This window comes from Pan troglodytes, chromosome 11 (assembly GCF_028858775.2).
Source record: "Pan troglodytes isolate AG18354 chromosome 11, NHGRI_mPanTro3-v2.0_pri, whole genome shotgun sequence".
NCBI classification, from domain to species: domain Eukaryota; kingdom Metazoa; phylum Chordata; class Mammalia; order Primates; family Hominidae; genus Pan; species Pan troglodytes.
This window is the reverse complement of record NC_072409.2, coordinates 51,232,645-51,304,733: the sequence shown is the minus strand read 5'-3', so window position 1 is coordinate 51,304,733 and position 72,089 is coordinate 51,232,645. Positions and strand designations below refer to the sequence as shown.

Sequence of the window (72,089 nt, the reverse complement as noted above, 5' to 3'; positions counted from 1 at the left end):
TGTCCTCAGCAAGAACCTTACTTTCCCAGAGATGGTTTTGGGAGGGGAGGGGTGGGGAGTGGGTGATGAGCATGTGAGTCATAATCTTGCAAGGTATTTTGAAGATACACCACACGGAGACATTCATAAATAGAATCAATGAAAATTATTAACTACATTAGTCAGTATCCTGCTCATCAGGTGAGCTGTGGGCCACTGTAACTGGAAACACCAAAAAATCATCATAGAAATGTCGAAAATTGTTGAGGATCCTGAAACAAGGAAGTAACCAACTCCAGAGCCAATGTGTAGGGCAGGAACACGAGGGATACTCTGAAGAGGAGGGAGGTTAGGACAAAGTAAGAAGCAGAATCCAGACAAGCCCACAGGAAAGATGGAACTTTCAGCCTCCTGGCCTCTCACTAATTCCTTAATGTGAAGAAACTGTCATTTTGATAATTCCTTGCACGGAATTTGTCTGTCTATATGTTTAGGCTCGAGTTAAACTCTAGTAAAATGTTGATAGTTATCATTGCAAAATGTGGATCAGCTTGTACTGAGCAAAACCCTGCAACTCAGGACTTTATGAAGACTGAGAACTGCTTCAGGTGTTGTCAGAGGAGGGAACCCGGACAGTGTGGCCATTACCTGATGATTCATGTCAACGTTTCAGTACCCAGAAGACACATGATTTACTCTGGGTCCCTCCAGAAGCTGACACTAAGCTAAAGATACAAGTATGAGCACTTTATTTGGGAGGTGAGAGTAGTATACACTGGTAGGGGAGTAGGGATTGGCATAGGGAAAAGAAGCATAGAGTGGAGGATTAAGCAGCTTCCACTGGCTGAACTCTGGGAGCCATGTGGAACCCCTCCCAAGGGATAAAGGACCTGCGGGTATTTATACACCAACTCCAGAGGTCATTGGCTGAGGGCTGCTCCCATGGGGCATTAATTCCTTAGTGCTATTGATGTAAGGCCACCATACTTCCAATTCTTCTTCTAAACGAAATGAAAATTGAGTACAGTTATAGGTAAAGAAAGGAGAAAAAGGGTGATGGGAAGGGAGTGATTGAAACAAAGATGCCACAGCGCCCTAAAGCTACTCCTTCCTCACATCAAAGTCCTGGGCGCACTCCTTTCTTCCCTGCCACACACACTCTACTGCATTTTCAGTGCCTGGTGCACATTAGAAATGCAGAGCTCATCAGAGTGTAATTTTTTCAACACAATGAACCTGCTTATATAGTGGGAAAAAATCTTCTAGAAGATTTTGACAGGAAACTCTTAAAAATTTATTTTTAACTGTGTGAGTCAAAATCTAAATTACAGAGCTTAAGAAAGTAAAGAATATATACCAACCAAGTATTTAAGTTTGTGTGTGCATGCTTATAAACACACCTCTCCTTTCTTATTATGTGAGATTGAGCAGAGATCAAGCACCTGAAGTTCTAATTCTGTCCCAGAAAAGCATTCCCTTCCCAGGCTGTCACATCACATGCTCAGACACCCAAGTGACTCCATCTCCCCAGATGCATGAAAGCCAGTTCTCTCAGCTCATCTTCTCCCTAGCTCCCACCCCTGGAAGCTGTTAGACATTTTGGAAGCTGTGCCTTTGGCTCCTGTCCAAGGAACAGTTATTTCCCACTTGTGGCCCTGAAGAGTTCATGGGAGCCTCCCAAAATATGTTGCTCTCTTCCTAGGAGTAGTTTTTGTCCTGGGAGACCTGAGATACATAAAAATTTAAAATCAGTTTCCACTTTGAGAAGGGAAAATGAGTGATGTATTAATATTAGAGCCATTGTCTTGCTGCTTGCCGGAGCAAAAGAAAACCTCTCTGGCTACACTCAACTGTGTATCCTGGGGCTTAGGCTTCCAATTAATTTTAACATAAGGAAAAATTCTTAACTCATATCATAAGGGATCCTTTATTTTCTGGTTCACACTACCTGTCTCTTGTGTGGAGAAATCCAATATAGCCATGAAGAGACAAGGACTCAAACAGGCCATTCTAACTGATGGAAAGCTTGGACTGTGCCCAATGCAGATGTGTCATCACCCTCTTGGGGAGGTGCTAAGTCCACATACTGGGGCTTGGGGGAAAATGGCAAGATTGCTCCCCAAAATGTCAATTAGTCTTAAAAGGAGTGACTTTAATTCCTGCCTTTGATGGTGGAGTTGTTGAATCCTCTGAAGCGTGCACACACGCACACACACACACAGCGAGAGAGAGAGAGAGAGAGAGAGAGAGAGAAAGAGTTTTCCTTTAAGCCTGGAATTCCTCAGGTTTGATTTCAAACTAGAAGAGAAATTTTTGTTGCAGAGACAGCTTATAGAGTAATCCTCAGGCTGTTTGGGAATTTCAGCACTTTGAAAAATGAGAATGTGTGGAGGGATTGTTTTTCTTTGCCATGTCTCAGTCCTTTTTTTCCCTCCCTCATCCACAATTCCAAAAAGAATACCCTTTTATAAGGTCAAGCTTTTCATGTGCTTAGTTTTCATGTCAGATTGTTAAGAAAAAATATAAATTTCTTCATTTTGTATATGCACCATAATTTTTAAAAATACAGAATCTCATACACTTTTGAAACACATTGCTAGAAAAAAAAGCATTATCATATGACTCAGGTCATAAAGGTTAAGGTTGGGAAAAAAGATTTTCCTTGTGAACATAAAGTTCATTACTGACTGATGATCCCCACATAAGTGGTTTAAAAGTTTCCCACTGTTGCTGAAATAGTAAGTCATGCAAAGATGAGCATAAAACTGGATATTTGTTTTTCATCCTGAAATATGTTCTCCTTGCCACTTTTGACCTTAAATGGAGTTTCTGCTGTCTCTGATTCACTCTGTTTCTTTTGTGCTCTCTGTAGTAATGTGCTGGGTAGCTCAGATGTGACTGTGATACTGTTTTCAAATATCTGTGGCCACAAGTAGTTATACTATTTAATGTTCACAGATTCCATATCCTTTTTTCCAGTACTCCTATGTCTTAAATACAAATTTCTTAAAATATGTTTTTATTAAAAGAACTAGAAAATGATTTTTAAAATGTATGTAAAGGGGATTGCTTACTTAATAGTTCATTTGGTTACCCAAATACAAGGTCATGTGGAAAATCTTCCACTTACCACCTCAATCTCTTCTACCCTGGAGCCCATTCTCATTAATTCTGGACAGTTCTGTGAAGAAAGGGGATAGTGCGAAAGGAGAGACAGAGAACAAAAGATGCTTGAGTTTCAAGGTTGGCTGGCCTGACAAAAGTGTCTAGCCCAATCCCTGCATCCAAAATGTGCATGTGCCTACAACATACCTGGCTTTGCTTAAATACCACCACTGACATGTAAGGGTAGGGGGCTCTCTTTCCTTATACTACATGCAAATGATGGAAGAGTTGTTTTTCTTAGAATCAGGCTAGTTAACATTCACAGGAGATTCTTTAACCCCATTTGACATACAAGTTTACCTGTTGATTAGATTATTTTCTGTCTGTACCTGAGGCCTCTAAGCTACATTTGGACAGAGAGGCTTATGTTTTGTTCCCAGCTTTATTGCAGACACATATTGCAAGCACTGTGTTAGTGCTTGATATAGTAAGCAAATACCTGTGGAAAATGTCTATGAATGTGCCTCTGCTCATTTCATAGAAGTTCAGGTGTTTGGAGATGGCTACCTAAGTAGTAAAATTAAAGAATGGTGCCTGATGACCATGTTCCTTGGTCATGAGCTATTGGATGCTGGTGGCTGTGACCTACTGATGGGGTCAGCTGAACATTGCATGGCCACATTTTGCCACACCCTGGTCAACAGGTCAGTTGATCTCTTAGATTCTTAGAATTTGGGTTCCTAAATTCTCTGGTGGAGTTCAGAATCTGCATTTCAAAAGAAATTTTCTGGGAAATTATGATTTACAGTTAGTTTCGCACTGACCTAACAAATGTGATTCATGAACCGGGCAGCACTCAGAACCAGAAGAGGTTCAGACAGCCCAGCAGTGTGAGTGGTGAGTTTTTATAGGCCAGATTCAGTTGTAAAGTAGAGCGATCACCTGATTTGGCTACAACCAGGCGTCTGCCATATTTGAGCGTGGTGCGATGAGTTGGCTGCCTGTATTAGGCTGGAACCTGACTGCTTGTGATTGGCTGCTTGTGATTGCTTGTGATTGTGGTTTGCTATATTCCTAAGTCAGGTTTTGGTTTGTTTTCATATTCAATTAGGTTGCAGTTTCTTACGTAGGAACTCAAAGTACAGAGACAGCTGCAGTCTAATGGCCTCCTGCTTATTTAATTTAACATCTCAGTATTATACTGATGATATAAACAGAATGCTGTGGGGACACAAAGGAGGGAACAACAAACTTGCTTGAGGGTAACATCCAGCAGCTCTAACTCTGAAGCAATGACAATATAGTTAGGGAAAAGTCACTCCAGTCACTGACTTGCCTGTGGATACCATTTCTTGATAATCCCTAGAAAGATGTCTCAGAGGGCTTTGAAGAAACATTTAGATTTGTACTAGTGGAGAAGAAATGAAAGGGTTTTGAAAGCAGAGAGAACAACTAAAGCAAAGTGTGAACATCTTATGTTCATGGATATATAAGACTAGGATGAGGAAGAGTGGGTGCTAATTCTAAGTCAGTTGCCTAACATGCATCATAAATTGCAGAATATGAGCACTTTAAAAAACAATCTATTTTTTAAAAAAATACTTGTGGATGTCCCAGGATAATGACTTGGTGCTTTTCCATTTAGGGAATCATGTCTCAGAGTCATTTCTGTGCCAATAGTTTTTGACAAATAATAAAATCTCAAAAAATGTTTGATGAAGGACTATTTTACCCACCTGAGGGAAATCATGATCTTTTTATTTGTAATGAATTAGGCTACATAAAATCTAGGAGATGCTGGTAGTTATCTTGAGACCAGGAAGAACATTTTAAGGGGAAGCTACCATCCAAAGGAAGACAGATCCAACTCAAAGATAAAACAATTCCTGGGGATATTACTGAGCTGCTGAGTTGAGATGATTCTAAAGTCAGAATATAGCCAACACATTCCATTTATTGCATTTTTCTTTCAGCTTTATTATTAGATATTTCAAACCTGAAGAAAAGAATAGAAAAATAATATAAGGCATATTGGTATACTTACAGCCCAGCATTTTAAAACTGTTAGAATTTCTTCTGCATTTTTCTTAAAGGAATCAATCATTAAAGGTGCTGTTGAAATTCTTTCTATAGCATCACTTGATCCAATGTCCCTACCTTCTGGTCCTCTTTAGAATTACCTGCTTTCCAGATGTGGGATGTGCAATTCCCATTATGTTAGGGCCCAGCTGCTGTAACAAAGACACACAATGCTTCAGCAGTTTCTAGAATACATCTTTGTTTCTTTGTTACTTAGCCCCAGTATGAGCAATGCAGGAAGGAGAGGCAGTGCTCTCCCACAAGGTCTTCCAGGGAACATCGTTCTTTCCTCTTGTAACTTCATCATCCCTGTACTGTCATCACCTGCATGATTGAAGCTGAGTCCCTGCCACTTCCCAGTTCCAGATGGTGGGAAGGGGTGGAGAGTTTGAAAGGGGCACATCCATGTCTTAAGATACAAATGCTTAAGTAGCACACACCCCTTCCTTTTGCATTCCGTGGGAGAGAACTTAGTCACCCCACCACAGAGCAGTCACGGGAGGGGAGAAATATGGACTATAGTAAGGCTACTGCATGCCTTACTGGAACTCTATTACAATGGAGGTAGAGAACAGTGGGTTTTGTAGACAACCAGGAGTCTGTGCTGTTGTACTATAGCCCATGCCTTGATACTACCACTACCTGCATACACATACCTCAATGCTAGAAAGGAAAATGGCCAACTAGCATAGGCCACCCAAACCCAGACATGCTAAAGGAGTCACAGTGAATGCAGGCATGTTTCTTTCTCAGCCCAGTGGGGAAACTTCTGAAATCTCATTACTAAATACGATGTTTGCTGTAGTTGTTTCATGTATGCCCTTATCATGTGAAGGCTTCTTTTTAGTTTTGTTTTGCTAAGGGTTTTTAACTTTTTAGTCATGAATAAGGGAAGACTTCCATTTTATGGTTTTTGGGGATCTATTGAGACGATTATACAATTTTTTCACCTTAATCTGTTAATGGTGTGTATTGCATTGACAGAGTTTCTAGTGTTGATCCAGACTTATATTACTGGGATAAACCCTACTTTGTCATTGTATATTTTTACTGCTGAATCCAGTTTTCTGCATTTTATTTAGGATTTTTGCATTCATGATTATAAGTAAGATTGGTCTGTAATTGTCTTTTCTTGTACTGTTCTGTCTAGTTTCCATATCAAAGTTCTGTTAGCTTCATAAAATTATATGGGTAGCTAAACCTTTAAAATATAGACTCTGCAAATGTTTGTACTAGAAGTGGAATGTTTGTTCCTTGAAGTTTCCAAAAACTTGCCAGTAAAACAGTCTGGGCCTTTTGCTTTTGGAGGGTAGTATTTTGATTCCTGATTCAACTTGTTGAGTTGAATCAAGTAGTTTATTTTAAATGTCCTTAAAAATAAAATATTTGTATATAAGGCTATAATTTTACCTATAGGCATGATTTTCCTGCATTCCACAAGCCTTGATATATATGACCTATGTCATTCACAATTCTCACTGTGATTTTTCTTTTTAACTCATATAGTAGGCTGAATAATGCTTCCTCTACAAATATACGTATGTATGTATACACACATACATGCACACACATCTCTTTCTGTACATATCCTAATTCCTGGAATTTATGACATGGCAAAAAGGCAAATTCTCCCCTAGAGCCTCCAGAGGGAGCGTTGCCCTGACATCTTGATTTCAGGCTGGTGATATTGATTTCAGACTTCTGGTCTCCAGAACTGTAAGAGAATATATTTCTGTTATGTTCAGCTACCAAGTTTGTGGTAATTTGTAATAGCAGCAATAGGAAACCAATACACCTATGAATTATTTGAAAGCACATTTCTAAGTTGCCTAATCTATATTTAGCCTATTCGTATTCCATTTTTTGCTGATTTCTACTTTAATTGCTTTTATTTGGAAACCATTATTTGCAATACTTTGATTATTTGAAACTTGTAGACAATTTCTCTTTGATCTATACATAGTACATTTTTATAGTTTATATGTACTTGAAAATAAAATATATTCTTCATTTGGAGTTGTAGGATTGTTTCTGTATTTGTTAGAACAAAGTTTTTACTTTCCTGTTCATATTTTCTATATTCTTTCCAATTTAGTGTCTTCTCAACCGATTATTTCTGATGCATACTAAAATATCCCAATTGGTTTGTGGATTAGTCAATTTCTCCTTTTAATTACATCAGTTCTTGCTTTTTGTATTTTAAGTCTATGTTGTTAGATGCATACAATAACATAACTTTTATCTGTCCTCTCTCTGAGCCCCTGAGTCCCTCGTTCTATGTCAGTGATGTTTTCTGCTCCTGTCCCATGTCATGTCACCATGTCACCAAGTCAGTGAGTGAATTGACAGAAGTCCTATTCAAGATGCTGTGCCTTTAGCTTTTCCCTTCTAGTCTCATAGATTTGTAGCCTCAAGACCCACCCAGGCCCTAGCATCAAGCAGTGAACTGGCCTTCTTTGCATGTAGTAATGCGACCCAGGCCAAACTCTTGGTCAATGCTGCTTTCTTCTATACCTCTGACCCTTTGTATTATTTTTCCATTGGTGGCCTTTAGATGTATTTATGTGGCTTTGAGCCCCAACTATACCTTTTCTTTTCCAGTATACTTTCAGGTATTTGGAGGAGTGTCCAGAGCCATCCTTCCTGGAAGTATCCTGTATTATTTAAACTAGTTTGAGTAGCGTGTTCTGTTATTTGCCACTCAATGACATGATATTATGCCCTCCATTTTACAGATTTAAAAACTGAGGCAGAAAAGCTAAATACTATCCCAAAGCCACATAGCTCACAAGCAAACAATCCAGAAAATTCATTTAAGTCACCTTGCTGCAAAGTCTAGGTTCTCTTTCTTTCACCATACTGCTTCCAAAATAACATTTCTGGAGTCCTTTAACCACACGTGGACCAGCACAGCTGCATCCCATCCTCCACTTGCTGCTGCCTCTTGTGCTGTCGACACCCATGATCCTAGCTTGTTGCATTGATGGCAACCCCATAGCCAGGTTAAGCTGATACTGCCAGCTCTGGGGTTTTCTGATAATTTTTACTTTTCTGACTTTGTCTGGATCACATGCTTCCTGTGTGCCTCCCATGGAGAGCACGCAGCCACACTGTGTTCACAGGCCACTCTCTACCAACCAATCATCCATAAAACAGACTCCAATAAGCATAGCAGGTCTCTTGAAAATGGGCTTCTCTGCAATGTCTGAATCTCTTCTTGCAAAAGCTTTTGAAGGACTCTCAAATATGACTACATATACCCTTCATCATCAGAGAAAATTAATAATCTCGCCTGCCTGGTTCCCCATCATTACTTTTCTCTCAGCCTCAACATTCAGCCAATTACAGCCATTTCAAAGGAATAGATTTCCATTTTCTGATCCTTTTGTTTAATGTAACTGTCCCGAAATTTGGGCCAGGCAGCATTCTTTCTTTTCCTTTCGTTTTTCTTCCCATTGACTTAGACAAGAAACTGCTGTGTATTATTTTCCCTCCCCTCTTGGTAAGATGATATTCACCACATTGGCCAAATGAGCAGAACTGGAAGTGCTCCATACCCCTAAGAAACCTTCCAGTTATCATAGCATGCAGTCAGCAGATATGAATACATATAAAGTTAAAATTAAATCAGCTCCAGGAATGTGCTTTCCAGTGTGTATAAATAGTTCTTTCAACAATGAACCCTTTTCTGACTTAAAAAATAGCATAGTAATGTATTTTATAAAATTAGATTGATAGTGAACCTTAAGTATAGAATTAAGGGCATGTGTGATAATACCAGAATACCCAAGTAAGATTAGACCCATTTTGTTAATGAAATGATTGTATCATAGCAAGTTAAGAATGAAATTGGTTTCCCAAAGAGCCTTCCATGGAACACTTGTCTCATGAGATGGATGTTCTCTGAACTAACGTATATGGGATAAAAACAGACAGCTCTAGTGCACAATTCCAGATTCTCTCAGCCTCAGCTGTCTCTTCAAGCCAGCAACTGTGGTGTGACTGCCTCTGTGCAGGCTTTGCCCAGCTTCCTGCAGGTGCTGATGTTGTGCTTACACAGTGGGGATACCTGGGTCTGGAGGGTACAGTCCTGCAGGGTGAACTTTAATTAATTGTGGAGAGAATCAGTAGATAACGGCCACCCCTTCCTTTCTCTAGTAGACAGCCCCACACCCATTTCATCCAGCTCTTGGAGACATCTCCCCAGAGGTGCCTGGATCTAGGACACACTTAGCACTGGCTCTCCCTCTGCTGGCCCAATCCCTGGCCTTCTCTCAGGCTCCCTGGACCACAGTAGCCAATGGAAAGCTTGCACTTAAGCCTTGTTTCAAGCCCTCCTTTCTGGGAAACCCAGGCAAAACATGTAATTCCAAAACATTCTCACGTGGGAAATACCACGCACCATATCCCATTTCTGAAAAGCCATGTTGCCTGTTAGCTTCTTAAAGGTTCTGAGGAATCCTGCACCTAAACAAAGAAAACAAAACAACGCAAAAACTTTTGCTTACTATTTAACTTTGTTTACCAAAATTACCAAATTATCAAACTTATTTTACCATGAAACACAGTTGAAAAACAGCTCTTCAAATCTGGGTGTGTAAGAAACACACCTTGGCAAATGCAAATCTAGAGCTTGCTATACCCACATTGAGGATTTAGGGCTGTTTCTGAGAGTTTATTTACATGCGTGCTTGTGGTGGGTTGAATGATGATTCTCAGAAAGGTATTTCCATATCCTAATGCCTAGAACCTGTGAAGGTGACCTTACCTGGAAAAAGGATCTTTGCTGATGTTTTTAAGTTAAGGACCTTAAGAAGAGAAAATCATCTTGGGATAACTGCGGTAAGCCCTCGTTCCAAGGACAAGTGTCATTATCAGAGAAAGAGGAGGCGATGACACAGGGTACAGAGAGAAAGGCCATGTAACCACACGGGCCTTGGATTGGATTGATGCAGCCACAAGCCAAGGAGTGGCTGGAACCTCCAACAGCGGCAAGGGGCAAGGAAATTTTCTTCCCTAGAGCCCTTGGAAGGTGTACATCCTGGCTGATATCCTGATTTTGGACTTCGGGCATTTCCAATTGCGAGAAAATAAATTTCTGTTGTTTTAAGTCACTCAGTTTATGATACTTTCTTACGGTAGCCACAGGAAACCAACACAGGTGCCTTGTGCCCAGTGGAAGAGACATTTAGAAGGGAACTGCCTTGTCACTCAGACGACTGAATTTGGAGTTGTTCGAGTCCCAGAGTGCTCTCTTTAGGGGCTTGTTTTTGTGCACACAGATTCTGAACACAAGGTCTATTTCAGGGCAGGGCAGAATTGAGGAGAGGAGGCAGCTAAGAGGGATCCAGCACCTGGGAGACTCAGCTCTGCCTTGCCCAGCACCTGAGCACAGTGCACATCAGTCCATGGCCCTGGATCTGGGGTTTCCTCATTTGTGAAAGGTACTGTGTCATTACTAGCTTCCCCTCCAGCTCCAAAGTTCTGGGATCAGCTACAAGAATCCTTAAACAACAAGTTCTTCCCATGTGTTTTATTTTATTTTATGTTATTTTGAGACGGAGTCTCACTCTGTCACCCAGGCTGGAGTGCAATGGCGCAATCTCAGCTCACTGCAACCACTACCTCATGGTTCAAGCAATTCTCCTGCCTCAGCCTGCAGAGCAGCTGGGATAACAGGCATGCACCCCCATGCCGGGTTTTTTTGGTGTTTTTTGTTTTTTGTTTTTTTGTATTTTTAGTAGAGATGGGGTCTCACCATGTTGGCCAGGCTGGTCTCCAACTCCTGACCTCAAGTAATCCACCCGCCACAGCCTCCCAAAGTACTGGTATTACAGGTGTGAGCCACTGCGCCTGGCATGGGTATGGGAGGGAGGGGAAAAAAACGAGTGTCCTCTTGAATTATCAGGGATGTGATTAATACATGAAAGTTGATTCAAACTAAGGCCCATCCAATATTAATGCCCAGACAATGCCAGCTCCTCTTCTTTTCCACTTTGATTGAGTTAAATTTGGAATGACTATGGGGGCTACAAGTGCTTTTAAAAATTGGGGTAACAGTGGCTGAGTTGTCCTCAGTGTAACTAGACCCTGCCATTAATTCCCTTCTAACACTTCACTTCTATTAGCTATTTATGAAGAAACACATGAGCAGCAGCCTCTATTGCAAACCCTTTTATAAATATAGATTTTCTGAACTTTCTGCAAAGATGTGACTTCTGTTATCTCACTTTTCTTGATGAGGTGTTTGAGGTGCCAGGAACCCATGGGGAGATGGGACAGATAAAACTCTAATGCAAAGACTCACTTACCATTAGTCTTCTTTTGGAAATACAGATGTCCCATTTTAGTGTTGCTTTTAAAACCTGTGACTGGCCAGGCACGGTGAATCATTCCTGTAATCAATCCCAGCACTTTGGGAGGCAGAAGTGGGAGGATCACTTGAGCCCAGGAGTTCAAGACCAGCCTGGGCAACATGGAAAAACCCCATCTCTACAAAAAATACAAAAATTAGCCTGGTGTGGTGGCACATGCCTGTAGTCCCAGGTACTTGGGAGGCTGAGGTGGGAGGATCCACTTGAACCTGGGAGATTGAGGTTCGAGGGATCGTATGACTGCATTCCAGCCTGGGCAATAGAGGAAGACTCTGTCTCAAATAAATAAACAAATATGAATAAAAATAAAACCTTTGACCTATGACTATTTTAGAAAAGTCAAATTAATTTTTTATAAGTTGAACTGTATTTACTCGAGCTGTTTACAATTTACAGGTAGCAAAGAGTAAACCAGCAGGTAGTTATTTGTGGATGAGAATCAGTCTCCTTGGGGGCCCCTGCCCCTGTCTTAGAGCGGGGTGCACCTGCGTGCCCACCTATCCTTTCTCTCTATTGCGAAGCTGTGCAGTGTTGGCCCTTCCTGCTCTGCCAACCTGCTGGCAGCCCTGTACAGGGTTTTGCAGGACGGCCTCCAGGCTATAGTAAGCAGCAGAGATTCTTGATAAAGGGCCAGATGGAAAACACAGTGACAGCTTTGGATTCCTTCCAGGGCCTAGAAAGGCAGCACTACAGATACAATCACTTCTCCATAGGGACTTTAGAAAAGAAAAAAAAGTTACTAACATCTCTAAAATCTTTCCACAGAGTCAGAAGTAAACAGACTTAGCAAGGAGCATATATTTCATGAGGACATCTTCACAGGGCATTCGCAGGATGTCAGAATCATGGCCTTGGTGGAATGAAGGAAACGCAGGACAGGAAACAAGGAGGCCTGAAGTGCAGCCCTGGCCGGCCCCTCCACGCTCTGGGCAGCACCGCAAGCAGACCCCTCGCCACACGGAGCCCTCACTCTTCCTCTGTAGAAGGAGGGGAGGAGACCAGATTCTCGGGGTTACTGTGAGGACACATGCGATGGAAGGAAATGTAGTTTGTCAAGATGGCATCTGTCATACATATGCAAAATGTCATTAGGGGCCGGGTGTAGTGGCTCATGCCTGTAATCCCAGCACTTTGGGAGGCTAAGGTGGGTGGATCACCTGAGGTCAGGAGTTTGAGACCAGCCTGGCCAACATGGTGAAACCCCATCTCTACTAAAAATACAAAAATTAGCCGGGCTTGGTGGCATGCACCTATAATCCCAGCTACTCGGGAGGCTGAGGCAGGAGAATCACTTGAACCTGGGGGTGGAGGTTGCAGTGAGCCGAGATCATGCCACTTCACTCCAGCCTGGGCAAAAGAGCAAGACTCTGTCTTAAAAAAAGGAATTGTCATTAGGGAAGATCCCAGAGAGCACTTTCCTGAGAGGGGCATGAGTTGTTCTTGGATGATTCTCTATGAAGAAGCAGGAGGGCACCCTACATGTCCAAATTTCCTTTTTCGAGAAAACAGGGTAGTATTGAGATTCTTTACCTTATGAGGTAGCCAAACACTTACATGTACTGTGGCCAACGTGAGTATGCAGTGACTACAGATTGTTCTCAGAATAATTTGTGATTAAGGGACCTGTGGTGATCTCATGGGGTTACATCCAAGAGTTAGAGAGCTCCGCTTGGGTGACAGAACAAAAGAAGGGTAAAACCTGAAGGCTCCCACTCATCAGAAGGTTACGAATCTACAGCTGCCATCACTCTCCTCCCTCCCTTTTGTTCTTGGAAAAATATGTCATCAAGTGGAGCAAGAAAGCTGAACAATTTTTCCCATAGAAATTATGCATAATTATGGGTCTGTGTTCCTGGTTCCAAGTTCTTACTTGGCATTAAATGGACTATTGATATGCTGCAAACAGAAAGACAGCACGACCGCACGTCACTACATTTCTTTAAACTAAGAATATTATGTTCTGGATGGTAAACAGTTCCAGCCAGAAGGAATCTGAAAGGTGGCCCAGGCCAACATCTCACTTCAGAAAAACAAACTGAGGTCCAAAGTATCTCCTCTGGTCACATGGCTAGGTCACCCAGGGGCTCCTGATTCAATATTTTTTCATACCCTGCTCTTCCTTTGTGAAAAAAAGATCAGTATGAAGACGGTGCTCTCCCCTCAACTATTCAAAAGGGTGAATAGGTGAGGAAAACGCAACTCAGGGGGTTTTAAAAACTTGCTTGAAGTTGCATGGCTCTGAACCATCTAAAATTAATTGGTATTTATTATGGCCACTAGAGTAACCACTGACTAATGTAGTCTGAAGCTAGGCACTTAATCTCGACCCTTGATACTCAGCAGAGTGGGCTGTGGATCAGCCATGTCAGTGTCCCCCAGGATCTTGGTAGAAATCCAGACTCTCAGGCCCCATCCCAGACCTCATGCATCAGAATCTGCATTTCAATATTCCTTCTAGAAGCATTTTTTTTAATTATTATCTATAAAAGAGGCCAGGAAATGGGATGTTCTAGACCTTCCCTTAAAATTCTCTGAATTATTCCCTCGTTGCCTTCTCTAACCCTCCATAACCTCCCAATTCTAAAGAAATATTTGAAGGAGAAAAGAGACTGCAAAGTCAGGCTGAAAATCATGGTGAAAGGAAAGTGGACAGGGACATGCATCTTCTTATTAGTAATGCTGGTGTCTGAGTGTCAGAAATTGTTTGTTCATTGATGGGCCTTGTCTACTGGAGTGGACAGAGCCCTCGACCAGGCATCAAGGGGGCCTGGGTGATTATCTCTGGCTGCATGTTGGGAAAGCTTAAGTGACTGGCCCAGTCTCCTCCTCTCTACAATGAAATAATTGGTTTTCTAAGTAACTTTCATTGACACTATCAAAATCGGTTGTTAAAAATTATCTAGATGATTGTAGCCAGGCATGGTGGTGCGTGACTATGGTCCCACCTACGCAGGAGGCTGGGTTAGGAGGATCACTTGAGGCCAGAAGGTTGAGGCTGCAGTGAGCTATGATAGTGCCACTGCACTCCTGCCGGGGCAACAGAGCAAGGCCTCATCTCAAAAAATAAATAGATAAATAAATAATTTTAAAAAATTATCTGATTATCTTACTTGCCTGGGATTTATTGGTTTGTGTTTGCTAGTAGATTCCTCATTTTCAGCCCGGGATTCCCACAGGAATGGAAACCTGAGCCCTCTTTTTACTCAGTGTATTTCTATCATCTCGTGTTGAATAATTGACAGATTGTTTTCATTTTAGTCCGAACTTATTTAAAAAAACCACCTTTTCTCCCAGCCTGCTTATCAACTTCTACCCCCTTTACACAACTAGGGGTGCACATGCCTGAGAGCTCCATCAACTGACCCCACTTCACCTGCAAAGCCCTTGTCCATGTCTATGGAGAGTAGCCCAAAGGCAATCAAAATAGTGAGACCAAGTAAATTTCCTCTGTAAGAAGTTCTCCTTGCTTTCCTCTGGATTTTGCCCCATTTCTCTGAGGCTCCAGCTGGTTTTCATGGCTATATACCCCACTTCTGGGTCCTTAGCCTCAACCTTTGTACACAGAGCAACAAGGAGTTTTTCATCTGCATCAGGCTAAATCATGGTCTTCCATTCTCATAAACACGAAAGTTGCAGGAGCCTAAAGTTGACTTCGAAAGTGACATGCAGCTACACAGAGCTTTTGTTTGCCAAACACTTGCAAATCATTTTCCCCCACAAAAGCCCTTAAAATGTCAGCATTCTGAATATCTCTGCCCACGGGCCACTCTCTTTCTTGGGCCTTGGCAGTGATTTACTGTCCAGGATCCACCAGCCCCAGACCCAGAGAAGGGTGTGGATGTTTATAGCTCTCGAGGCACTTTTTCTGGAAATTTCTGGGGGAAGTAAGGGCCCTTTCACTTTATGGCACTGAAATATTTTTGTGAAGGTATTTTTATTTTCAATAAGTGAACTCAACAAGTGGATACTGAGTCAAGACTAGTGAGGTGTGTTAAAATGAAGCAGAGTTGAATGAAGAAAAAAAGGCCTTCAGTGTGATAACATTCTGGTTTTTCTTTTTTCTCTCTCTCATTCACTTTTCTATTTTTGAGGAGTAGAGTATATGGAAAACAGGCATTCAGCCTCTTTAAGAATCAGTTCTGTGTGTAAATCATAGTTACATGGACTAAAAACAGATTCACGGATGTGGGCTATGGTGGAGGCTTCATTTCCCTGCACAGTTACCACGTGAAGGAGATAATTAGTCATCCTGTTCCCCCCTTTAATCAAGACTTCAGGAAAATCAAACTTTGCTGTAAGACTATCATGAATCATCAAGAGAGAAGTAGAATTTATGTTGATTCATAAATGGGCCACAGAGGCATCTGGTGAGGTTCAGAGGAAGTCAAGACAGAACAAGGGGCAAGAGTCACGCCCGATATTTCCCCAAACACATTTCTCTGTATTTAACCAACACAATATTCTCAAAAGCAAATGAAGAAAATAATAGCACACCATTTTTTATCCAGAAAGGAAAGATTAACCCAGATCTGAAATACATCATTGTAGTGTTCTAATTAAAGCATACTTCAGGCTCATATTTGGTGGAGGAATTGACTCCCTCCCCAAACCTACATTCCCTAGGCATGGAACAGGATGTAAGGAGAATCCCCAAGTCGCCCCAGATCATTTCTACTCTGCTTTTCCAGCTCTGACTGCATCTGACTCTACAGATGAGAAAACTGAAGATGATCTTCAAGAATGAAAAATTTTAGAAAGTTTTGTGCAACAATGTTGAACCAAAAAATGAATATTTTGGACATAGCTAGATTTTATTTTGCTTTTATATTGAAGAGGTTGAAAGAAAATAAAAAAGCAGACTTTTTTTAAATCAAGAAAATTTTGCAGATAAGGATAATGAAGAACTTGAAGGGCTTCTAAAAATAGATGGACATTCACATAAAAATCTAGCTTTTAGTAGCATTTTATTCTTTTAAAACTTTGTTTATGCTATCTTCTTCCTTGCAGTTTCCATAGACAAGGCAAACATTTTTAGAAAGCTCATGTCCCAAACAGCTATAAGATATCAAGTAGGCAGTTTCATTTCTAGAAATCCAAATAAACTCATTTATTTTAAGACCAGTAAAATGACAATAACATAAAATAACTGGCTGGCTCTTCATGCTCCATGAGCAAACATAGATGTATGTGCACTCACGTGCGCACACACACACATGCAGATGCACACACAGACATGAATATAATTTTATTTAGCCAAGACAAACCATTCTGAAATAAAATATAAGGGTTTACTCAGTGACTTGGAAGACTGTTAGTTTTACCTGAAATCGGGAGAGAAGGAAAAAATACAACCAGGTCTTAAATGCCAAGGCCAGCACAAAGAAGAGCTGCTCTGATCAAGCATTTTTATCTTCATGCATGAGTTCAGAAGGTCACCCATATTTCCCTCTGTCTGTCTCCCATAATGCGACAAAGTGAACATTCTTCATAGAGAAACCCCCATAGCATTCATCAATTTCACATTGTTTTCATTTTGTTTTATTGAAGTAGGATTTGCATATATTTTTTAAAGTACAGAAATATTAAGTACACAGCTAAGTGAATTTTACCTCTGAATACACACTGATATAGCCACTACCTTGATGAAGATTTAGAACATTTCTGTCATCTCAGAATTTCCCCCAAATGCCTATGCCAGTCAGTGAGCATTTGGGGTCTTAGAGGTCACTACTAGAACATTTTAAGTTTCGTCTGTATTCCACCAGCACAAAGATTGATTTCTAAAAACTTGTAAGCCATTTGCTTTTCCTGTCTCGAAAATGGGTTACTAATTACTTTTTAGAAGGTTTTGTGCAACAATGTTGAACTAAAAAATGAATATTTTGGACATAGCTAGATTTTATTTTGCTTTTATATAGAAGAGGTTGAAGGAAAATAATTAATTAATGTTTTTTTAAAATTTATTGAGAATCAACTGTATTTAATTGGTAACTGGCTTTGCCCTGTAGACACTGCTTCCCTTCCAGCCTCCTCAAGGGGATGGCTATTTACCTTCCTATTTGTTTTTTAATTTTCCCCCTTGCATGCCACTGAGGCTGGAGGTGAGGAACGTGTCCTTGATCCAGGCCATTTATCCTCCTGTCATCACACCCTTCCTTTCCCGCCCCACCTCAGCTTCTCTGAAGTTTGGGCCACGAGACTGCGCCACAAGTTGCTTCTCCTTGGGACAGTCATCCACAGACCGCCTAGTCACTCTTCCTTATTTCTTGAAGAGTTGAGTTTATTCTTTATTTCACTGCCATTCTCCCCACTACTACTCCTGTTATGATTCTTCAAGATTTCAACATCCACAGAAAAACATTTTCCAATAATTTAGTTTCTTAATTCTCCCTCTTCTTTCTTACCTCCCATGAGCTTGCTTCCACTCTCACCTATCCAATCCAAATAATCAACCCTCCTCTAGACCTTCTCCTTACCATTAATTGTGTCTCTTCCATGATCCTGATTTCAAGCCAAGCTTTCTACTTTTTTTTTTTTTTTTTTTTAGATGGAGTTTTGCCCTTGTCACCCAGGCTGGAGTGCAATGGCGCAATCTCAGCTCACTGCAACCTCTGCCTCCCGGGTTCAAGCTATTCTCCTGCCTCAGCCTCCCAAGTAGCTGAAATTACAGGTGCCCACCACCATGCCACCTAATTTTATGTATTTTTAGTAGAGACGGGGTTTCACCATGTTGGTCAGGCTGGTCTCGAACTCCTGACATCAGGTGATCCACTGCCTCGGCCTCCCAAAGTGCTGGGATTACAGGCATGAGCCAGTGCAGCCGGCCAAGCTTTCCACTTTCTGACCATCATCTCCTGTCTTTTCTGATCACACCTCAGTAACCAAACTCCAACTCTTTGATCTCCTAGGACCTCTAACCACTGCTCCCTCCATCTTTTCATAGCTTCTCATCCCTCATGTCCTCTTGTCCCTTGACAGCATCTCCCCCTCCCACTACTTGCCCCATTTCTCTACTCTTTGTAGAAAAACTTACCCAAATAATTTTCTAAATTTATTATTTCTACATTATCTCTTCTGATCCTCTCTTGAACGCATTCCAAGAGCTTTTTACCTCTATCACTCCACTAAACCTCCTGTCAATCCAATCCAATGTTTATTTACTTATTTATTATTTATTTATTTATTTATTTACTTTTGAGATGGAGTCTCACAGTGTCACCAGGGCTGGAGTGCAGTGGCTCAATCTGGGCTCACTGCAACCTCCGCCTCCCAGGTTCAACCGATTGTCTACCACAGCCTTCCTGTTTATTTCTTACTTCTTTCTTGGTTTAGCTGCAGAATTTATGCCAGTTGATCATTTCTCCTTGAAGTACATTTTTTTGCTCTTGGTTTCTAAAGCACCATTTACTCCTAGTTTTCTTCTCATATGATTACCTTCTTATAACTTTTATTTGATTCTTCTTTTTTTATTTTAGAGACAGAATCTTTCTGTCTCTCCCATGCTGCAGTGCAGTGGTGTGATTATAGCTCACTGCAGCCTCAGCCTCCTGGGGTCAAACAATTCTCCCATATCAGCCTCCTGAGTAGCTGGGACTACAAGTATGCACCACCATGCCCAGCTTGGATTTTTGTTCCTCCCTCAACCTCCAAATGTTGTTGTGTTCCAGAGGCCAGTCCTTTAGTCTCCACCCTCCTCTGTCTATACAGACTCTCCATATAATCTCTAGTAAACGCCATTTGCTTGCTAATGGCTCACAAATGTCTATCAGCAGCCTGGGTCATTCTCCCGAATTTGAGACTTATTTATCTACCTGCCTTCTTACATAGAAAATAAATACCTTAAACTTAGCATGTCCAAAGATGAACTCTTATTACCCAACCCAAATTTGCTTTACCCCCATCTTTCCCATTTCAGTAAATAACTCCATCTTTCCTGTTGTTCAAGCCCAATTCCTTGAAGCCTCCCTTCCTTGATGCCTTTTCTTACCAGATCCTGCTTCCAATATAGTGTTAGTTACTCATGGCTCTGTCTTTGGAATATATTCAGAATCTAGTCACTTCTCAATCCCCTTCTTTTTCTGCTTTCATCATTCCTTGCCAACATTACTGCAGCAGTCTTCTAAGGTCTCCCTGATTCTATCCCTCTGCTTTTCTTCAGTGTGTGTGTTTGTGTGTGTGTGCGTGCACACACACACACGCACTTTATTTTTCTTTTGTTTTAACGCAGAAACCAAAGTACTTTTAAGCTCTAAATTGGACCTATAATTTCTCTGCCCAAAATCTGCCAGGGGCTTCCATCCCTCTCAGAATAAAATTCAAAGTTTTCACTGTAGCTTATAAAACCCTCCCTGATTTGGCCCCTGCCTCTATCTCATATCCTGCAACTCTTCCCCCACATTCACTCTGCTCCAGCCACTCAGGCTATCATCTCGGGACATCATTATTTATTTGCTTCTTCCAGATATTGTCCATCTGGCTTCATTCAGGGCTTTGCTGAAATGTCAGCATCACACCACCAAAAAGTGATAACCATGTGAGGTGATGGACACATTAATTAGCTTAATTTAGCCATTCCACATTGGGTATACACATATATCCAGTCATCATGTTGTACATCATAGATATATACAGTTTTTGTCCATTTTAAATAAATAAATGTCACTGTCAAAGACAATCCTCTCTAATTTATTTAAAGTATACACATACTTCCTTCTTTTTCTGTCTGCTTATCCTGTTTTCTTTTTCCTTCACATTCACCACCACCTGACATGGGATATTTACTGGTTTGTCATCTGTTGCCTCCATGAGAAAGTGAGCTCCATGATAACAATGGCTCAATGACTTTGTTTGTTTCACTGCTGTTTTCCAATAGCTTTGAAATATAGGAGATGACCAAGAAACGTGTTTCCTGAATAAATTAACTAATGAGAGCATTTTATAATAATAGAATCCCTGCATCAGATTGACTTAGTCATCATCCATCTTTTGACCATCTTCTTTGGGCCACAATACCAATTGCAAAATAAAAACATTGAGAAACTGAAGACAAATGTGCTCATGAAAGATGGCGTTGATAACTATTTTAAAATATTTTTACAAATACACTGAGATGGTGGTTTGGGTCACATATTAGTCCAAAAGGAGAAAATCAAGTGGTGCCTATCTGTCAAAGAAAGATGCAAACACCAAGGAAAGTCGAGGCTTAATATGTACACATTGGCTAAATGAATCAAAGATGTAAGCACTAGAAATTTTTCAAGAAAATTTGTGTATGACACTTTGATGGCCCGCGGAGGACTCTGAGTCACTGTATATCTATTATGTTTCACTGATGATAGATGTAATCTGTCTCCTTGGCTCTCAAAAGTAAGAAAACACCTCTACACAGGAAAAACATAATAAATTTTATTTGCAAATTAATATCTCTGACCATTGTTCTGACACTCTTGAAAAATGTTTCAGATGTGGAAAGAGTTCTTTTGAAAGATTTATTTTATTTGCTTTAGCAGAGCATGAGAGCAGTGATGCACTGACACAGAGAGTGGGGAAGGGGTGGCTGTGTTTTATTTGCACTACATTTAATTTGTGTTTGACACATGTGCAGCATGGGCTGGTGGGAAGAACCTGGAGCATGAATGGAGAGATGAACTATGAAAACCTAGACATCAAGACATCCAGGCCTCCAACAAGGATAAAATCCCTACCTCTCACCTTGGTCTCCATGTGCCTCTCTGCTCACTATAATCTAACCAAAGTGGCTTTACTCTAATAATTATTATTTGTTTAGGAAATAGTTAATAACTAAATATTTCTCTGATACCTAATAATGTTAAACTTCTTTTCATATGTTCACTAGCCCTTTACATTTCCTTGTTTGTTTTTTGTGTCGGGTTCGGAACGTTCTCCTTCCTCTGCCCACAATTCATTCCCCTGATCTTCCCTCAACTGTCCCTTCTCCTCTCTGCTACCTCAACACAAATATCACCTCCACACACTGCAGCTGACCATCCCATGCAATGACACTCCCACCCTGCTCACGCTCTCTTTCTGACATTACCCCGTTTTATTTTCTTCTTAGACTTTACCATTGTCTGCAATTATCTTGTTTCCTTATTTGTGGATGTGCTGATTAAATGCTCCACCCCTTTTGTAACTGAACAAAATTTCCGTGAAGGCAGAGACTGTGTCTGTTTTGCTAAGATCTGTGTCACCAGTACTGGAGCTGTGCCTAATACAAGTATTTTTTGAGGGAGGAAAAATGATGTCTCGTTTCTGAACCTGAGCTCCTTGTCTCTAGAATGAAAGGGTTGGATGAGATCAGTGTTCTCTAAGTGGGGACCCAGATCAGCAGCACCAGCCCTGCCTGGGAACTTGTCAGAAATGCAGGTTCTCAGGCCCTTCCCAGACCTGCTGCTTTGGAGACTCTGGTATGGGACCCAGTGATCTGTGGTTTAGCAGCCCTGCAGATGTCTGGATATGCCCTGGAGTGTGAGAGCATCACATGCTCTCTGAGGCCTCTTCTCTTCTTTATGCTTAACTTTTTGGCTTTGTTAGTTACAAAGGTTATTTCATATATAGAAATGAGAACAGAGACTAACTCAGTGACTAGCCTGTCCCCAATGGCTGGATTGAGCAAATCTTAGCATTATGTCGTATTTATTTCAAAGTACTTAAAAATGCATTTCAAATATAGTTGAAGCTTACTGTATATGACTTTTTCCCAGTCCCATTCTCCTCCTATTTTCTACAGAAAGAAGTCACGATAATAAATTCAGTGCTCATCATTTTCAAAGTACTTATATAAATTTACATTTTTGCTAACAGGGCATTAGAATTGCGATTTCTCCATATACTTCCAATATTTGGGATTTGTCAGAGATTTTAAATCTTGTGAATTGATGAATGTGAAATATTATTGGAATGTTAATTTGCATTTTCCAAATAACAAATGATGCTTAACTTCTTGTGTTTGCTAACCACTTAGGTTTCCTATTAAGTGATCAAACACTATTTCTCCATCAGCTATGTGGTTACAAATATCTTTTTCAAGAGTGTAACTTTTCCCTCTTTGTTTCTGATACTTTTTGTTATACAGAATTTTAATGTATTTATTATTTCCTTTATGGTAAGTACTTCTAAAATTACCTAAGAAAACCTTCCCTACCCCCAAGATGATAATGATATTCTCCAAAATTTTATAATAAATGCTATACTTTTCACACTGAGTCTTCAACTCTCTATCTTTGTATATGGTGTGAGGAAGGGATTCAAATTTGTTTTTATCTTTCTATAATAGAAGATTGGGATCTTGTTTTTCCTTTCATTCAACATGAAAAAAATTACCTATATATAGAACCTCTGCCCTAATGGAACTTACAGTCTTTTGCAGAAGAGAAATCATAAACAAATAAGCAAATATATAAGTAGTAATAGTGAATATTTACATAGGCCTTACCTGTTTGAGGCACTAAGCCCTTTATTTAACTTATTTAGTTGCCAGGATTTCTTCATGAGGTAGGAGCAATTAATAGCCTCATTCTGCACATGAAAAAATTAAGGCAGAAAACAGTTCAGGACCTTTCTCAAAATTGTACAGCCTGTATGGGAGAGCCAGGATTTCAATCCACATGGTTCACATGTTGAATCTGTGCTTCCAAACCTGACATTACACTGCACTGTTTCTCATCTTTGTTATAGTAAGAGCTGTGATAGAAAGACATGTGGATTCAGATGGGGAAGTCTCTTAGCTGAGGATCAGGGAGTAAGTCTCTCAGAAGGTGATAGTTAGGCTAGGACCTCAAGGATGAGAAGAAAGCAGCTTTTCCATCCACCAGGAAGTGTCTAGCTCTGCTTCTCTAGGTCTTAAACAGGTCAGAGAACACAAAAGAAAGGAAGCAATATATCCACTGTTTAGAGTGAGCTGAGTAATGACTAAGACATAGTTCTCAGTGGCCACAAAATTTAAAGCCCCTCCTCCCCTCCTTGCAAGAAGAGCAAAACCCAACTCTGTGCCTTAGTGTATGCAGCAGCTGACACGCGTATGCCATCTACACAGTGGACTACACCCTGAACATGACAGCTTCTCCTCTCCCATTTAAGAAAGTCTATCATTAGGAAATGGCATGTTGTCCTCTTTGGGATGGTTTCTTCTCATATTACTTTCTTTCTTCTGTATTCTTGGCAAGACAGAGACACCTTTGTAAAACCATCATGGGAGCTCCACACAGAAGGATATAAAACTAATGATGCTGATGAGCAAGACAAAACAAAAAACAAACAAACAAAAAAACTTGCAAAAACTCATAATGTTTTTAAAAAGTTTATGAATTTGTTTTGGGCCACATTCAAAGCTGTCCTGGGCTACATGCAGCCTGTGGGCTATGGGTTGGACTAGGTTGCCATATACCATATACGAGATGCCATATATCATCATCATATATGATGAACCTACAGCCAACATCACGCTGAATGGGAAAAAGCCTTTTTGTCTAAGAATTAGAAGACAAGAATGCCCACTTTCACCCCTCCTATTCAACATAGTACTGTAAGTCCTAGCTAGAGCAATCATGCAAGAAAAAGATATAAAAGGCATCTAAATTATAAAAAAGGAAATTAAATTGTCCCTTTTTGCATATGACATGATCTAATATTTAAAAAATTTTAAAGACACTACCAGAAAACTCTTACATCTCATAAAGAAGTTCAGTAAAGTTTCAAGACACAAAATTAACATACAAAAATCAGTAGCGCTTCTCTACACCAATAATGAATTGGCTAAAAAAGAAATCAAGAAAGCAACCTCATTTACAATGGCTACAAAAAAGTACCTAGGAATAAATGTAACCAAGGAGGTAAAAAATCTCTACAAGGAAAACTACAAAACATTGATGAAAGACATTGAAGAAGACACAAACAAATATAAAGACATCCCATGGTCATTGAATGGAAGAATTAATATGGTTAAAATGACCACACTGCCCAAAGTAATGGACAGATTCAATGCAATCCCTATCAAAATACCAAAAAACCAATGTTTTTCACAGAAATACAAAAAACAAAAAAAATTGTGTGGAACCAAAAAAAGCCTGAATAGCCAAAGCAATCCTCAGCAAAAAGAACAAAGATGGAGACATTGCACTACCTGACTTCAAAATATACTACAAGGCTATAGTAACCAAAACAGCATGGTATTAATATGAAAACAGACACATAGACCAATGGAACAAAATAGAGAATGCAGAAATAAACCCATGTATTTACAGCCAACTAATTTTTGACAGACAACAATAACATACATTGGGGAAAGGACACTTTCTTCAATAAATGTTATTGGGAAAACTAGATATTCATATGCAGAAGAATGAAAGTAGACCCCTATCTCCTATCATATACAAAAATATACGCAAAATGGATTAAAGACTTAAACACAAGACCTGAAACTATAAAACTACTAGAAGAAAACATATAAGAAACATTCCAGGACATAGTTGTAGGCAAAAATTCTATGGCGAAGACCCTAAAAGCATAGGCAATAAAAAAACAAAAATAGACAAATGGAACTATATTATACTAAAAGGCTTCTGCACAGCAAGGGAAACAATCAGTAGAGTACCTGTTGCATGAAAAAAAAAGATTTGCAAAATATTCATCCAACAAGTGAGTAGTTTCCAGAATATACAAAGAACTCAAACAACTCAACAGCAAAAAACAAATGATATAATTAAAACATGAGCAAATGATCTAATAGATATTTCTCAAAAGAAGACATGCAAATAGCCAACAGATAAGTAACAAAATGCTCAACATCACTAATCATTAGAGAAAAATCAAAACCACAATATCATCTTACCCAGTTAGAATGGCTATTATAACAGATACTTACAAGGATGCAGAGAAAAGAGAACTGAAATACACTGTTGGAGTATGAAAGTGTGAATGTAAATTAGTACAACCTTTATGAAAACAGTATGGCGTTTTCTCAACAGAAACTGGACCCCTTCCTTATACCTTATACAAAAATTAACTCAAGATGGATTAAAGACTTAAATGTAAAACCCCAAACCATAAAAACCCTAGAAGAAAACCTAGGTAATATCATTCAGGACGTAGGCATGGGCAAAGACTTCATGACTTAAACACCAAAAGCAATTGCAACAAAAGCCAAAAGTGACAAGTGGGATCTAATCAAACTGAAGAGCTTCTGCACAGCAAAAGAAACTATCACCAGAGTGAACAGGCAACCTACAGAATGGGAGAAAATTTTTGCAATCTACCCATCTGACAAAGGGCTAATATCCAGGATCTACAAAGAACTTAAATGATTTTACAAGAAAAAAACAACCCCATGAAAAAGTGGGCAAAGTATATGAACAGACACTTCTTAAAAGAAGACATTTATGCAGGCAACAAACATATGAAAAAAAGTTCATCATCGCTGGTCATTAGAGAAATGCAAAAAGAAACCACTATGAGATACCATCTCAGGCCAGCTAGAATAGTGATTATTAAAAAGGCAGGAAACAACAGATGCTGGAGAGGCTGCAGAGAAATAGGAATGCTTTCACACTGTTGGTGGGAGTGTAAATGAGTTCAACCATTGTGGAAGACAGTGTGGCAATTCCTCAAGGATCTACAATCAGAAATACCATTTGACCCAGCAATCCCATTACTGGGTATGTACCCGAAGGTTTATAAATCATTCTACTATAAAGACACATGCACATGTATGTTTATTGCAGCACTATTTACAATAGCAAAGACTTGGAACCACCCCAAATGCCCATCAATGATAGACTGGATAAAGAAAATATGGCACATACACACCATGAAATATTATGCAGCCATAAAAAATGAGTTCATGTTCTTTGCAGGTACACGGATGAAGCTGGAAGCCATCCTCCTCTGCAAACTAACACAGGAACAGAAAACCAAACACCACATGTTTGCACTCATAAGCGGGAGTTTAACAATGAGAACACATGGACACAGGGAGGGGAACATCACACACTGGGGCCTGTCGGGGGTAGGGAAAAGGGGAGGGAGAGCATTAGGACAAATACCTAATGCAGGCCAGGCTTAAAACCTAGAAGATGGGTTGATAGGTACAGCAAACCACCATGGTACATGTATATCTATGTAACAAACCTGCACGTTCTGCACACATATCACAGAACTTAAAATAAAATTAAAAAAAAAAAGAAAAATAGTATGGGGTTTTCTTAAAAAACCAAAAATAGAACTATTACAAGATCTAGCAATCTCACTACTGGGTATTCATTCAAAGAAAAGAAAATCAGTATATCAAAGAGATATATGTATCCCCATGTTTCTTGCAACACTATTCACAATAGCAAAGATATGAAATCAACCAAAGTATTCACCAACAGATGAATGGATAAAGAAAGTGTGGTGTATTTACACAGTGGAATACTATTCAGCCATAAAAATGAGCAAAATCATGTCATTTGCAGCCACATGGGTGGAACTGCAAATATTGTTTAGTTAAACAAGCCAGGCACCGAAAGACAAATATTACTTGTATTCACTCATATGAGGAGGCTAAAATCATTGATTTCATGGAGGTAAACAGTAGAATGATAGTCACCAGAGGAAGAGAAGGATGTGTGTGTGTGTGTGTGTGTGTGTGTGTGTGTGTGTGTGTGCAGGGGGAGACATTGGCTAATAGGTACCAACTTACAGTTAAATGGAAGGAATAAGTTCTCATGCTTCATAGTAGAGTAGGGTAACTATAAGTTAACAACAATATACTATACATTTCAAAAGAGCCAGAAGTGAGGATCTGGAATGTTCTCAACACACAGAAATGACACATGCTAGTGGTGATAAATATCCTAAATACCCTGACTTAATCATTACATATTCTATATATGTAACCAAATATCGCATGGATCCCATAAATATGTATAAATATAATGTATCAATTTAAAAAAGAAACTAGTCAGCAAATTTTATTTTATTGGATTTCTACAGAATTGTTTTTTATGAAATTATGCTTTGGGCATACCAAGATCTTATGCAAAGGGCCATAGAAAAAATCTTATGAGGCTTCAACATCCAAGGAAAGTACATTGTTGAGGACATCAATCACTATGTAATGTTCAGGAGGACACCAGGAAGAATTACATATCTTGCTTTAGAAGAATAATTGAAATCTTTTTCAGTGATGCATTTTGTTCTTTTCCATCTTAAAAACATTGTCAATTGTATAAGTGGCCAGGTTAGGGCCATATCTTAAACCTGAACAGATTTAGATCAATACACAATGTATTTTTTAAGCTTCATTTCTTCCTTCATGGCATTCTTTCTCTAATGTATCTTTTCTCTTTCATCTAAAGTGTATTTAGCACTCTATTTTATATTATACTTGTTTTCATAATCCACTAACTCATTCCTGGAATTAAGTGAAATATAAACAATAAATAATATCTTAAGGGAAATGCTAAATTCTAAATACCCTTGAAGTCTCAGCGACCAAATATAGTTGGACTTTAAGAAACATAGCAAGTTGCATCACTTCTTCCTCTGGCTGTATCTTCCCAAATCTTAAGGGAAAGGGAGAGGCAGTTTCACTCTGCTACATTGAAACAAACATCCTCCCCTATGCTCAGTTTCCATCTCTGTTGTTTTGACCTTCAGGATGTGGTTATTTGAAAATTCTAGTTGCACTCCTTGTCAAAATTACTCAAGTAACACTGAGGACACACTTAGATTCTCTAGTCAAAGAATTCTGACTTTAAGATGACTATAGGTGTATTGATGGATGAGTGGAGGTCATTATAGAGCATATTTCCTAATCTCATTCTTTCTTCCATTGTGTTCTTATCCTGTTCCATTTTTCTCTTTTTGCCTTATTTATATGTGATATGACATGCCCTTTATCTTCTGTTATATCTTGTTATACACTATTAATTCATTTCTGAAACTAGGTGGGATATAAATTAATATATTGTTTCCTGCTCTGTGGGTTTTACAACCTCTAAATTGTAAATTGGTGAAGTCACCAGACCTCAAGCAGGCATTTTGGTGTTACTGTACTTGCGATGGGCAGAATAATGTTTCTCCCTGCAAAGATGTCCACATTTTAATCCTGAAAACCTATGGATATGTTACCTTACATAGCAAAAGGGACTTTGCAGATGTAATTCAGGTTATGGACCTTGAGGTGAGGAGATTATCCCGGTTTACCTGAACAGCTCCAATATGATCAGAAGGGTCCTGATAAGAGGGAGGTTGGGGGGGATAAGACTCAGAGAAGAAGACTTGATGAGGGAAATAGGGCTAAGAGTCAAAGGGGGATTCGAACAGACTATGCTGCTGCTTTGAGGATGGGGGAAGGGGCCACAGAGCCAAAGAATGCAAGTCGCCTCTACAAGCTGGAGACAGGCCAGGAAACTAGAACCTCCAGAAGAAACACAGCTCTGCCGACACCTTCATTTAGCCCAGTGAGATTCCTGACTTACAGAACTATAAAATAACAAATTTGTGTTGTTTTATGCCAGAAAGTCTGTGGGCATTTGTTAAAGCAGCAGCAGGAATTGAATACAACATTCCTTGAGAGTCTAGATGACCGCCATATCCCAATTGTGTTTTTACATTTTCTGTCTTTCTCTCTTATTCTTTTTTTGCTCCAGAGACTTTGGTATTGTTCATTTCTTAGCCCTGAGTTTGCTCCTGGTATATGGACTAGATTCTATTGTCCTGCCCAGAATTGTTCAGGTTTGAACTTCATGCACCTGTTTCGACACTGATACATCAAACCTACTCTGCCTGGGTACTTTGCCCAGATAGGACATCACCTTTCACTGTTCGTTCCTTAAGCTACATGGTGCCCACCTTCCAAGTGCTGACACCTTCCCACATCTGTAGTGTGCTCACTGTGCAGTCCACCTGCCTTTATGCTTTAGGACTCAGTGCCATCGACAGAACTTTTCACAATGATGGGAATGTTCTACCTCTGTGTTCAGTATCGTAGCCACTGGCTGTATGTGGCTATTGAGCACTTGAAATGTGGCTACTGCCACTGATAAACCAAATACTTAATTTTATTTGATTGTAATTCATTTAATATTCATTTTAAATAGGCATCTGCGGCTGGTCATTACCAAACTGGACAGCAAAACTAGGTTTTCACAAAATTCATTTAAATAATGATTAATTGAAACAGTCATCAGACACCTATAATCCTTAAGCTCAAATCAGCCAATTTACTTTAAATATTGCTTTAGAGGAAAGGCTGTCATAATAAAAAAAATATAAAAACCAAAGACATTTCTCCATGAAATAGGCTTCAATTGCATGGAAAGTGATCAGCACTTAAACAAAATCCCTCTAACTATTAAATCTTTGTGCATGTTACCATTACCTTCAGAAAGTCATAAAAGGCAATGTCCTTAATTAAAAGAATAATTTTTGTGGCTCTAGGGACATTTAAATGTCTTCAGTATAAATAAACCACATTTGCAGTTGGATTTAAAGGTGTGTCCTTCGTTCGTTCTGTTTTCAGAGCCCCAGGTTGTACCGATGCTGGATTAGGCAAGAATCCGGGCTGTGCTGCAGAATGCCTGCTGGTGCATTTTTGCTGGCAGCTGCGTCCCCACACTGCTTTCTGTGATTAATCTTCCTTGAAACGTCTGTGGATGTAAAAGCCCATGTAAAAAGGAGTAAATGGGAGTAAGAGGAGATTGGTAACTACCAGGCACTCACAGGCTGCATTAACTGGAGGAAATACAGTCGGAGCTTTACTAGAGGAACCCTTAGCCTGGGCTTCAGACTAGACAGCCTGAGGTGAGCTGAGTGACACCAAATGAAAGCTGACATGTTTCCCATGACAAAAACCAGATGGTTTGGTGAAGAATGCTGCTCCAGCTTTCTGCTTCTCTCCTGGTTTCTGCAAATCAGTTCTGTAAGATTTAGACCAAAAGCCTAAACTAAAAGAGGCATCAAATGCTGATTTTATAAATCTTGCATTTGATATCTCTTAGTTTTATGCAAATAACTATATGTTTAGGTTTGTAAATGCATTATAATCCAGAAAAGTGAAGGCACAAGAACCACAGGGACAGCCTGTCAATCAGAGATGATGCTGGTTCAACACAGAGACAGCATCCAATACTCCTGTGAGGTAGATGTTTATCTCCTTCTGGAGAAGCAATGGGCTCCCTCATTTGGGCATTTCCTTAACTGAATACAGGATTCATCAGTCTCGTACTTGCTTCCACTTGAAAAAGAAAAAAGAAAACCAAAGCAATAAATAACTTTAAAATATAAGAAAATGTAGCCAAAAATATATCTCTATAATATATAGTCTGTTTGTCCAGATAACAGAATATTTTCAATCTTACAATGAAATGTATTCAAGCTCACTGCATCCTGGATTTTGCAATCTTAGTAGTACTCCTCTAGAAATTTCAAAATGTTGCACAGCTTTATGTACAAATCAATGATTGAATCACATGCCAACTATTGCAAGTAAATTCTGAACAAGAATTTAATGTTGTATGAGAATTAATTCTTTATTTTCCCCTAGAAGGTAGAGGGAGCTGGGAGAAACATCTTAATATTCCTTGGTTAAGGGTATCTCCTTTTCCTGCATGTTCAGTCTTCACTCTGGCAGAATTTTGCCACCCCCTCACCTCTTGTGCTCTCTGTGAATGGTAGATGCCAACACTCTAACTTCCAAACCCTGTTAAAAAGACTATATTTAAGATGGAAATACGTGGATTGCTTAAGTGGATGTGGCAATAAATTTTCTTTAATAGTTCACAGTTCCTTAGAGTGTCATTATTTGCTTTATCACACTTGAAACCAGCACCAAATATTCCTTCATTCCTTACCTTGCCAGCTAGGACCACTATACTGAAAATTTCCTATTGCATGCATAAAAAGAAAAAGGGCCCATGTAAGGCCAAAGTGGGGTGGGGGGAAATAGATTCTCTGCATCTGAAAGATTGCAGATGTCTGAGCCTGATCAGGGTCTGGGGGGGTGCTGAATTGCACAAGGAACTTCCATTTCAGTGCAGTGAGCATCAAATGCCTATTAGGTTTCCTAGGGACATCTGAAAAGCAATACTGCTTATTTTTCCCTCCGTTGAGCACACATGGTGTGGGGCTTCAAACTTGTTAGGAAAAAAGAAGGCTAGCAGAGAAAGGAGAAAAGCCTAGCTGAGAGGGAGACCAAGAGTCTGTCACCAGGCAAGAAGGAAAAAATTCAGATGTTCATATTTTTACAAAATGATTTCTTGTTCAAATTGTACTCTTGCTTTTCAAGAGCAGCCAGGAAAATGAAGTTATTCGTACATTCAAATTTTCCCCTCTGCTGTCATTTCAATTTAATTATTGCTCAAACATCTGTAATGGAAAACGTTAGGGGCTTAGAGCAGGGTTTTCAGTTTGGATCTTTCTAAGTCTGTCCCTGAATAGATGATGGAACTTGGACAAGTGAGCATGGCCTTCAGAGAAACAAGAGGATCCTAATATCTACATTACAGTGTGGATGAGAAGATTTAATGAAGTAATAAATTTAATATCAATGTAACATCAAATAAGTGTAACTCAATCCTCAGCATGTTAGCTGAGTCCAAATATAATTGTCACATGTTTTAAACTGAGAGTAGGAGTCCTTTTTCCTGCATAGCCCTGGAGATCTTATTTATACCATATCATCTTGAGTTCAGGATTTTGTTTAAGACAAATTTATTTGAATTTGAGGAGAAAAGACAGTACATGGTGTCGCATCAAAGCAGTGGTCATTGACTTATCTTCCATCAGAACAAAAGGCAGAAGATGGAGGAGGTCTTCCAGGCTCTGTTTTGTAGGAGTTTGGGATTCTTTTCTAAAGACCTTGGAAAGGTGGTGATGCCTGCAAAGTCTTCCCTAGACATGGAATTTCTTTAAACTAATTTGAAATTGAAAAGTAGCTGACTCTCAGAATTTGGGGGATCTCAAACCAGATGATCTGGAGTTACGGAATTGTATGGATAATAGTTAGGTTTGCTTACTTGCCATTTGGATTCTGATGTAGCATTTGATAAGTAGATGCCAACAAAAGACTCAACAAAAACATTACCTTAATTCTGACCCGGCTCAGCAGCGGTCTGTATTTAGAGCCCTCAATAAAGTTTTTTTCCAACAAATAGTTTTTTTTTTCAAGTCTTTTATAGACATGGGGCCACTGAATTTTTTTCCTCTCTGGTGTTTTATTGTACAATTGCCTAGACTCTCAGAATTGAGCAGAAATAGAGAAACCTTTTCCAACGCATACAATTGATGGTTTGGCTCTTACAGTCTTCTGGTCAAGTTGAAGCAGGCAGGGAATGTGATGCCAATGTCCCCAGGCTCAGCTTAGGGCTTCGAGGCCTTCAGTAGGTTCTCCTAGAGCTCTGTTTTTAGAAGAGCAACAGATCCTCTTTAACCAAAGGGAATGAAAGAAGTCCCTTTATCCACCACTCATGTATTCTTTCCAGTCCTGATGGTAGATTTTGTCAGCAGGAGCCACAGCAGGCTAGGAGTTTTATATAGGTCAGATGCTGAGGCTCTTTCCCCTCCAGCGGCATTTCCCAGCAGGCTGGGTTTCCTCATCAATCACGCGTTGCCCATATTGAGTTTCCTGGTTCAGCTGCTCATGTGACCATGCTAAGGCTGAGGGAACTGGAGTCAGCATTAATCATGAGACTCGTCACTCTTGGGGCTGGATTGGCTTTGAGGATGCCTATAGTTAGGCTTTTTCCCTGGAGAAATGTCAGCTTAGACAAAAAAAAAAGGCTCAACTTCTGCTTGATGTTTAATAGCTTGGTCATTATGAGGGATCCTATAAAACCCCCACCCCCTGCTGTTATGTGGGTGTTTTATAACCGTAAAATCAGTCATTTCTTCCACAGCATATTTACTGGCTCCATAGAGGACAATCTACAAGGATTCTAATTTACCTCTCACCTGTCTCCTTACCTAGTTCCCACACAATTATCCCTGGAGACGACTGAACCCTGGCTTGTTTGTTTAAGTGTGTTATCATTCAGCTGTGCACTGTTTTTAAGTGATGCCACGTTGTGTAATTAGTGCAGTTAACGAAGGTGGCATCTACAGAGTTGCTGGCCGTTGCTGTCAGGTACTGTGGCAAGTTTCAATCACGCTGTTTCCTTTAGTGCTAGACGTTGCCTCGGCTTTGAGGTGTGGGAGCTGTTAATTAGTATCTGAAATGCGCACCTGTATTCCCGCTGCTGTATTTCCCCTGATGGCCCCTGTCACTGTGACTTCTAAGTCTTCTGTCTGGGAGCTATTTGTTGAATTTAATTCCGCATTGGAGAATAAATGTGGGTGTCCTAGAAATTAGCCCATGAAAGGAATCTGCTGAGAATCTAACTACCTTTTAGGGTTTTTCTTGAAGATGACCCTGTGGCAAGGATTTGAGTGCAAGTCATTTATTTGGGAGGTGATGGGTGGCCCCGGAAACACTAGGAGGGGAGTGGGAAAGGTAGACAGGAAGAGACACCAGCCAGTAGTCATCAGGCCACTTACTGCTGTGGACAGCTGGAGCTTGCTTGACCTCCCTGGGAAACAATGGCCGCCAGGGTAGCATGATCCCACCTAATAGACAGGTGAGTTGAGGTATTTATCCTCAACAGCCCTCTTCAGTCAGAGTAGGCCCCAGAGCCCAGACAAAAATGCCCAGGCAAAAAATGCAGGTGCTGGCAAGTAGAAGTCTGGGCAGTGTGTGACCATGGTAAGGCTGGGGCCCGGGGAAGTGGGGGAAGGAGCTCCCCTAACTCCACAACCCAGGTGCCAAAGCAAACTGGCAAAGCCGAAATCCCTGATTATGTCATAACTAGAAAGGACCTAGGAGAGGATGTCATTCAAGTCTTCTAACTCCTACAGATATATTTTCCATAGCTGTCATCCAACTTCCACCTGAACACCCCCAAATGATGGAGGGCTCAAAGATGTCCGTTCCATGGATAGATAGTTCTAGTCGTCATTCTACCTGTTACTTTCAAAATTTCCATGTTTTATTCAAACAACCATTCATTCCATGTTCACTGAGCATCTCCTGGGTAGGAAGAACAGTATGAAGAACTGAGATTTACAGATGACATGGCCACTGTAGCTCTCATGGTTGCATATGGAGGAGAGGAATAGACAAGCAGAGATGTTATTCTCCTACAGCATGTTCATAGGATGCTCTCATTGCACCAGACACATACGCTGCAGAAAAGGGAGTGATTACCTTTCCACAAGAAGGGAAGGTGAAGCAGTCAGAGTAGGTTTCACAGAGGAGTGAAGAGTGATTAAAGCTCACTGAGTGGGAGAAGAAATGGGTGAGATATACTCAGCATGAAGTTAATGGTGGTGACAGCCACATTAGATTCCCCCATGCTTTGAAAACTATTGATGCCAATAGAAATTCCCGCACCTACAGAACAAGCGCTTTATTAGTATCTTAAACTAGAGCTCTACTTATAATGGGATTAAAAGAAATTACTTATTCTCTACTTTTAAAAGCATGAGGCCAGGCACAGTGGCTCATGCCTATAATCCCAGCACTTTGGGAGGCCAAGGCGGGTGGATCACCTGAGGTCAGGAGTTCAAGACCAGCCTGGCCAACATGGTGAAACCCTGTCTCTATTAAAAATACAAAAATTAATTGGGCATGGTAGCAGGTGCCTGTAATCCCAGCTACTCAGGAGGTTGAGGCAGGAGAATTGCTTGAACCCGGGAGGTGGAGGTTGCAGCGAGCCGAGATCACGCCACTGCACTCCAGCCTGGGCGACAGAGTGAGACTCTGTCTCAAAAAAAATAAAATAAAAATAAAAAAATAAAAGCATGCACCTTTTAAAGGGGAATATCAGTATTTTTTCTTCTATCCAGTTTTCCAAACCTCCATCAATTACCCTAGTGGCTCAAAATGAGCTCATCTACAAGATAATTTTTTACTTCCTCTGCAGATATTTTCAGAGGTATTAGGAGCAAACACATGGATACACAGAAACTACCACCAGTTGTACCACATAGAAATAGATTCTATAAAAAGTAGCTCAAGTCAACTACACACCGGTCTAGTAGCCTGTGACTAAATAGTGCTGATCACTGTACTTGCTGCATGTGGGAATGCAGAAAAGAAGATAAGTCCACAGCTTGTCATAATATTCACAACCTTCAAAACGAGGTGAACCTAGAAAATGAGCTAATCAAATATGGGTGTGACTGGTTTATATTTGCATACATGTATATAAAGAAAGCGGTGTGTGAGAGAGACATTTATCCTGAAAAATGAATAGAAAAAAATTGGTATACTCCTCCCTAAAATAAGAAGTTTATACTCAACAATTTTTTGTCATTTTAGAGATAAACAGAAAAAAGTAGTCGAGATACCATCATGTAGAAAAGTCACAAACTGGCTGTCTTTAAGCCAAATTCAGCTTGTAAATGGGTCATGCTTGGCTCACACAGTGTTCACCCACAGAGAGTTTTAAATCTGAACTAGTTGCCATCCTTTAAAAATAATGATAGTATAGATCAAAATTCAAGTTTCCAAATTCACTTAGAGTATCAAACTGCCTGGCAATTCTGAGGCTATATTTCACATGACATTCAGTGGTTTTCTCCTTTTAATAAGCAAATACTTCCTAGTAGACCACTCCCCTCCTCTTACTATGGAAGGTAATTATCACCCATCATTTCATTTCTCCTGGCTTCTTTCATTTACATTCCCCGTCTGGCCCTTGCAAAACTTTGAGATGGCCAGAAAGGTATAAACTAAGAAATGAAGAACAAGACTTAGATATTTAAATTTTATTTTCTATGTTGCATTTCCCAAGATCACTGGGAAACTGAAAGATGCTCCAGGATAAAAGACACTCTGTAGGAAAATAAGTTTGATAAACTAACCCCTTTTGAAATTCTCATTGTGCCAGGGCATGTAGAAAATGATGAAAAGTCTCTGGGAAAGCTCATGACAGGCAAACTTGCCTGGCTTTGGTTAGACAATAAAGAGCTACTGGAAGGTTTCAGGTAGTGGAGACTACGCATTAGATCAGAACTATGCATTAGCTAGTTAAATTTGCTGAAAGTACAATTTCCCTAAAAACAAGAGCGAATGTAAATTAAAGAAGCACTATCTATATCCTTCATGTTTTTCCTCTCATCTTAGTCTTATGCATGGGTTCTGCACTGAGCATCTTTCCCAGTTTCACCATTAGTTAACCCCTGCAACTTACAATCCTTGTACTTAAATTCACATCTCTATAAATTAGTAACAATGCCTTATGTTCTGATACGTATGAGGATTAAATGAGATAGTACCTATATTCTCATTTATATCTTCTTCTTACTACTGCTATTATCTATAGATTCATAGATTTCTATATACGTATGTTCCAGAAAAATTTCCTGGGCATTTTGATATATTATATAGGACACTGAACTCATCTACTTACCCAGTGAAAAATTTATGTCCTCTGAAGTGTATTAACGAGGCTCCTTTGGTTGAAATTCTAATTATACTGTATGGACTTATATATTTTTGTCTTCCTCAGGGAAAGGAAGTTACAAATTTTTGTCTTCCTCAGGGAAGAACATATAGAAAGAAAGAGGAAAGGAAAAGGAAAAAGGAAGGAAGGGAGAAAGAGAACGAAAGAAGGAAGGAAGGAAAAGAAAAGGAAAGAAAGGAAGAAAGGAAGGAAGGAAGGAAGAAAAGAAAGAAAGAAAGAAAGAAAGGAAGGAAGGAAGGAAGAAAGAAACCTTGTTCCCCTAGAGAATAAGAGTGAAAGTAAGTCAGTGTGGCAAGTTAATGTTAGTCAGAAACAACAGAAGCTCCTTTGCAAACTGGGAGAACAGAGAATTGGCTCAGTCATTTTCCAGAAACGAGAATTTCTAGGTCAACCGCAAAATTAGAAGTTTATAACCAAGAGTTCAGCCAAAAGAGCCAACAGTTCCCCATGAGTCTGAGGGTTATCCACTACAGCTATGTTCAAGCTTATGTTCTGTTTTCAGCTTGGTATTCTAACCATGCTATGGCAGAAATATCTCTGATCATGCCCTTCTTGCATTGGTTTGATCTTCCATTTCTGAAGTCAACTGAGGCCATACGCAGTAGACATTTCTGTAAAGACCATCACCAAGCGTGGGATGCTTGGTGCAAAGGCATAGATGAGATACCCCGAGCTATGATGAGGTTACCTAAAGAATCTCAGGAAGCCAACCCCCAACTACCTGAAGGGGGAACATTTCAAAAATATTAGGATCTTACTATGTTTCAGGAACCAGGCTACAGATGGGGAAACAACAATAAACAAAAAGCAGACCAATCTCTGCCCTGTAAAGCTTATGGTCTAGAGAGGAAGGCAGACAAATTCTGCAACTTTGGTTAATGTTCAAGAGGAAAGAGGCTTAGTACTTTGAGGGGCTGTCATCCGGCTTCATCTTGGAGGTCAGAGAAGGCATTCCTGGGGAAGCAAAATCTAGATGATGACTAAGAATTAACCAGGCAAAAAAGGGATGGAAGTAAAGTTTCAGATTCTATTTGCACCAGCCTCATAGCAATAGCATCAGAAATATTCAAGGATCTGAAAGAAAAAATACAGTGTAGTTGAAGTCTACAGAAAAGATCCAACTGATGCACCAAGAGAAAAAAATGAAAAGAACAAAATAGAGCATAAGAGATATAAGGAACCCAATCAAATGCTCCCTAGCACAGCTGCAACTTGAGTCCCAGAAGGAGAGGAGAGGCTGAGATGGGGCACAGCATTATTTGAAGAAATAATATCCAAGAGTATTCCAAAACAAGTGACAGACTTTGACCCACAGACTAGATCTAAATGTTCAGCAAATCCCCGCAAATGATAGATAAACAAATTGTAATATGCCCATACAATGGGGTTCTATTCAGCATAAAAGACAGAACTTCTGATATTTGAAACAACATAGAAGACTCTAAAAGCATTATGATAAATGAAAGAAGCTTGTCACAAAAGGCTACATACTGTATGATGCCATTCATATCACATTCCGAAAAAGGCAACACGATAGTGATAAAAATCAGACCAGTGGCCACCAATGCCTGGGGTGTGTAGGAAACTGGCTGGAAGGAGGTACAGGAAAACTTCTGGATTGGGGGCCTCTCACATATTAACAGTATGATAAAAACAGGCTACAAAGTAATATCACCAGTAGGATGGAGATTTTGTTATATTTATAATAGAAAAGTCTAAAAGAAAACATTAATAATTCAACCATCAGGAGTTAGCTACTGCTTCATTTTTGTTTGCTTTTAATTGTGTTGTTTATACTTTTCTTTACTGAATTTTCTACAATGAGAATATAACTATTATAGTTAGGGAAAATATTATTTTTGAAAACAACTAGTATTATTCATACTGATTCTAAAACATAAGCAAGCTATTTCCTAATAAGTTTATAATTTATTTTCTAATTTTAAATATTCTCCTTTAATAAAAGAATGTTTTTAAAATAATTTTAAAATTTTGTATTGTTAATTCTACACACACACACACACACACACACACACACACACTTCATCCATATTTTAAGCTTCATCCATATTTTAAAATCTCTGTCTATAGTAATCACTACCTTTGGGTTTGCAGAATTCTTGGCTAAATTATTCACTTACCTGACCACCCCCCCCCCAACAAGCCCCCAAATAAAGTGAATTTCCAACATGGTGTTTGCATTGCTAATTGATGTCTACCTGCAAGATTTTCCAAGTGGAAGGTACAAAGGGAGATGGCAGGACTCCAAAAACAGATCAGGGCTCCCTAGCCTTTGTGCCTCACCCGTTTCTAAACAGCACAATTAGAGCAGTAAATGCTGCAGCCCCGTGTTTGGCCTGACGGGATGATGACCCTGCGGCTCAGCAAGGCCACGTATGACAGACTAACTACTTGGAAAAGGACTCTCTTGAGGGTTACTTAACACAGTCACCTGTTGATTTATGAACACGCACACTCACACATACCTTGTCTCACCCTTTTAATCATATCAATTTGCTGCATCTCAGCAAAAGAAAAAAAAACCGAAACCACTAATTACTCACAAATAAGTCAATGGCAAAGCTCCACATCTGCTCAATCTGGATGGATGAAGTTTGTAAACCACTAACACTTCATTTTCCCCTATTTTGTAATGAATTTTTAATTACATAAGAAATAAGTGAATTCATTCTCTTCTGAAATATTAGGACATTTACTCAAAAGTGCCTTTTGACCACATTCTCCAATTTCTATCCCTCTGAACCCTCCCCTTGGATAGTTTGGGGTTTGGGGATTTAGCCTTGCAGTCCTTTTATATATAGTCTATAGTAGCCTATAGTGCAGCACAGAGAGCGGTATTTCTTCATGAGGGTTTTTCTTGTTTTTTTTCTTTTCTTCTTTCTCTCTCCCTCGCCCTCATTCTTTTCTTACATAAATGGTTTCATACTGCAGTTTCATTCTGCAAATTGCTCATTTTTTTTTTAGCCTTATCCCAGGCTAGTTCAACTAGATCGCTTTTATTTATTTTAACTGCTGTATACAATTCCATCATATAAATACAGCACACACACACTTTACTTATTCCCTGTTTGATTCCCTGTTGATAAACAATCCAATTTTTCACCATCACAAGCAATGCCACCATGTACATAGTCATATTTGACAATCCATGTCCACATGTTCCTCCCACCCAGGCACACCAGGTCCATTGCCACCACACTGAAATGTCAGGCAGCTTGACAACCAAGTCACGTGGTGCCTGGGTCTCAGTTCTCCGCGTTCTGGAACTCGGTGGAGCAGGGCTCTTAGGGTCTTGTGGCCACCTCACCGGGTCAGCCTCTCCCCGAGGTGGGAGGACAAGCTAATAGGAGAAACAGGGCCATTTCTTCACCCAACCACTCAGGCTGCCAGACTCATTTTCAGATTCAAATGCAAAATTTCATTATTTCCCCTCAAACCTAAAACCCCACCTAAAGGCGGTTGAGTATTTGGCATTCCCTCTACATTGATCCTGGCTGAGGAGGGCCCGGGGGACTCAGGTCTGAGGAGGACACGTTTTCCAAGGCGGCCCTCCTTCCAGTGCTGCCAGGAGGGGGAAAAGGCACTCAGGGAGTTTTTGCTGGAGATAAGAGCAATTTTGGAAAAAAAGGTAGTAAGGCAGGAGGTGGAGTCTGCCACGGGTGTCTTTCACACTTGCTACTTTCCATCCCGTTAATACAATCCCGGCCCTGTTTCCCGGCCCCGCGGCCATTGCAGAGTCATGAAGTCATCGCAGCTGCGCCTGCAGCCAGGCGGGAACGGGAACGGGAACTGGCTGGCCGCGGTCCCATCCCCCGCCAGCCGGAAATGTCCGCGCGCTGAAAAGCAGACGCTGCCTGCCCGGGGAACGGCGAGAGAGAGCGAGAAAAAAAAAGCCTGAAGGCGGCGCGGCAGCCGGCGAGTGGGGAGAAACAGATTCACACCCAGGGGCCTCCGGGCAAGGCCCACGGGACTCAGGCCGTGTCCCGCTTGGAATGTGGAGCAGGCGCAGCCTCGGCGTCAGCAGAGCTCCCCTGCATCTCCTCCTGGGGGTGTGGGGGCCGCCGAGTGGGAGAACTGGCGGACAGAGGAAAGGGGCCTAGCTCGCAAGGCCCGGGCGGGGAGGCCTGGCCTCCTGCTCAGTCTGTGCAAATGGAAAAAGAGACGTAAGTGCCAAGTCCCAAAAGAGCAAGTCATGGGCCTGGGCTTTACAATCTGTTTCATGAGTTATTCCTCCAAGCATGCCTGGCAGTCGAGTTTCTTCATTAGTGCTGCAGCAAGCAGATGGGAACATGAGCTCCCGAGAGCATGGAGGCCTCGCAGGCAAGCAGGTGGCAGCCCCCAACATTCTGGGCAGGCTCTGGGGTCGAGGGAGCACGTTCTGATGCTTAAATAGCCTCACCTTTTATCCTGACTGGGGTAGTCCTGTGTGGTGGTTTGGTGCCCGTTTTACACCTAGACCCTCTCTCTACCCCTTGACCCTTTCTCTACCCCTTCATCCATAAGTAATGTCTGCCTCCGCCTGATCCCAGGCTGCCTTTCTGGGGTTCCAGAGACGCTGGTTGTGATGAGCAGCAAAGGGCCTCACTGTCTAAGTCGCCCAGCAGTTCCCTTGTCCTCGGGAAGGCTGCATCTTAATGGAGACCAGGAAAGGTAATGCAGGGATGGAGTCTGGATGAGGACCTGCCAAGTTGCGAGGAAGGTGGAATGGCATAGACAGGGCATTCCAAGCAGCCAGGGTTAGCCAGTCAGCTTTCCCAGTGATAGAAACCTTGGAGGCACTTTATCCTGTGACCCCAACTGTCCTCCTCAGGTGTCAACTTCCTTTCCATTACCATTAACTCCTCTTATTCCAACCACAGCTGTTGTCAACCCTCTCAAACCTCTGAAAAACAGGATAAAAGCCCCAGTGGGTATCAAAATCTCTGCCTTGAAATCCTTTTGAAACGAAGATTGTTATTGAGGGAGGTTTTCAGAATGAAGAGGAGGCTGCTGCCGTCTGAATGTGATGGTATTAGGAGGTGGGGCCTTTGGGAAATGATCAGGGCATGAAAGTCCTCATGAGTGGGATCAGTGCCCTTATAAAAAAGGCACCAGAGAGCTGCCTTGCCTTTCCCACCATATGAGGACACAGGGAAAAGGCACCTTCTATACAAACCAGGAAACAGCCCCTCACCAGATGCTGAATCTGCTGGTGCCTTGCTCTTGAGCTTCCCAGCCCCCAGAACTGTGGGAATAAACATCTGTTGCTTATTAGCCACCCAGTGTATGGTATCCTGTTAGAGCAGCCTCAGATGACTAAGGCGGCAACTTTCCATCCCCATGTCTGCAGGCCTCAGCCCCCCTCCCACGAGCATTCTCTTCCTTCTTCATGAACATGGGATTTTTTGGGTCCCCCATAGTCCTCGATCCCTCTAGCACTTTGGTTTCATAATGAAAGACATAAGAGGAAAGAAAGATCGCAGAGAAGCAGCACATGGAAACCATCCTCTCTGGAGCAGAGGAGCGAAGAGAGAGGACAGTCTGGGGTAAGATGTTGCTGAGGAAACCCAATTGGGCTGAGGAGTGGCTGGGATCACCATCTTCCCTTCTTCTGTCTCCCCCTCCGTGGGACAGTGCTGCTCCCCGTGTCCAAGGTCAGGGACAGGGGACAGGGTGGGATTGCCACTTGGGCAGTGTCAAAAAGAAAACAGAAATTCCTGAGGAATGGCTGAGATTGACATGAAAGACAGTCCTCAAGTGGCCCCCACACATCCCTTTTGGGAACCTTTCCTCTCTTTTACCTGAAGTACCTGCATAAATGAGTGCCTGCTTAATTTGTTTTTTAAAAACGGAGTGAAAAACAGGCAATGTTTATGTCTCAAAGAAGCGTTTCTGATGAAAGCACAATAAATGCAGTTTTGCAGTACCATGCAAAGCAATAAACATGGAGTAGCTTCATACTGTGAGTTTAGGTGTGAAAAACTGTAAATACTCGTTAACAAAAACACCCAACCAAAATCACACGAAAAAAAGTGAGCTGTATAACTGCGTATTGGCTATGACCTGGGTGTTTGTATAATCTATCATCCAAACAAGAAGCTACAGGCACAAATCAAACCATCTAGAACGCAGGTCCCACTGGCTACAGCCAAACTTGTCAGAGGTTACATCGGTTGTCAATGTTGTGATGTACAGTAGCCAGCAGTGAACTCCATGGAAGTAATAATGAAAGGTGAACAGCAAGAACACAGCTGTGTCATCATAAAGTCAGCGTTGTGGCTCAGACACAATAAAGCACACCTCTGCTCATTCTCCTCCACAAGCTACTGACAAAACACCGAGGACAACAGGAAACAAATGGCAATATGTGGATTTCACAAAAGAGGAAACCCCACTTCCAGTGACATTGCTTCCTGTCATCTGTTCCTCCTCTAAGAGCAGAAAGCCATCATTCTTCATCTCCAAATTTTATTTTGGAGGTCATGACACATGGGTTTCCTTGGATCTTTGAAATTTACTTGAAACTTAAGAAGAACAGGCTAGACTGTTTTGTGCATCATGATCACAATGATCAATGATCCTAGGCATTGGGAGAACCCTACTCTTGCCCCCAACAGTTCTGGAAAAGACATCACATCTGCTCTCAAGACAAATCCACAGTACAAGATAGGACATGCTGTCTTTCCATGAGACCATGAGTTCCTCAAAGGCAGTGAACACGTTCTAATTTTATCCACTTTCTTTTCAATTTGAGGATGATGCATGCTTCAGGATAGGAACTGAAATACTAGTTCCCTTCTCATTCCTAAAAATGTATACCCACCCATCTTCCACGAGCTCCTGGAAGTTGAGTGGGTCTACATTTTAAACAGATTGCTTACTGGGAATTCCTAGGCGTTGTGGTGATTCAGGTAATGGAAGGAAGCCCATGTGTAGGAAGGCGGGAGTTAGAGGCAAGATAGAAGCAAGAAAGAGTCAAGAGCGCATCAGGCCCTCTGACCTTTGCCCTTGGCCATCTGCAGCATAGGAGGATGCCCCTTGTGCCAGGTGGCTCTCAGAATCTGGGGACTGTAAGAGCCAGGATCAGCACCCATCAGTCACATGCTGAGCCCAGCACTGACAACGAACGTGTTCTGTCTATGACTCAAGATATACACTCCATCTTCTTGAACCTTAAGAATATTACATTGAGTTCCTCAGGAAACAGCATTTAGAAATGCAAGCATTTTCATCTCATCGTTTATCTTTAAGACAAGGTTCTGGAGCCTCCTAGGAACTCATTTAAGGGTGCTGAAAAAGGAGTGGGTGAGGCTTTAGTTTGCTTAATCTCAATATTTGAAGTATATAACATTATATTTGAACTAAAGTTTAATTTGCTAAAAAACGCAAATTGTTTCTCTATTCTGTAGAATATAATTGATTTGTAATGCCTCCTATATGACAAGTGGGAATACAGACTGTGGTTTGCTCTCAAGATGTGTATAGGGTAGTGGGGTAAGAATATGTATATATCCAGATTGTTACAGTCTAAGGCAGATATGGGAAAGCCCTGCTTTGAGTTCTCACAATCTAGAGCCTTCCCCAGTCACTGAGGGGTGATAAACAAATATCAAGGCATTGTCCATTGTTGTCTGGGAACTAACCTTTTGTCTCTGTCATATAACGCTGAGTTTCTGAGGGTCCCAGTGTGCGTCAGGGGCAGGAGAAACAGTAGGAAGCTCTGTCTGGCTTCTTGCTTCATCAGGCAGGACCCGGGCGTTTTTGCCTTATTTAGAAATATACTTGTTTTATTATGACACCGACCGTTTGTTAGCACAGAGAGAGACAGAGAGGCTCACAATGTTTGAGTCCCTTATCTCGCATTGTTTATGTTCTTAAAATAATTTAATTAACTTAATAAACAAAAGCATTTTCAATTCATAAACAAAGAGAGCTCAGAAAAATTGAATGTTCCAAAAGGCAAAATGAATAGAAAAGTCACATCATCCCAAGTCATTCTCTCACCCTCTGTCTTGCACATTCCTGCAAGCCCTGTCCCTAAGAACCAATGGGACTTCTAAAAACTGTCTTCATTTCCTCATTTTGTAAAGATTTTAGTGGGATCTTGGAAGGCTTCTAGACAGATCAATATTAAAACTGGTTCTAAATGCCATGGCTATGTCTACCTTCTGAAATTAAAAAGATAAAGTGAAAAGGACAAATGATTTGGAATTTACAAAGCCGTTTTAAATATATAGATAGATTCAGGTTTGGTGGTGGTGTTGTTGTTGTTGTTGTTTGTTTGTTTGAGATGGAGTCTCCCTCTGTCACCCAGGCTGGAGTGCGGTAGCATGATCTCAGCTCACTGCAGCCTCCGCCTCCTGGGTTCAAGCGACCCTTCTGCCTCAGCCTCCAGAGTAGCTGGGATTACAGGCATGCGCTACCATCCCCGGCTAATTGTTTTATATTTTTCAGTACAGACAGGGTTTCACCATATTGGCCAGGCTGATCTTGAACTCCTGACCGCAAGTGATCCACCCATCTTGGCCTCTCAAAGTGCTGGGATTACAGGGATGAGCCACTGCGCCCAGTCTGATTCAGTTTTTAAAGAAGGAAGAGTTTAAAACTCTAAGGCTGAAGGATGATTTCTGAAAGAGCCAAAGGAATGAAGGGGTTATCTCATTCTGGGTTTATGCCATCAACACAAGCAAGCAGCCTACATAATTTTAATCTTATAATTTTATTAATTTTTGAGATATTTTATTATAAACTTTTTAACCCATAAATGATTCGGAACAGTGTAAAAATATTTATACTCATGACCTCTGAAGTGCACTGTAATCTCTGCACTTCAATAACACAAATGCAGTTTCTGAATTATGAGTGTAAATGTACATGGATGGAATATAAATTATTGTGGGGACAAATGTGCTATCTACAAATAGTTATGTATTTTATACACTTAATATTAGCTAACTTGGTTTAAACATTAATTACATGTTAGGCACATACTAAGAATTTCAAGTGTATTATCTCTTAATCCTCCAAGTGTATTATCTCTTAATCCTCCATGAACCCATGAGGTAGACACAATTGTTTCTTACATTTTACAGATGAGGAAACTGAGGTTTGGAGTTTGCCCAACAAACATAGCTAGAAAGTGATAGAGCCAGCCTCGAACCCAGCCTCTCTGACACTGTCCTGTGGGATGGTGAAGAGACGGCATGGAGATATGATTAGTTGTAATATTATTACAGCAATGATTATTTTAAAAAGCAGGTGATTTGTCATTGTTTTTGACATGTCTCAAATTTTCCTGATAAACCCTCTCATCTATGTCAGTCATAGTTCAATCAGAAGCAGACGCACTAGGAGGTAATACATGTTTTATGTATGCATGTCAAACACACAGACACACATTTATACACACATATACATATATACCCATGCGTGTGTGTGTGTATCTTTGTTACAGGGATTTGTACCTTACAAAGTTGTGGGTTCTTGCTAAGCAATCTCTGTAAGGACATTGTCCACAAGGCAGGCAGTGGGGAAGCAAGGACAAGATTGAGCCCACGGGCACAAGCTGGAACCCATGAGGATGGACTGAGATTCATGCCGATTCTTGCTGCCTCTGACTTTGATGGTGTGGGTGTCCTGCAGGAAAAGCTTGTGCCCTTTATCACAGAGCTGGCCCAGGAGCCAAGAGGCCAAAGCAGGACAGCAGGGGCCTGCTGTCCCACACCAGCAACAAACAGCATATGTGTGAGCTACAAAAAAGGCTGCTGCTTCACCTCCAACCTTCACATGTCCCATAGGAGGCTCTTTTGTGGCTCACTCTAACCAGAAACATGCAGGGGAGGAAATTCTGGGAAATGTAGTTCTGTCTAGGCAAGTTGACACATTGCAAAGCTACCACACCAAAGTGCACCAAAGGTACAAAGATGGATGGGATATGGCTCCTGCCTTCAAGGGGCTAATCATCTAGGGGTGTGAAGGGAAAGAGAAACATGAATGTATAATATCAACACAAATATTATATTATAACAAGTATTATGATAAGTGCACTAAGGGTGCAACAGAAGCCCACAAAAGTGGCTCACCCTACCCAAGCTGGGATTCCAGGAGAGCTTCCTGGAGGATGTGGTGTCTAAGTGGCCTTAAAGGATGAAGTAGAAGTTGAGTAAGAAAAGAAGGTTTAGTAAGGATATTAAGGTGGGTGGTGAGAGGGAATAACCATTAAGGTCTATGGCAGAGGCGGGATAGAGAGATGTATAAGCAATAAATATGGAGGGCTGGGAGTGGAAGGAAAAGATGTTGGAGAAGTCAGTGTTGCAAACCCTAGAAAGTCTATGCATTGTACTACAGGGAGCTTGGACTTCATGTCCCAGTGATTGGTGAGCAATTCAGGAGTTAGACACATGAAAATGATATGGTCATTGAGGTAGATAGTCTCCAAGATAATCGCCTCACTGGCTTTCCTCTCTGTGCATGTGTACTGCTCACTGCATTAAAAGGTAGGCTTTAATTTTTCTTTTCTTGAGTTTAGGCTGGCCTAAGCAACTGCTTGGCTTAGGGAAGATAACAGAAGTGACATTCTAAGAAGAAGTCTTAAGTAGTCCTGCAGCTTCTGCCTAGTTCTCTCAGAATACTTGCTCCTGGAACATGACATCTCCTCTTAGAAGCAAACTGCCATGCGGTCAGAGTCTAAACCCCATGGAGATGCCACATGTAGGTGCTCTGGTCAGTCATCCCAGCTGAGCTCCCAGCCAAAACTATCTTGTGCATTGCTATCATGAACATCCAGCCAAGTCAGGCCTTTAGATGACTCCATTCCAAGCCACCATCTGAATGCAACTGCATGAAATACCCCAAGTGAGGATTGCCCCTTAACAACCCACAGAATTGGAGATACAATCGTAAATTATCTTAGACTTCCAAGTTTTCATGTGGATTGTTACATAGCAATAGATAACCCAAATTGCCATGTTTATGTTTTGGGTGTTTTAGGGGGAAGGAATGGAGGAGGGAAGACACTTTAAGTGAAGCTTACTGACTTAAAAAAAGAGAAAATGAAAGTAGGAAAACTTTGTAGGAATTCACTGCTATAACCAAAAGAGAAGGTATGAGAACCTGAGCCTGAGAGTGCTAGTTGGGGTGAGAAGAAAAGCTGGATTCTAGAAACAGGAAATAAAATTAATAGGCTTTATGATAAGTGAAGGGCAAAGGAGAGAGGAGGAGTCGAAAATGTTTTGTGTGTTTCCCCTGTACGACTGGGTGGAAGCTAGCTATCTCAATCACAAAGACCCAGAACACAGCAGAAGGATCAGGTGGCATAGAGGAGGGAATATTATGAGTTCTATGAGGTTTCTAAGTGTATGGTTAATTTTGTGTGTCAACTTGCCTGGGCTATGGGATGCCCAGATCACTGGTAAAACTTTATTTCTGGATGTGTCTGTGCTTGTGTCTCAGAAGAGATTAGTATTTGAATCAGAAAACTGCACAAAGAAGATCCACCCTCACCAGTGTGTGGGCATTGTCCAATTATTTGAGTACCTAATAGAACAAAAAAGCAGAAGAAGAGCAAATTCTCTCTCTGTCTGCTTGAGCTGAAACATTCATCTTCTCCTACCCTCAGATATCAGCACTCCTGGTTCTCAGGTTTTTGGACTTAGACTGGAACTTTTACCACTAGCCTCCTAATTTGCTGGCCTTTGGACTTAGACTGAATCACATCATTGGTTTCCCTGGTTCTCCAGTCTGCAGACAGCAGATCATCTGTTGAACTTTCAACTGCCATCAGCACATGAGCTAGTTCCTATAATAAATTTATTTTTATCGATATACCTATCTATCCTATAGGTTCTGTTTCTCCGGAAAACCCTGACTAATACAGTAGAGGATATCCAGATTGACAACTTCAGGAGAAAGTCTGATTTAGGAGTCAGAAGCCCAGATTGGAAAAACCTCTTGAGAGATGTCACTCGGGAAGACCATGAAAACAGCCAAAATAATTCAAAGAGAAGATGCAAAGTGAGCTGTGAAACAGGCCAAAGATGAATCTCTTTGGTAAATCTGTACCTAAATCCTCTGCCATGGAATAGCTGCCTAAACTTGGGCAAATAACTTGACATTTCTCAGTTTCCACATTCCAAAAATGGATTTTTATGAGAATTAACTGTTATGATGCATTCCAGCTACCTGGCCTAGAACCTGGCATAAGAGCTCAGTACATGCTGGGGAGGGTTATCATCATCGTCATCATCATCTTATTAACATTCATGTTGAAGGGATGATGGGCTGCTGAGAAGTTCATGAAGAAGGTGAAAAACTATTACAGAGGTGGGAGGAAAAAGAGAGGACTATCACAGAAGCAGAAGAGCTGAGAGTATTGAGAAAGGGTGAGGAGTTAGGGGGACTAGCAAGTACCCTCTGGCGTTGGCAATATTCAGTTTGTTGAAGGCCTTGATGAACTTTAATGAAGTGGTGAGAGTTAAACAAAGCTGAGATAGGATATGAATCTCAGGGAGGATATGAGGACTCATTGATTACTATTCCAAGAAACTTGTCTGAAAAGGAAAGAAGAGATGGTGGTAATCAGAGCAGAGCGGCAGGATGCAGGGAGTTTTTATTTATTCATTTGTTCTTGTTGCTGATGTTGTTTTCATACTATTTTTTGTTTGTTAAAGAGGGAGAGTTGTGAGTATAAAATAACCTATAAATAGAGAAAACCAGGAACAGATTCATGTGAAAGCCCTTGACTGAGAACAGAATTAATTACCCGTGCAGAGGTAGTCTTCAAGCCTTGGCAGGTAAGCGACTGTCTGAGACACAGCTGGCTCGGGAACAGGGCCTTTCTTTGGCTGGCAGGCTTGAGGCAGCATAATTTGGAAGCGGATATGAGAAAGGGCATAATAATGTGAAATTTGACTGCTTAGTGGGGGAGAAACTTTGAATATTATGAGGCGGTTATGAAAGTATTTCCTTCTTATGGCTTCAATGGCACTGCCTCTGAGCATTAGTGTTTGTCCTCAGGAGGTAAGTGTGGGGACTGTATCAGCAGTTACTACCTAGATAAGCATGGTGTATAGGGATAACATGGTTTATAGAGCATGCAAGCCTTCACCTCTTTGCTAGATGAGATATGGAACCTAAATTCGGAGACCACGTGACCCCTGAGGCATGGGGAGGTGGGGTCAGAAAGCATCACTGGCCATGATCCAGACCCAGGCGTGGAGAAACGACCTACTGGGGTTTTCAGGGAGCAGGAAGGTGGGGCAGGTACGGAGTAGATTCTGGGGGACAGTTTCATAAAAAGTGAGTAGATCTCCACAACTTAGTTTCTAGACTAAATGGACTAAGGCGTGTTCCGCCCTATTCTTCCTACTAACAATAACAAAAAGCTCTGGACAAAATTTATAAAGCAACCCACAGAAGACTCCGAAGTTGGAAAAAGAAATAAAAACTGGCGATTTCCTCCATACTCAAGGCATCATGTAGCAGGGAGTGCCTTGGGTGTTGTTTATGTGTTTGTTTTCTTTTGTTCATTAATTTTTTCTCCCGTGTATGGCAGTGTGGGCTCTAGATAGATGCCTATCACCCAGAAACACAGATGGGTACAAATTTAAAAACCCCAAGAAAACTCTTTTTAGCCAAATGACCAGTGTTTCCAGCAGAGCAAAAACATTTTGACCACATCTGCCCTTTTGTGCTGGCTAACCCCTCCCCCTGCCACCATGTGCTGCTGGGGGGGCATTGTGGATGAAGCCCACTCATCTATTCCTCCTCCTGCAGTAATGTGACCATACCCTTCCCACTCCTAACTAGAGGCTGGGGGAGGACTATGTGGGGGAGAGAACTGGAGAAAGCAGTTTTCTAAATTTGTGTATGAAATCCTGGGTAGAACTCTGAGTGCCCCTGCACAAAACAGACAAGAAACAACACAGCAAAAAGATTCAAGGGTCAGAAAAACTGAACACTGGTCTGAAACACTGCCCGGGTTTCAGATTGGCATCAGGGTAGCACCCAAGTGGGGCAGATTGAAATAGCACTGTAAAGGCTTTGAAAATGAAATGACTTTTGAGCCACAGCTCACAAAGTGAACCGGAACAAGCATTCTGAACTTAAACAGGTCAAGTGCCTGCTAAAATCAAAGACTGAAATGGGAACCAGAATAATATAACATACTACTGAAAATGTCTAGGATGCAATCCAAAATCTCATCACACTGAAAACCATAAAAATCTCAACTTGAAAGAGAAAAGGCAATTGTAAGCATTGAGATTACACAGATGTTGAAACTATCCAGCAAGAATCATAAAGCAGCTATTATACAAATGTCCTGATTTTAAAGCAAGTATGAATGCTCGAAACAAATGACAAAGTGGAAAGTCACAGCAGAGAAATAGAAAATGTAAGGAAGAACCAAATGGAAATTTTAAAACTGAAAAATACAATAGCCAGTTTTTAAAAATTACTAGATTCAGAGGGAAAGACCAACAACTCAGAAAAAAATGGGCAAAGGATATGAAGAGTTTACGGAAAAGGAAATGTAGATAACTCTTACCCATATAAAAATATGTTCGGCCTCACTCATATAAGAAAAATCAAAATTGAAATTACACTGAGATACTGCTTTTCACCTGTCAGAATGGCAAAACTCAAAGTGTGAATATACGCTATGAGAATGTGGAAAATTCTCATAGATTGTTTGTGGGCATCTAGAACAATTTGGTTGAATCACTAAAATCCACATGCCATTTGGCCCTGCAATTCTACTTTTATAAATGTATCATATAGGAAACCTGCATATGAGTGAAATGACGTACGTGGAGTGTTACTCCTGGCTGCATTGTTGGTAATCACAAAGAACTAGAAAAAACTTAATGTCCATCAATAAGATGCTGATTAAATTAATTATTATACATCATACAATGGAAAGTTATAAAACTGTAAAAAAATGAAACCCTCTCTATAACCTGCTACCATATAATAAATAAAAGGACAGGCAATGATCTATATGTGTCTGTTTGGATATGCATTAAGAAACTTCAAAGGACAGGTAACAAAAAGTGGCTGCCCAGAGGAGAAGTGAGGGATGGGAGGGAGTCTGGACTGTATGCCTAATAAAACCCCCAAATAAATAAAAACAAACCTACAAAGCACAGAAATAATCCTTAATGTCCAATCCCAGGGCTTTATCATAGTGGTCCCTTTATGTTTGGATGAGGTAAACCTATCCAATGTTTCAATTAACTTGGCTTATTATTAAGTCAATAATATTAAGGAACTTAATATTAGCAGGGATACTCTTTCATCTCAGGCTTGTTAGATGCCTTCCATGATCTCCACGAGGAGGAAGAGCCCCTGAATCACCAGGGACACTGGTGAGGATGAAAGCATTTTGTTATGGATCCTTTTTCTTGGTGGCCTGAGCTGCTGGGGGCTTGAAGCCTGCCTCCCTCCCTGCAGGACACCCCACCTGACTGCTTTCTGCTCATCACACAGGGTGCCCTTGCATGATCACTATCCGCCCACTCCTAGGTGTCTGGTTCTGTGTGTGTGGTTTCCTACAGAACCAGACAGAAAAGTGAGTTCTGTTTTCTTCTCATCTTCCAGGCACCCAAAGCAAAACTTCACAAGCCCAGCCCTGAGCACCTGTCACATTGGAAGTGCTTCCTTCTCTAGTTCAGGAATTTGGTTTTGATTTTTGTTGGGGTTGCTTGGCCCCTATTGAAGGACAGAGTTTGAGGCTGGGGATCTCTCCTTAGGGTTCTCCTGAACCTTATGGAACAACCACAAACGCCATCACTTTCCATAAGAGGATCAAGTTGCTTTTCTGAAATCACAAGGAGTCACTGATCTGCGCTGGCTTTCTCACAAGGGCACATGTGGCTGGGGCACAGCTGTTCCCATCTGTTACTTGGGCTGACACACAAGGACAGCTGTGAAGGGAGCGTGTCTCCTCCCCATCTCTGTTACAATGAGGCCTTGGTTTAGCCCAACTTCTGAATCCAGGTTATACTCCCTAATTGGCAAACAAAAGCCCCAGGAATAAGGCAGAGAAGACTGGACCTTGCAAAGCTCAGCTCCAGTCATTTAAAATGAAATCAATCTCACTTCTCTCCTTTTCCCTCAGTGTCCTAAAATAATATTTGAAGTTCTGTTTAGTCTCTTTGGAGAACTGCCAGTGACTTCGAGGCATGTAGTGAAGCTGTATTTCAAGAGATGATTACACCCAGGACTTTGGAAAAGTGATTATCACTTAGGAATAACATATGATACAGATTTAATAATCTGCCATAATACCTGTCTCCCTACTTTTTTTGTCTCAACCAAATAAGAGTAAAAAACTGATAGTAGCAAAAGGAACCTCTCTTCCATGGAAGTGATTGTTAAAGTGTTTTTTTTAATTGAATGAACTATTATCATGGCGAGTTTTGAAAGGAACCACATGCACAAGTTCTTAGATTTTCTGCTTTTGCCATTAACTATAGTAAATGTTTTCAAAAAATCTCTTTCCATCTTTTGCTAGTTGAAAAAAAAGAAAAAATATTCTTACTGCATTGAAGTTATGAGTGAAATGAACAGTTTTTGAGAAAGAACAACAAAAAGCCCACTTGCCTGTTTTCTCCATTGTAACTACAATCATGTAATTAATTGTCAAGCTTGGTGACTCCCTTTCACAATCTGGAGAAGTGGCACTCACTCTTTTTGAAAGATATGACAAACATATCTTTAATTACATAATCATTATATAGGGGCATCCTTATCAAATATTAATGAAACATAGAAAAACCCACGGTCATGTTGGACTGACTCTCCTGTAAACTAAGGATGACTGTGTTAACTCATTCTTGCATTGCTATAGAGAACTATCTGAGACTGGGTAATTTATAAAGAAAAGAGATTTAATTGGCTCATGGTTCTGCAGGCCGTACAGGAAGCAGAGCTGGGGAGGCCTCAGGAAACTTACAATCATGGTGGAAGGTGAAGGAGAAGCAGGCATGTGTTACATGGCCAGGAGAAGGGGAAGAGAGAGAAGGGGGAGGTGCTACACACTTTGAAACAACCAGATCTCAAGAGAACTCACTATCATGAGAACTGCAAGGGGGAAATCCACCCCCATGATCCCATCACCTCCCAGCCGGCCCCTCCTCCAACATTGGGGATTACAATTCAACCTGAGATTCAGGTGAGGACACAAATCTAAACCATATCGGTGGCATATCCTTCCAGACCCTTTTAATACATATGTACACATATTTATATTTACATTCAAATATATATGTAGATACAAATATTCATATGTAGATACAACTATGAATATAGAAATATATAATGTCAAGATTGTCTTTTACATACATAGAATCATGTTGTACACATTATTCCACAACTTGATTTTTAACTTAATATCTTGGTGATGTTTCTGTATCAGTACGTGTAAATTTACCTGACTACTGTGAAATATTCCATCCCTTCTATATGCCACAATTTATTAAACTTTTTCCCTATATATTTAGATGGTTTCCAATATTTTTCCTATTAAAAATGATATTTCGATAGACATTCTTGTACAAAGTTCCTCAGGCACATGAGTATTTTCCTATAGTACACATCTAGACATGGAATTGTTAGGTCAAATGATCTGCATATTTTTGTTTTAAAAGATGTTGCTAAACAGTAGTTGTTATGGCTAAATACGGTGACAAACTCTATATTAGCTTAAATAATCCTCGTAATCTATGATGAGGCACTATTATTACCCCTAATTTGAAGTTGAGAAAACTGAGGTGCAGAGAGGTCCAGTAACTTGTTCAAGGTCACACAGCAGGTAACAGTGGAACCAGAATTCAACTCCTGGTATCTAGCTCCAGAATCTATGCTCTTAGCCTAACAGTTGGATGCCTCTCTCTAAAATGCAACTGTACAGATATATTATGTGCATTATAAACTATATACAAAAATCGAAATTAAAAGGGAGGCTATAAATTAGGTAACATTTTATAATACTTATTAACACTCAAAAGTTTTTCTTTCAATAAAACTATTCTTAATAGTAATATTTTAGTGAGAATAAAATAATTGAATATGTTCCCCTTTTTTAAAAAAATTGACTCTACCCTTTTTGATACAGCCATTGGAAACTTTGGTTCTAAGTTCAATTTATTGTCTGTCGTAGCTGAAAATATTGCTGAGCAAAGGTAAACTCTAAGGGAAGAAGTACATCATTGGCTGTACTGTCTAAATCATAATATTCATTTTTAATCTCATTCACAAATTAAACAAAGTATTTTCCAAAAGTTTGGCTGGAAATGTTCTTTTTCCCATTTATCAATATATTTTCCTTAAAAAGTAATTAGGGCTAGGCAGGGTGGTTCATGCCTGTAATCTCAGCATTTTGAGAGGTTGAAGCAGGAGGATCGTTTGAGCTCAGGAGTTTGAGACCTTGTCTCTACAAAAAAATTTAAAAATCAGTCCACTGTGATGGTGCACACCTGTTGTTCCAGCTACTCAGGAGGCTGAAGCAGGAAGATTGCCTGAGCCCAGGAGATCAAGGCTGTAGCGAGCTATGATCACACCACCGCACTCCAGCAGAGTGGAGTGCGTGGCAGAGTGAGACTCTCTCTCTCTCAAAAAAACAGTAATCAGAACATGTCACATTTTTTGTATTTTTAACAAATTAGATTTCAAAGTTTGGTAGCATGTTCTCAGTATGGCTGCCATTATCTCTTTCCTATATATGCACACCACTCCCTTGTTGAGATAAGAACTTTGTTCTTCCATTCCCTGGAATCTTGGCTGGTTAGTGACTGCTTTAGCCACAGAATATCGTAAAAATGATACTGCATGGCTTCTGAGACTTGATCATCAGAAGCGTTTGGCTTTTGTCTATATGTTAGTGTTTTACAGAGAAACAGACCCAATAGGATGTACGGTCATCCCTTGGTATCTGCCAGGGATTGGTTCCAGGACCCCCACAGATACCCAAATCAGTTGATGTTCAAGTCCTTTATATAAAATGGTGTAGTATTTGCATATAACCCATATGCATCCTTCTGTATACTTTAAATCATCTCTAGATAACTGATAGCTAATATAATGTCATGTGATGTAAATTGCTGGGGCTTTCTATAATAATATGTATTACAAAATACAGAGAAAGAGGGAAAGAGATGACTGACCAGGCCCCAGCTGCTCCAGTCATCTTAGTCCAGATACCAGACATAGAGTGAAGAGATTGTTGGATAACTTCAATCTCACTCACCATCTGACTGCGGCTGTAGAAGAGATCCCCAAATGAGAACCATCTAGACAACCCTGTCTATACGCAAAACTGTGAAAGATAAAAAGTTATTTTAAACCACTTAGTTTTGGAGTGGTTTCTTATGTAGTGATAGTTATCTAGAACAGAATTTTACTGAAATACCACACTTGGGAGACTTTTCAACAGGTTAGAAAAGTTATTCTCATGTTTTTATTGAAGTGTGCAGATACAAGTATTTTGTGTGAGGATACTCATAAAATTTTTGCAGAATCATGATAATGAAAAACATTTTCAAGCATTCATTCCCAAAATGCTCTTTTGTGGGCAAAGTTTCTATTTAAAAAGCATTCTTTAAATTACTTATTTTTTAATTTTATTTCCATAGGTTTTGGGGGAATAGGTGGTGTTTGGTTACATGAGTAAGTTCTTTACTGGTGATTTGTGAGATTTTGGTGCACCCGTCACCCAAACAGTATGCCCTATACTCAGTTTGTAGTCTTTTATCCCTCACCCTCCTCCCACTCTTTGCCTGGAGTCCCCAGAGTCTGCCGTATCATTCTTATGCCTTTGCATCCTCATAGCTTAGCTCCCACTTATGAGTGAGAACATACGATGTTTGGTTTTCCATTCCTGAGTTACTCCATTTAGAATAACGGTCTCCAGTTCCATCCAGTTTGCTGCAAATGCCATTATTTTGTTCCTTTTTATGGCTGAATAGTAGTCCATGTTTTATATATCACATATCCATGTGATATATATATATATATCACAATGTCTTTGTTCACTCATTGATTGATGGGCATTTGGGCTGGTTCCATATCTTTGCAATTGCAAGTTGTGCTGCTATAAACATGTGTATGCAAGCATCTTTTTCATATAATGACTTTTTTTCCTCTGGGTAGATATCCAGTAGTGGGATTCCTGGGTCAAATGGTAGTTCTAGTTTCAATTCTTTAAGGAATCTCCACACTGTTTTCTATAGTGGTTGTACTAGTTTACATTCCACGAGCAGTGTAAAAGTGTTCCCTTTTCACTGCATCCTCACCAACATCTATTATTTTTTGATTTTTTGATTATGGACATAAATAAACAATTCTCAAAGGAAGATATACAAATGGCCAACAAACACAAAAAAAAGTTCAGCATCACTAATAATCAGGGAAATGCAAATCTTTTAACTACTTACTGTTTAAGTGGCACTTTTCCTAATAGGAGCAGATTAAGTACAATTTTTTTCCAAAACTATCTGCTAAGTGGCATGCTACTAATCACAGTTGTCATCACAAAAAAATTAACTTTTTGTAACATTTTATTGTGAAGTAGTTGTGAGAACAGTACAAAGGGTTCTTGAATAATCTTCACATAGATTCCCCAACAGTTATCATTTTGTCATATTTGCTTTATCAGTCTCTCTAAATATGTATGTATGTATATTATTTTTTAATGAACGATCTGAAAGTCAGGTGTAGGCACGATGCTCCTTTACATCTACATAGTTCAGTATTTGTTTCCTATGAGCTAGGGCATTGTCTTACAAAACCACAGGGCAAAACCGGGAACTTAACACTGATAGAATACTGCTATCCAATCTATGAACTTCATTCAAATTTTACCAATTATTCCAATAATGTCCTTTTTAGCAAAAAATAAAAGTAAAAATTTTATTTAGAATCAAATTCAGAATTACGTACTGCATTTAATTGACATGACTCTTGTCTGTTTTAATTTGGGATGGTTTCTTACTCTTCCTTTGTCTCCCATGACCTTATTTTTGGAAAGTTCAAGGAATTTGAGTTCATTTCCTCAAGCTTAGAATCATTTTTGGCAACAATACCACAGAAGTGATTCTGTGTCCTTCTCAACCCATCTTATCAAGAGATAAATGAGGTCCTTTTGTTCCATTACTGATGATGTTAACTGAGATCACTTGGTTAAGGTAGTATTTGCCCTGTTTCTCTACTGTCGAATTGCTATTTACTTCTCCTTTTGTGTTTAGTAGTAGTTTTGGAGGAGATACTTTGAAACTATATCAATATTCTGTTCCTCATGAAATGTCCACCCAGAGTTTTAACATCTACTGATGATTATTACTCTGATGATTGCCAAATGGTAGATCAGTTGTTCTTGAGAATTTAAAATTTTGTAAAATCAAAATGTATAATCAAGTTTCAATTTTGCTCATTCCTTTAAATATTTTACGTGAGATAATTAGTGAACTATTTTTTATTAAAGAAGTAATTTACTGTTAAAAATATATCTTTTCCTATAACATTTTCTGCAATGGTTCACAACATGTTAGTATTCCTAAATTTTATTTTTGAAATAATACTAAGGAATACCAAAGCTAGAGCATGTTAGATATTTGTCCTTTCTATCTGCAGTGCAAACCTCCCACATGACATAATTTATCCTAAGGGATGCTTCTCCATACCTTTGACAATATTTTCTAGTCATCTTTTAATAATATTTGCTACCAAAGAAATGTATATCAGTTTGTTTCAAAATTGTTCTTGTGCAGTAATTCAGCTATATTTTTTACTATACAGTGAAAAACAAATATATACTTATATCTTCAGTTATTAAATTAAAAAATTAAGAGACTTTTAAGTAATTATTATTAAGTTTAGAAAATTTTGGAAAATAATGTAGTGAGGTGACATTAATTTGAATAGCTCTAAATATTTCTACAGAGATTTGTCTTCATGTTCTGAATTATTAGTTATTAAATGTATTATTTGTTTTTTTGGTATCAGTAGGCTCATTAATGGTCTTATTAGTAACAAGATTCTTTACCGTGAAATTACTTGCTAACATTACTGCATGTAAATCTAATTTTCAGCAATATTCCTGATAATTTTCCTGTTTTTGACCACTTTTTGTAAGATCTGGTTAGATTTGTGGAGTTTTCCTTATATAGAGAGTCAATTTTCATTATTTGTGATAGTTATGTTCTATAAAGTCACCACAATGAATTAGCAAATACTGAACCATTGTTCTTAGGGGAAATACAAGGTTAGGTGCCTGTGAACATTTGGTCACAATATTTTCATCACCCAATCATTACATAGCCTTATTTAATGTGCTTCTGTTTAAAGACATCTTATTTAATGCACTTACGGCCAATAGCACTATAAGTCATGCCAGAAGGAAGCTCCTCTAACACAAATTGCCTCCTGAAGGCACACCACAGCCTTCTTGCATTAGGAACAGCAGACAGCACTTCAGCACTACTCTTCAGTGACATGATCAATAAAAAGCACAAAAACGTGAAAAACATGGCACTAAATAGTCCCTGAAAAGGACGCTTGCTTACAATACGAGAACTGAAGCAAGAGGGCAGAGCGTCACCTTGTGTGACTTCAGTTAGCAACATGCAAGTCCGTTGATGCAACTATTTCACTGCTGTGCACATGTCTGTGAATTACCACAAAAGTGCTGTGAGTATTGATTGACATGGGGATTACAAATAAATTTCAGTGAGTAGACAAATTCACAAATATGGAATTTATGAATAATGAGGATTGACAGTGTTTATAGATCAGAACACTCAAACTAGGACTAGAAAAAGTGTTATGTCTTCCTTTTCTTCTAGTACCTTCTTGTGCTTTTATTATTAGTCTTATCTCCTGTCCGCAGTGTCTTTGCATAAATCTGTTGAGCTAACTGTCTCCATCTTCGGAGGATTTGTTTAGTTAAAACTAGATAGTAGATCCCAGCATTCTGCCTAACTAGATATCTATAAAAATGTGAGCTACAATATAGCCATCATCTAAATAGAATGGGTGGAGGCGCCACAGTGAATCATTTTTCCTCCCTCAGAATGCCTCACATATACTGCACCACACACAACCTCTGACAAATAGATCAAGTGAATCAGCAGTGTTGATCCACATAGTAAATATTATAAAGCTAATTTCTTTATTAATTTATTGATGAACATAAATTTATATAGAGACTTTGAGAGTTGAACAGGAAGATGACAAGTGTGGATGTTTCCTCCTGATATCTTTGATGCCAAGAACCTAACCCAAGAGAGGGAACCGAAGCCCATGTGGATTGATGCAGTAACAGGGAAAAAATTTGTCCATCAACCTGAAGCAACTAAAAAGTAATCAAAACATAAGCAAAAGTTGTTTTCAACACAATCAGACAACAAAGGGCAGTGATCTAAGAGATGGTAAACAAACGTGGTAAGTTCCATAATGGCCCCAGCTTATTCCCTATGGAGAGTTTCCAAGTCATGGTGCATGGAGAGGAAACCCAGGTGGAGCCCAGCAATGTTCCTGAGTCTGAAGGCCTCCTGAGGTAGGCGTCCAGGGAGGCCAAGACTTCTAAAGTTCACAGAAAAAAATAACAGTAAGGAGAGAACTTCACAAAGAGCTCCAAAGAACTGTGAATAGTCCCTCTCAAATCTTCTGCTCAATACTGGTCAGTACATGTATACAAAGAAACTATCCAAGGCTAGAGAAATAACTCAGGGATCAGAGGGAACCATCCCTAGACCTCTCATAGACTGGGAATGATTTCCGTTTCCAGTAGCCAGGGTGAAAAACCTCATAAGTCACAGAGCGTTGTGGAAAGTATTCAGAAGGGTGTTACCTCAGTAGTGGGGCAAAATTAGCCATGGACAACATACTGGTATGGTTTCGCTTAACAAAGATGAAAACAAGACCGAAAAGGATCAAGCTGCTTTTATACCTAATTGCATCCCAGAATAAAGCTCAAGAATATTTATAAGAACACAGAAATTTCCAGGACCCAACAAGGTACAATTTGCAATGTCTGATGTCCAATAAAAAGTTACCAAGCATGCCAAGAAACATGAAATTACAACATATAATCGGGAGAAAAAAATAGTCAATCAAAATTGACTCAGAAATGAGACAAACAATAGAATTTATAGACAAGAATATTAAAGCAGTAATTATAACAGTATTTTATATGTTCAAGAACTAGGCAAAAATTGAAAAATTTAAATATAGACATGGAAAATATAATAAAGACTCAGTTAAATATCTAGAGATGAAAACTACAACGCCTGAGATGAAAAATACACAGGTTGAAATTAACATCAGATTAGATATTGCAGAAGAAAAGATTAGTAAACTTGAAACTATCCAAAATAAAACACAAAGAAAAAACTACTAAAAAAAGTAACAGGGTGTCAGTGAGCTAAGGAAAAAGTTCAACTCTTCTAATCCATATGTAATTGGAGCCCCTGAAAAAGAAGTTGGACAGAAAAAAATATTTGAAGAAATAAAGGCTAAAAATATTTTGAATTTAATGAAGAATATAAACCCACAAATCTAAGAAGTTCGATGTACTACAAACACAGAAAACATAAAGAAAACTATACCTAGTACATCATCATTAAATTGCTTAAAATTAGCAATATTGAGTGTATCTTAAAAGCAGCCAGAGACCAAAAAGACAACAGCAGATTTTACACTGGAAACAATGTAAGACAGAGGATAGTAGAGTAACATGATTAAAGTACTAAAGGGCAACATGTGTCAACCAAACATTTCTACCCAGTGAAAACAGATTTCAAAATAAAGATTATTTTAAAACTTTTTAAGTTCAGGAAAATGAAGTTTTTTTTCAGAAACAAAAAGCTAAAAGAATTTATAACCAGCAAACCTTCATTGTAAGAAACTTTGTAGGAAGTCCTTCAGCCACTAGGAAAATAATACCAGAGAGAAATAAGAAACTGTAAAACGAATGAAGAACACCAGAAATGGTCATTTTGTGGCAAATATATAGGATTTTTTATTACTTATATCTCTTTAAAGCATAATTGCTTAAAAGATAAAAATAACACCACAGTGTGTGGTTTATAACATATATAATAGTAAAACTTGACAATAATAGTGCAAGACCTCAGAGAGAGGAAATGTAAGTACACTATTGTAAGGAGGTTATACGTGAAAATAGACGGTGTTACGTTAAAGATGCATACTGTCAAGCTTAAATCCAAAGGCTAAAATAATACAACAGAGTTGTAGGTAGTAAGTCAACAAATGAGGTGTATCATTTGTACTCATTTTAATTTTTGGAGGTGACTGAGTGATGACACAAAGAAGCTAATGTCTTTTTTTTTTTTTTTTTTTTTTTTTTTTTGAGACAGAGTCGCACTCTGTCACCCAGGCTGGAGTGCAGTGGCGCGATCTTGGCTCACTGCAAGCTCTGCCTCCCTGGTTCACGCCATTCTCCTGCCTCAGCCTCCAGAGTAGCTGGGACTACAGGCACCAGCCACCACGCCCGGCTAATTTTTTGTATTTTTAGTAGAGATGGGGTTTCACCGTATTAGCCAAGATGGTCTCGATCTCCTGACCTCATGATCCGCCCGCCTCAGCCTCCCAAAGTGCTGGCATTACAGGCATGAGCCACCGTGCCTGGCCACTAATGTCATTTTTAAAAGATTTTTATAACTTACATTTCCTGAGAAGAAGGCACATAACACACCATGCAGGACCATGTTAGGAAATACCATTGTTGGTCAAGAGGCAGAAAGGGGTGAGGGGAAAGCCTAAGCCAGAGTCTTTATTATGTTTTCTGTGGGAAAGACAAGTGGGTCAGAGGAAACAGCTTAGGATTGACTAGTCTGAATAATTCTGATAGGCTTTGGGGCATAGGGCTTGTCCCTAGTTGTCTGGTACCTGGCCCTGAGTTGATTTAGTGAAGGAGAAATAATGACTTGATGTGTGAGAGTTGGAAAAAGGAGGTGGTTGGTTATATGAACTCAGAATTTGTGGATTGCTGTATACCAAGTTATTTCTAAGAATTAGCTAGTCCTGGGAGAGGCAGTTTCTTTCCAGCCAGTAAGGCCCTTGAAGATGTCAAAACATTATAAATATAAAAAATTAGAACTATGGTTAATATAAGAGGTGAAATGAAATTATAAAAATACTCAATCCAAAAGAAAGTGGAAAAAGAACAATGAACAGATAGCACAAATGTAAAACAAATAGAAATATTTTTACCTTAAATCCAAATATATCAATAAAAATATTTACTGTAAATGGACTTCCTAATTAAACTCGAGACATTCAGATTGAAGAAAAGTAAAACTCAGCTATAGGCTGGGCGCGGTAGCTCACGCCTTTAATCCCAGCACTTTGGGAGGCCGAGGCGGGTGGATCACGAGGTCAGGAGATCGAGACCATCCTGGCTAACACGGTAAAACCCCGTCTCTACTAAAAATACAAAAAATTAGCCGGGCGTGGTGGCGGGCACCTGTAGTCCCAGCTACTCAGGAGGCTGAGGCAGGAGAATGGCGTGAACCTGGGAGGCAGAGCTTGCAGTGAGCCGAGATCGCACCACTGCACTCCAGCCTGGGCGACAGAGTGAGACTCCGTCTCAAAAAAAAAAAAAAAAAATTCAGCTATATATACTGACTTCACCAAACCCACTTTAAATATAAAGACACAAATAGATTAAAAGTAAAAAAGTTGAAAAAGATGTGGCATGCTAACATTAATCAAAAGAAAGCTAGAGTGGCTATATTAACATTAGGCAAAGGCAATTTCAGAGAAAAAATTATTACCATCAATAATGAAGATCATTTGATAACGATAAAGAGGTGCATTCATTGGAGGACATAACAATCCCAAATGTTTATATGCATAATAACAGAGCTTCAAATTATATGAAGCCAAACTGATAAAATTGCAGTAAGAAATAAACATCCACAATTACAGCAAAATAATAAATAGACAGAATATTAGTGAGGATGTAGAAGACTTGAACAACTCTATTAACCAACTAGAACTATCAATTTTTGTAGAAGAGTTTATCCAACGACAACAAAAGACACATTTCTTTTCAAATGCATGTATAACATTTACCATAATAGAACAATGGAACATATTCTGGGCCATAAAACAAATATCAAAAAATTTAAAATGGTTCAAACAAAACAAGTATGCTCTTTTATTACAATAGAACTAAATTAGAAATCAAAACCAGAAAGATATCTGAAAATTTCCCCTGAATATTTGAAACTAAATAATGCATTACTCAACAGCTTGTGTCATAGAGAAAATCAAAAGGAAAATTGGAAGATATTTTTAACTTAATGAAAGTGAACACATTGCATACCTAAATGTATCTGAGGAGGATAAAGCCATACTTAGAATTTATAATTTGTATCAAAAAAGAAAAAAGGCCTCATATGTTGACCCTCAGTGTGCACCCTAAGAAATGAGAAAAAAGAAAAACAAGAGACCTAAAGAAAGAAGCAGAAAGGAAATGAAAATCAGACAAAGATATTACAATAAAAGGCAATGGCAGACCAATTTCCTTTATGAACATGGAGGCAAAGAACAATATATATAAATATAATACATGATGACTAAATGGAGGCTTATATTCAAAATGCAATCGGTGCAATTCAGCATATTAGCAAACTAAAAAGACAAACCATTTAAACATCTCAACAGATGCAGGAAAAGGATTTGACAAAATCAAGCAGCCATCCCTTATAAAAACTCTCAGCAAACTAAAGTGAACATTCTTGACTCAATAAAGAACATCTACAAAACACCTACAGCTAGTATCTTAATTATAATAGACTAAATGCTTTCTCCCTCAAATTAGGAGCAAGGAAAGGGTATCTGTTGTCAACATTATATATTCAACATTGTAGTGTGGAGTTTCTAGCCAGTGCATTAAGGCAAGTGGGGAAAAAAATTTCCGGATCGGAAAGGAAAAAGTGAAATTATCTTTTATCATAAGACAACATATTGTCTATGTGGAAAAATCCTACAGAATCCACAAAAAAGCTACCTAAACTAATAAGTACATTTAGCAAAGTGGCAGGATACGAGATCAACATACAAAAATCAATTATATTTCTGAAACTAAAAACAATATGACATTGACATTTTTAAAATACCATTTACAAGCCTAAAAATTATTAAACACAGCTAGGCACAGTGTTGCATACCTGTAGTCCCAGCTACTCAGGAGGCTGAGGTGAAAGAATTCCTTGAGTCCAGGAATTCAAGTCCAGCCTGGGCAGCATAGCAAGATCCCATCTCTAGTATATATATATATACACACACACACACACACACTACATATACTATATAGATACAATAGTGTGTGTATATATATATATATACACTGTGTGTGTGTGTAAATATCTGAAAGAGTAGATTAAAGAAAAGAGTGATGATGAGGGATATGACATCCAGAATAAGAGATTTGGCCTGCCATGCTTTGAATGAGCAGATGAAGGAGACAGGCAGGAGGGTGAGGGGGAGGGAGTGACAACTTAGAAATGCCTTTAGCTAAGTTTTCAGTAAGGAGACTGGCACAACTGTTTGGTTTTGAGTAAGCTACCTTCATCAATAACAAAATAGCAATAATCCTTTATTGAAAACTAGCTATGTATCATGAAATTATCTTAATGCTTCCTTTATATAATCTTATTTAATTCTTACAATACCCCTATGAGGTAGACGTTTTAATCCTAATTTCATGGGTACAGAAAATGAGGCTCAAAGAGGAAGGAGATTTGCCCAAGTAGGACTAGGTGAGTCAAACTCAAAAGCACTCTTGTCCGTTTTCTGTTGCTATAACAGAATACCTGAGACTGGGTAATTTATAACTAAAGAAGTGTTTTTGGCTTATGGTTTGCAGGCTGGGAAGTTCAGGGAATGACCCTGGCTTCTGGCAAAAGCTTTCAGGCTGTGTCATAACATGGTGGAGAAGGTCAAAAGGGAAACAGACAGGTATGAAGAGGCAAAACCCGAGGGATGTCCTGACTTCATAACAACCCACTCTCACAGAAATTAATTCATTCCCATGAGATCTAATCTAGTCTCACCAGAGAGAGAACTCACCTACTCCCTTGATAACAGCACCAAGCTATTCATGAGGGATTTGCCACCATGACCCAAATACTTCCCACTAGACACTGCCTCCCAACACTGCCACATGGGGAATCAAATTTCAACATGGGTTTATAGAGAAACAAGCAAACCATATCCAAACCATGGCATGCTCACTTTTAAACACATCACTTCTAGGACAGGGTCATACTCATACTCTATTCATAGTCAATGAGAAGTAGAATAATCTGCATATAATGGATTAAAAACATGTTGAAAACAATCTTCTCTCTTCTAAATACACACAGTAATGACCAGATGCTCTGAAATATATCATTAGATACTAGTACCAAAATAAAGAAACTGCCACTGTCAGCTTGTAAAATGCATAAGAAAGCCAAACACTAAAGGTTTCAACTCCATTTAAATAAGCAAGTAAGTCTTATGGCAATATCATCATGTGACTTGGTCTTAGAACATAAAAACTGTAATTTGTATGAATTACAAATTATTTTTACAAGCACAAATTGTTCACAACCATCTTCTTTTATAAATGGTCAACTTCACCTCTCAAAATCCTGGGCCAAAAACTCTATGCGACTAGAGATTAAATTCCTTCATTAGTAGGCCAAGGATCAAAATATATTGTGTTTTTATTTAGATAGTCTGAGAGTATTGAATTTGTGCTTTTCTTATCATTAACATTCATCTCTCTGGATCATCCACTTTTCTTTGAACTTGAAAAACATAAATTTGATAGCATAAAATATTTAAATCAATTAAAACAAGAACCCAGACAGAACCAAGTAATTCTGGGAGTTAACAATAATAACTCTTTGATCTTGATAAAGTTCAGTTTAACTGTTTATTTGAAAAATGACCAGCATCAATACTAACTTTCCAGGGTGCATAAATGTGTTTTTCCACATTTACAAATGCTGTCTTCTGCTTTTCTAAGATGAGAAATGAACCAAAGTCATACAAGTACTTGTTAGCAAAAAAAAAAAATCTTCATTTTCAAGATTAAAAATTTGAACCAACTTTGCAAAATTTTCTATCTTATGCAGGACAATTTGCACATAGTAGGTTTTCAGCAAAGTTTCTTGACTTATGGTATGGTCACGGCCATCAATGATTGCTGTTGTGCATTAACCAAATAATACAAAAACTTCTGTAGAGAGGGGATAATGCTGCCAGGTATCACTGATAAAGCCAGAATGGAGTTCATGAAGTTTTATTTGATCTGATTTTTATTTGGCTAAATTTTATCTGGTCTGAAAAGTATAAAACACAAACAAAAGCAACAGCAATCACTCATATTCCAACCCAGAATTATTGCTATTAATGTTTGGCATATTTACTTCTAATTTTTCTATTTATACATATGATTATAAAAAGTGTATAAGCTATATGGTAGTAAAATTTTATTTTAAAGGAATAAATAGGTATTTTCTAATAAGGCTGAGTATCTTTTGCCCTCTACACCTGTTATGGACTAAATGTGTTTCTCTAAAATTCGTATGTTGAAGCTATATTTGAAAGATATATATGATTATATAAGTTTAGTGAGAAGGGCTTTGTAAGAAGTGGTGGCTCTTTGAAGATGTTATCATCATTAAACAAATCACAGCATCTTTAGTCTTGAAGACACTTTTTCTTCTGCTTGAAAACATTTCCTTTTACAAGCTTTTTATGGTACATAGAATCGAGAAAAAAGAAATTATTCTGAACTTGGTGAGGAAAGAGACTTAAAGTATACAAAGCATGCATTGATAATAACAACCATGCACATTTCCATAGACATTTTTATTTAAGATATATTTACATATATTATTTCATTTGAACTCCGACAATGTCAAAGACTTTTACCTTACGAAATAGACCACTGGTTTGTAGCCATCAAAGTCACAGATCCAGGGTAGGAAGCAAATTTCCTTTTGGACTAGATAATAAAGTTTCCTTTTGATTTATTTTCCATGCTATGTTTGTCTCTTGAGTGTTTGTGTGCATTGTTCTTTTTTGGATCAGTGAAATATGTACTCTTAGAACCCATACAAAAGGGCAATTGATATAGTTTGGATATATGTCCTGCCCAAATCTCATGTTGAATTGCAATCTCCAATGTTGGAGGTGGGGCCTGGTGGGAAGTGATTGGATCATGGCGACTGATCCCTCATTACTTGGTGCTGTTCCCGTGATAGTGAGTGAGTGTTCAGGAGCTCTTGTTTAAAAGTGCAGCACCTCCCCTGCCCCTCTCTCTCTCACTCTCTCTCCCCCCATGTGATGCACCTGCTTCCCCTTTGCCTTCCACCATGATTGTAATGTTTCTGAGACCTCACCAGAAGCCAAGCAGATGTTGGTGCCATTATTGTACAGAATCATGAGCCAATTAAACCTCTCCTCTTTATAAATTACCCAGTCTCAGGTAAGTCTTTTTAACAATGCAAGAATGACATAACACAGCAGTTATAATTTTTAAAAAGGAGATTATATCCAGCAAATCATAAATCTATGAAGTTCCAAGCTGTTCTTCCAATAGACTATAATGACCCATCTTAATATCCCCCATCCATAGCAAGACATTCCTCCTGATTCACAGGAGGCCCTTACTTTTTTATAGAACAGCACTAGCTGCATCACGTTATAACACTGGGTGTGAAATAAGTTGGAAGAACAAAAGAAGGAAAGGAGAAAAAGAGGAAGAAAGAGAAGCAGACGATCAAAAAAAATCTGTATTAAATAAAGGGAGAAAAACAAATCAAGTGGGGGAGTGGGAAAGAGCCAGGTTAGGGGTTGTATTAGACTGGGTGACTTTAACATCAGACATTTGTTTCCCACAGTTCTGTAAAATGAGAAGTCCAAGATCAAGGTACTGGCAGATTTGGTTATTGTTGAGGATCCTCTTCCTGTCTTTGCAAATGGCTGCTTTCTTGCTCGTATGGTGAAGAGAGAAGGAGCTCTGGTCTCTTCCTCTTTTTATAAGGATACTAATCCCATCATGGGGACCCAACCCTAATGATCTCATCTAAATCTAATTACTTCCCAAAGACCTCACCTCCAAATATTATCATGTTGGGAGTAGAGCAGGTATGTGGTGGTCCTCTGAGCATATGATCATCACACATCACTCTAGGTGCTTATTTATTGGGTATACATGTTTATATTTCTGAGTATAGTTAATCTTCTTTCTAGTGTCCATCTCAAAGTGAACACACAGAAAAGACCATGATTGAGAAGATGGGCATGAGGGAGCTTCAGAAGTCTGTCTATTTGGGAGCTGGGGAATAGAAGTAGTGGGCATTTTGAAAGTATAATCAGTGCTTTTAAAAATCTTCCTATAAGTAAAATTCCTTGTGGCCCATATGGTATTGAGGATAATTTATGAGGCTCTGTCTCAGACAAGGAGGGGAAGGTATGGCCTGGTATAACAAAGAAATTATTGTTCAGTTTCAGTTCACAAAGTAGATTGTTCTGGGTCCAAAAGAAGACAATATTTTTAAAAGCCAGGCTTTTGTTGAGGGCTTTCTTTTCTAAATTCCTCCTTATACATCTTTATGTCTCTGCTTTAATAAGTGTCCCCATTATATGTGAGTTCTGGTCTACTCAGAAAGCAGTATGGCTATAAGGTGGAAAAGGAGGAGGATATGAGGAAGAGAAACTCCTACCCAAGAGAAAGGAAAGGACTTTCTCACTGGAGAAGATGAGTGGGAAAAGGTGGAGGAGATAGAGATTTGAAGGAGTTTCTTATGGTGAGAATGCTGCCTGGGTTCCTGCTAACCTTAGGCTTCCACCCAAAAGGAGAGGGCAGCACAATGGAAATTCTGATGGAACCCTCAGATAGATGAAAAGAAAATCTGAGGACATCCAGACTGGCGTTCTGCTTGTCTGTAGAGACCAATATGGTGCAGCACAGTAGAACAGCAAGGGCAGTACAAGAGTTACAGATGATGAGCTTGAAGTGGCTTTTCTTAGTCTCTCTGCACTCCATCTTGGGTGTGACGGCTGGCTGACACACAAAAGAGAGCTGATAGAGATGACTGTCTAACCTGCCTGGGAGAATCACCACAACAGGAGGCAAAGAGATCATGAGGGCTCTAGGGCTCTAGGGTGGTGTGCCCACATTGGGATTGCCTGGTAGACTTGGCAAGACCTCACCAAATCTATAGAACTACAGAAAGCCAAGCCTAATAAACTAGGGAAGATGGATAAGTCCCCAAGAGTAAGTCCTCAGCCATGGCACCTGTCTTTGAGGAGACAAGGGACAACAACTTATGCTGTCCATGCATGCATCAGCTGCCAAAGCCAGCCCCCCAACAGAACCTGATGGCACAAAGACCAGATGCAGATTTCTGGTCCTCCCAGCTCCTATTCCCAGAACACAATGGAAGCACCTCTCCCGCTCCCATGCATAGAGCCTCCAGCTTGAGGGCTCAATGAGGAGAGGAAGGAAGAGAAGCCATCCTGACAGAGACTAACCTTGAATTGAACTTGAATTAAGCCAGTAGAGATTGTGTTACTTTCAATTTGGCAAGTTTATATTAGCTGGAAGTCTCCAGAGAAAAATGAGTTCAGTAATACAGAATAAAGGAAGTTGCAGTGTTTTGTACATCAGAAACTTAATACATAAATTTCAACCCAGTTGCCCTACTTTTAAAGGCCAGTGCTCTCCCTTCCTCTGAGAAATCATCTTCTGACTATTTCCTTTGCCAAAGCAACTCGAGCTTTATCTTACAGATTTTCCCACAGGCATTCTAGAACCATCTCAACCTAACTAGCTTTGTTGCTTTAACCTTTGGTTCTGGCATTCCTTTTTTTTTTTTTTTTTTTTTTTGAGAGGGAGTCTAGCTCTGTTGCCCAGGCTGGAGTCCAGTAGCACGATCTCAGCTTACTGCAACCTCCGCCTCCCAGGTTCAAGTGATTGTCATGCCTCAGCCTCCTGAGTAGCTGGGACTATAGTCATGAACCACCACACCTGGCTAATTTTTGTATTTTTAGTAGAGATGGGGTTTCACCACGTTGGCAGGACTGGTCTTGAACTCCTGACCTCCAGTGATCTGCCTGCCTCGGCCTCCCAAAGTACTGGAATTACAGGCATGAGCCAATGCACCCGGCCAGTTCTGGCATTCTTACTGACCCTCAAGCCTGATCAAACCTGAGCACCCCTACTCAACTGGCACTTCAAGTTACAAGCCAACCTTTCTTCCCATCCCTAAGAGGGTCTACATTCCCCTAGTTACCACTCACTGGTTCCATAGCTAATCAGGTTCTAAGTTCATTAAGGGCAAAAACTATGCCCTATACATCCATATTCTAAGTTCTTAATAAAAATGTGTATATGTACATGTCCATATGTTTTTGCCCACATAGAAAAGGTATTTTTTGCAAATTAGAAACACAAGCACAACACACACACACCACATACACACATACAACACACACACATACACAACACACATATATACAAAATACACACATACATACCTCTCTATTCACACTGAGCATTAAAAATTGGACCTGTTCCAAAGTGTATGTAGACAGTTAACACAGGCATCATATCTAAACTGAGATCTTTTAACGACCCAATAATAAACTAGTTTAATCATCATATTAATCATTATTATTGATAAATGTGGGCTGTGCTGGTATGTAAGCATAACAACATACAAGTATGGCTTTTTGACTGAAATAATTGTCTATCCAGTTACATGACAGCAATAATAAGTTATCATAATTCGTGACAAAGCTTTCTTCTGTTGTGTTTCTATAAAGAAAAACCCTAGGGCTAATTTTACCAGTATGCACATATGATATCACTTCCTGAAAATGCATGAACATGAAGGATTTTGTTGTGGTTGTTGTTGTTTTAGTACAACAGGGCAAGAAATGCTGTAGAAGAAATGGCCTCCAGAAACGTGGTTGATTTATATCTCAGGAATGTCTGCGAAGGTTAAGGGCTGAGGTGGGGGGA

The 72,089-nt window shown here is 39.7% G+C and overlaps 1 long non-coding RNA gene across 1 annotated transcript; it reads left to right on the top strand.

The window, feature by feature from the left end:
• Positions 1 to 40,965: 40,965 nt before the first annotated feature.
• LOC134807654 (uncharacterized) lies at positions 40,966 to 52,032 on the top strand. Its single transcript, XR_010148667.1, has 2 exons — positions 40,966 to 41,223; positions 48,881 to 52,032. It is a non-coding gene; the product is annotated as an uncharacterized LOC134807654 (long non-coding RNA).
• The last annotated feature ends 20,057 nt before the right edge of the window (positions 52,033 to 72,089 follow it).